Source organism: Haemaphysalis longicornis, unplaced genomic scaffold (assembly GCF_048455015.1).
Source record: "Haemaphysalis longicornis isolate Haplotype H1 unplaced genomic scaffold, Haemaphysalis longicornis Haplotype H1 scaffold_7, whole genome shotgun sequence".
Classification (NCBI taxonomy): Eukaryota; Metazoa; Arthropoda; class Arachnida; order Ixodida; family Ixodidae; genus Haemaphysalis; species Haemaphysalis longicornis.
In genome coordinates, this window is record NW_027526422.1 from 57,281,476 (window position 1) to 57,353,021 (window position 71,546).

At 50.1% G+C, this 71,546-nt stretch overlaps 2 protein-coding genes across 2 annotated transcripts; one reads left to right on the top strand and one right to left on the bottom strand.

Annotated features, from left to right (window-relative positions):
- Positions 1-33,021: 33,021 nt before the first annotated feature.
- LOC144146300 (uncharacterized) lies at positions 33,022-54,770 on the bottom strand. The gene is made up of 6 exons (XM_077678261.1): positions 54,561-54,770; positions 51,696-51,796; positions 49,631-49,736; positions 43,306-43,470; positions 42,297-42,428; positions 33,022-33,204 (listed from the first exon to the last, which is right to left on the bottom strand). Exons 2-6 carry the CDS (start codon positions 51,791-51,793, stop codon positions 33,022-33,024), a joined length of 684 nt encoding a protein of 227 aa, XP_077534387.1. The 5' UTR covers positions 51,794-51,796; positions 54,561-54,770.
- Positions 54,771-58,014: 3,244 nt separating this feature from the next.
- Positions 58,015-58,626, top strand: LOC144146301 (uncharacterized). Its single transcript, XM_077678262.1, has one exon. The coding sequence runs from the start codon at positions 58,015-58,017 to the stop codon at positions 58,624-58,626; it is 612 nt and encodes a 203-aa protein (XP_077534388.1).
- The last annotated feature ends 12,920 nt before the right edge of the window (positions 58,627-71,546 follow it).

Here is a 71,546-nt window from a genome sequence, read left to right on the forward strand (position 1 = left end):
TTCAAGGGCGCCTTTTGCGGTAGATATTACCATTATTGTTTTTTTTTAATTATTTTTTTCAGCTAAACAATAGAAAGAGGGAGGCATTGCAGTGAGGACTAGGCTGACGTCGGCCTTGTCCTAGTTTGACGACATGGCTGTAAAGGCCCGTCCACACTTGCGACGAAAGCGAGCGAAAGCGACCGTCGCTTTTTCGCGCGACAATCGTTTTTGTGGAATGGGCGGGACCAATTTTCGTCGCCCGAGTGAATTCTCGTCACTTTCGCTCGCTTTCGTCACAAGTGTGCAACGGGCGTTATACCTAAAATACTTGAACGCCCGACTTTATTGTTTTTATTTGGGCTCACCGTTCTCAAAGATTTAGGAAAATCAGCCAACAACGTTTTGTGCTGCAATTTAAGTTTTTACTGGTACCTAAAGCTCGATTTTTTTGTTTGTAATCTTATAACTTCCAAAAGTTTGAGAAAACCCACAGAGAAAAGTTTTGAAAATCCAAGGCTGGAAACAAAATGCAGGGCTGAAAGACAAGTCGCTCCAGACACCTGACCATACACGTTGTTCTGCGATTATTTTCTGCTTACCTCTAGCATGCCCACTATCAGGTAAATATTACCGCCGGCTGCATCTATTTCCTGAAAAAGAAAGAAAAATCCCACAGGAAGGATGCGTAAACATTTACTAGTTATCGGCCACGGTTTGTCGCCTTATGCCACTGTGTCCAGAAAATGGCGACAAACTGGGAAACGGGGTTAAACGCCGTATTGGTAATCGGTTAAGGATGAGAAAACGAGCAAATTGGGATTTGTTGTAATATTCACGCATCACCTCAGATTTCTAGAGGAACTAGGCGCGATTGTAATGGAGAGAGATTTTTTTTTTAATTAGGCAAATTCAGCTCTAGTATTATATTCTACACGCTGTCTCTTGCTAAGTGCTTTTAACGCAAAGCTTTCTAGGTCTCACAATAGGGTGGGTCGTCTGTGTGAAAACGCACTGCAGAAAAGTCAACTTTACTCAATATATTTCACAAAAACTGGGACGAGGAAAAGCGAAGGCACATCAAGCGCCCCAAGGAAAAAACGGTTCCTGCGGTTGGGATCGAATTTGGGTCCCTCGCTTTCACTTTAACTCAGATTGCATGGGAGAAAGCTGCGCGTTTTAACCATCTTTACCTTAAGAACTAAAGGGGCTCTGATTTATCATTCGATATTTTTATTAAGTGCAATGCACTTCTTAAGCGACCCTGAACCTGCGTCCACCGGCGATGTCCGCGCACGTGGAGATGGGCGCGCGCAGCCTGGCCGCTGACATAGCAAATACCCACGTGGGGGATTGGCCAGGAATCTCCTCGTCTTCCTTGGCAACGGGGGGAGATGGGCGCGCGCTGCCTGGCCGCTGACATGGCACATACCCACGTGGGGGATTGGCCAAGAATCGGGCGTGAGAAGGGCTAATGCACCTGCTTAAAGGAGTACTGACAAGAAATTTCAAAGCTGAGATCCGCTCTAGCAATCAAGTACAACGACAACACAAATAGGTGTCTGTGAATAAATGCATCTTTCTTTCTTTGTAGTTGTGTGTGTGTCTGTGATCTCTCTTTCGCGAACATTACCGAATCGCGCAAATTCAACTCGTGAATTCGCAGTTTCACATTCTTCCCCTCGGGGAAATGCGGGGAATTTTTTATTAGCAGGGTGGCAACAAATGAAAAGAAGACGATGATGATAAGCATCTGAAATGGCACTCTTGATGTTGGCATTACTGGTAACAGTGGCGATGTTGGCGGGAAGACTGTTCCACTCATGAGCAGTGAAAATAAAGAAGGAACATTGAAAAGTTGTGGTAAGAGCACGTGGCAGATATACAGCATTGGGGTGGGAATGGCGAGAGATACGATGCGCTGGAACGATTCGCCTTATCTCTCAGAATTGCTTGGTTGCTATTGCCGTAACAGACGGTTGGCAGAACAAAATGCAAAGCGACAGACCGTACCCCTAACCGCCACCAAATCACTGCAGCGGCCTCTCCTAACGGTGGCGCAAGGTGTACTGACGATGTAATAGAGAGTTATAGCAGATCGGAAAAACGGTTCCGGTACGGTATCGTCTACCGCCTGTACGCAACCGCGCATGCGCAGAACCCTACCGTAAACCGGAGTGACTTTGCAGGACGGAGGATGGTACTGAGACGTACCGTGTCCGTCGTTCCAAAGTGGACGGCCGCTTTGGAAGGGTTTGACTGACGTACACTTGGCTCGCACCCACTCGGGCAAAAAAAAAAACGAAAAAAGAAAGAAAACGGATTGTAAATTTGAGATCGTTTGAGGAGAATGAGGTTGCAACAAGTAAAGTCGGCTCGATTCTGACAGCTCAAGCCGCAAGCGAAACAAGGTCCTTACCCAACTGCCGTGGCTTTTGTCGCCGAGGTAGGCGTGTACAATAGCTTCTTTAGGGTTAAATACAGGAGATCCCGCTGCATACCAGGTATTAACTGCAACATGGGGCTCGTATGTAAGATCGGCGAGTGAGGAAGAGGCGGTATCGCGGCGAGGGCCTCACAAATACAACGAAAAACGAGAAGAAACCAGCCGTATGTACCAAGAGCGCAGCTTGGCATGCATTATTTTGCACACTAGCGTCATCGAAGTTCAAAGCGAAAGAAATGCAACGCTGGCAACGGCTGTGACTCGCGCGCGGTCCTACCACTGCGTTCGCACAGCGCTGTACTCCACTCATCAGGCGCCCCTCACGTCAACCAGGAGTATACGCCCGCCTGTGAACTCGGTTCTTTTCCACCGTCCCCTGTTCAGTCTGACTTTGCGGTGTTCTGCAACGCCATGGTTTCATGCTCGTAATTAATTTTGAACCCGCAGTCTTGTGTTGTGCATTTTTTGACTAGCGAAGACTCACTTGAAGGTGGCCGAAGGTTATGTCACGACAGTATGTGCGCGCAAACTTGTCAACGCCTTCTTCGTGTCTTTGTATCATGTACATATGTAAATCTGTGTAAATAAATGTTGTGTTACAAAAAAAAAGTTGAGGTGGATGAGAGGTAAAATGTCCGTTTCATGTTCTTGGAGTTGAAAGTTCAAATCCCACGGGGGCGCTCGTTCTTTTTTTTTTTCTACGGCCATTAGCGCTTTCTAGAACTGAAAGCCAATATTTCAGTACAAGAAACGATACCGTCTCACGAATAATTGCCAAACGATGTACAACCCAAGTGGGAAGCACCTTCACTGGGTCGGTTTACTGAACGCCACCGTCGATAACCCAATTCGGCGCCAAACTGCGCAGTCACGGTTAGGTATACGGTCCGGTAGCGTGTCCGGTAGTTACGGTCTGCTATAACTCCTAAAACGTGCCTTCCCGGTACGGTCTAGTTACGGGTACCGCGTACCATACCGGAACCGTTTTTCCGATCTGCTATGACTCTCTAATGACGTAAGCGCACACGCAAGTGCGCAGCGGCCGTGCGCGCCTGTCTCTGTCACGTAAATGCAAGCATGTCACATATGCCGTCGGGTTGCTGTGGTTACGAACACAACCAGCAGCAGCTTCCACTCTTTTCCGCTACTTTGACCACCTGACGTGACGCGTTGCTATGATCGCAAAACACAACAGGCAGCAATCTCTCTTGATTGATTGTGGGGTTCAACACGCCAAACACCTGGACTATGAGGCGCGCCGTAGTGGAGGGCTCTGGAATAACTCTAACCACCTGGGGATCTTTACGTGCACTAAAATATCGACACACGGGTGTTTTTGCCTTTCGCCTCCACCAGAAAAGCGGCCATCATGGCCGGGATCGAACCCGTGACCTCGTGCTCAGCAGCACAACGCCTTAGCCACTGAGCCACCGCGGCGGGTTAAAGTGTGGTACATCAGGCTTTTCAGACGGATTTACTCGTCCGGTATACATATGAGTGCCTAAAAATTTAAAAGGTTTGCCAAACATTTTTCTACAAACAGCTACACAGCATTCACCTCGAAAAAGCTCCATGCTGGTCCACTGATATGTTGGGCTTACTGAAATAACGAACTCTCAAAACAGTTTGGTATGATACGGGACCCGATCGCATTTGACCAGGTCGCCTCTCTGAGCGGGTAACATCAGTCACGGTGATATTGTTTTTTAAGGACGGTTTTAGGTCAGGTGTATGTACCGCAAGAGCAGTTCTTATAGAGGGTTTGCGGGAGCAGATGACTCTGGACGGCAAAGGCTCTTCCAGGTTAAGGTTACATTATTAAACTGTTACACGCTATGCTCGAAAACGTTGCATCGCGCCCAGCTCCGAAAGTCACCACTAAGACAGCAGCTGCTCAAGGTTTAGCGCAGTCGTAGAACGCGCCTTTGTCACTACGGCACCATGAACGGGGCTATCAGAGAGTAGATTTCGAAATCCTCACCGTTTCGCGGTGCAGAGAGACTCTGGCGACCAAGTATGAAAGGGACACGCTCTGAAAGTAGTTCGACAGCCTTGAAACGTAACAGACTCAAGAGCCATCAGGCTTTCAAAAAGAACCTCCAAAACGGCCGCTTACCGCGAATAAGTACTGGTACCCGAAGGATATCAGGTAATAGATGGACATGCCCACAATGCGCGCAGCTATGGCCGTTGCGCAGAACGTCATCCAGCGCATCTGATCCTGCGAACACGAAGGCGACATTCGACATGCAGAGCTGAATGCTCCGGCTGAACTTTAAAATGAAAGCATCAAATGGTCCCCTGTGCGAAAACGCCGGCGTGCAGCGTCGGCGTTGGTGTCTTGGGCACCAAAATGGCTGCAGTGAGTAGCGTGATGTCATGGCTTGCTCATGACGTCACCACCGGTGCTTGTCTCAAATTTCTCGGCGGTGCTCTGTAGGTTTGCAGCCTTCAATCACGCACGCATCCACCAACATCACACCTTCATAGACGTCAGGGAACGCTACCAAAATGAAAACAAAAATTCTGCAGCAATTCAGCGAAGTATCTACTAATGCGTATCATTCGTATGCCGCTTGTATTGAGTGTGAGTTTTGTTACAGCCAAAGTTTGTGATTTTTCTAAATCCTGTCCCACCAATTATCTCCATTTACGCTGTTACAACGAATACATGTGGAACTTTTGCGAAATCTGCATTATTGTGGAAATGCCGGACGTTATACGGTTTGCCATTTTCTGTACTTGCTTAATACTTTTCTTACTTTTCGGTTTTTCAAAATTTCGTTCGGCCAATTATCTCCATTTACGCTATTACAACGATTGCAGTTGCAACTTTTACGAAATCTGCATTATTGTGCAAATGGAGGGCGCGATTTTTAGTAATTTTTTGTGTTTTTCTTATTTCACAGCTTTTGAAAATTTTGTGCAAGCAGTTATCTCCATTCACGCTATTACAGCGATTATAGGTGGAACTTCCGCGACATCTGCATTTTCGTGGAAATGCAGGGTGTTAGACGGTGCCGGCTGTGGGGGTACTCGGCAAAGAATGCTGCGCATTAGAAGTTACCGACGCCTGGGTACCTTGTACCAGCGCAAAGGACGACCACTGGAAAACATAAGACGCACGCTTTCTCTTCCCTCTGCGTTCCGTCCTTATACTACCATGAACGCGAATGAGAAGAGATCACGCCAGAATCGCCGAATAATTTTAAAATAAATGCCCCCTTCTTGAGGTTGAGGATTGAGTGCATGTCCTCTAGCTGACATGAACGCCAGCGTTCTATATCGTGAGATAACAACGATCAATTTCAAAATGTATTTACGGAAATAATTTTTATTCGACACTAAACTTCCTGAAATCTGAAAAATTGTTCCATGCAGTGTCTAGTCGTGACGCCACCGTACGTCTACAAACAGCTCCCGAGGTTTCAATGCGCGGTTTTAAAAACCGCATAAAGAATAGAAAAGCCGGAGTTTTGTTATTCTTTTAGCTGGGGACAAGTTTTTAAATGCCTGTTCTCAACTCGCCACACCGATAGAATGTCACCGCCTGGCTGACATTCCCAGTGTTCGCTTCAGCAGCATACTTAAGGCTGGTAGATCTAAAACGTGCATTTTCAAACGTACTAGCCACTCCTCCCTCCCCCCCCTTCCCCGTCCCGTCCCTTACCCAGGAAAACCGTTTAGGTTCAAGGTGATTGAAGTGGTGCCCTTCCATTTGAGACAGGGAGCATTAACACAAAAAAAATCGGTCGTCTGTACCCGGAAGAAAATAAGGAAGCAGCAGTAAGAAGAGACATGAGCGCGAAAATACGGGGGCGCCTCAACATTTCTTAGTGCTTAGTGCTTAGAACTCTTTCGTGCAATCGACCCTCTACTTAGAAGGGTGGCGAACTCTCCTGGCATACGTGGCTTTCCCCTTCCCGGACAAGCCCAGGTAAAAGTGTCAGCGTACGCAGATGACGTGTCCCTGCTTTTGCGGGACGACAGCAGCTTTACCGCGTTCTCACGCCTCTATTCCATCTACAGCGAGCTGTCTGGCGCGCAAATAAACAGGGGTAAGAGTAAGGCACTGCGATTCGGAGCATTCACGTCAGACCTTTGGGGAGAAGTGGAGTGGATCGCCGCCGTCAAAGTCCTTGGTGTAACGTACAGCGCCGCGGGTGAGGTGGCGCGTGAGACATGGACGGGAATTGGGAAGACGGCCAAAAAGCGCCTGTCGGTGGCTGCGCAATTTAAACTGTCCTTTACGGAGCGCAGCTTCGTAATTAAAACATGAATGAATTTATTGTCAAGAAAAAGGAAAGGAAAGACCACCAGCAGGCGTAAATTGTCACACCTAGGGGTGGACACCGGAACGCCTGCTGGTGTGGGGGTTGGGGCAGAGGATGACAGATTCATAGAGAGGACAGACAGATGATAGAGGTGACATGTTTACAGAACACAGGGGAGAGAGGGGCATATTTACAAGTTAACACACACTCCCACACCCACACAAAGTCTGGAGCAAGAAAAAAAAAGAAAAAAAAGAGAACTCGTAAAAGTTCACACAGTCACTGTGCCAGAGAGTTAAGTGCCAGGCGGAGCCCTGAGGCATCCAGGTAGCCGCCCAGGGCCTCGTGGACGCTGTCCCTCTTCCTGGTGTTGCCCGGCGGCCATAGTAGCTCGTCTAGCGGCCGAGCCCTTCCTCCCAGGGCGGCCAGCAGTTCCGGCCTCCCTGCCGCATACTCGGGGCACTCGAAGAGCAGGTGCGGCAGGGACTGGACAGGTGCGCAGCAGTGCCGGCAGGCAGGGCTGTCGGCCAGCCCCAGGTGGTGCTTTCGTTCCGCCGTCCACACCGCCCCCACGCGGAGGCGCAGGATTGACGGACGCTGCTGTCGGGGCAGCCGTGCAGCCCGCACAGGTGGTGGGGCCTCTCCAGCAGCCAGCCGTGGGTCCGGGTGCTGTGCCCGCACGTGCCGCTGTATAAGCAGGCGGGAGTCGTCCGCCGCTGCCTGGGCATCCGTGGTCGCGGGCGTCAGCTCATGGGCCTCGGCGGCCAGCTCGTCCGCCCGCTCGTTGCCCTCGAGCCCGATGCGGCCGGGCACCCACTGCAGCCGCAGCCGGGCACCCCTGCCTGCCAGCCGCTCCGCCTTCTCGCGCACTCCTCGAACCAGAGGGGAGTGCGGGTCACCCTCCCGGATGCGCAGCAGAGCCACCCGGGAGTCGCACAGCAGGGCGCAGCGCTCGGGTGCGGGCTCCAGCTCCAGCAGCAGGTCCAGGCCCAGCTGGACCCCCACAAGCTCTGCCGTGGCCGAGGATGCGGCGTAGTGCAGCCGGGCCTGCCGGGTGGCCTCCCCCAGCACGGCGGCCGCTGTAGCGGAGCCCTGCCGCTGCCGCACAGAGCCATCCGAGTACGCCAGGGTGTGGCCCTCCAGGTCTTTCCAGACGACGGCCCGGGCCAGCTGCAGCAACCCGCAGTGGGGCGTTCGCCGCTTGCTGCGCAGGCCCGGAATCTCCAGGTGCAGCTCGGCCGCCAGGTCCGGAGGGCGGCTGGAGGGCCCCAAGTCTGTGGTGCCCACCACCTGCTCGTACCGGGCCAGCATGCGCCCCATGCGCGAGTGCCGGTAGGTGCGCAGCCGTTGTAGCAGGGGGCCGCCCCCCTCGGCTCGGCGCAGCCGGTCAATGTGGCCCAGGGCCCTCTGCTCGGCCGTCATCTCCAGCGTACACACCCCTGCCACAGCCAGCGTCCTGTCGCACTGCGAGTTTCGGGGCAGGCCCAGGCAGGCGCGGACGCCCTTTCGATGGTCGCCCTCCAGCTGCCGCCAGTTGGGTATCCGCAGGGTGACCAGCGGCAGCGCGTACATCAGTAGCCCCACGGCCGAGGCGCTGTACAACCGCAGGGCTGTCTGCTGGGAGCAGCCTTTGTCTCGGGCGACCATCTTCCGCACGGCCGAGGTGGCCAGCTGTGCCCTGGCACGTAGCTCCTTGGCGGCCTGGCGGAAGTCCACCCTGTGGTCCAGGGTGAGCCCCAGGTAGCTCACCCTGGTCTTCCACTCGAGCTCCTCGCCGTCTATGCGGAGTTGTCTCGTCCGTCCACGGGCGGCTGCGCTCGGGTGCACAAGCATGGCCTCTGTCTTTGCAGCCGACAGCTGCAGGCCGACACCTTCAAGCTTGCACCGCACCGCATCCATAGCCGCCTGCAGCTGCTGCACGACCGCCCTACCGTCTCCTTTCGGTCCAAGCACCCACAGGGCAATGTCGTCGGCGTACACCGACATGTGTACCCTGTGCCCCCCCCCCCCTCTGGGCAGGCAGCCTGGCAGGGCTGCCATTACCAGGTTGAAGAGGAAGGCCGGGGCTGATGACGGAGCCCTGTGGGGTGCCGATATCCACTGGCCGAGGCGCCGACAAGACGTTTCCCACCTGCACCTGCGCCGTCCGGCCCGTTAGGAACGCCTCGACGAAGCCCCGCAGCTTCCCCGCAATGCCGGCCTCCTCCATGGCCAAAAAGATGGCGGGGCGCCGCAGGTTGTCGAAAGCGCCCTTCACATCGAGCAGCACCAGGGCAGCCACCTGCCTGGTGGCACGGGCGTATTCCAGGGCCGCCACCACGTCAGTCATGGAGTCGGTCGCCGCTCGGTGCTTCCGAAACCTCGTGAGCTGCTCCGGGATCGCCTCTTCCTCCACCACGATGGCCTCCATCGTGCGCAGCGCCACCCGCTCCAGCAGCTTGGACCCGCAGGAGGTGAGGGCCACGGGACGATATGCCGTGATCGCCCAAAGGCCCTTCCCCGGCTTGAGGATGGGCCTCAGGATGGTGAGCAGCCACTCGGGCGGCAGCTGCCCCGTCTCCCAGATGCGGTTGTAGGCCACCAGGAGCTTGCCGAACCCCACCTCGTCCAGGTTGCGGATCATCTTGTAGGTGAGGCCGTCTGCCCCTGGCGCCGTCTTGCGCTTGCAGCTTCGGAGGGCACTGCGGAGTTCGCCCTCCGTGATGGGGGCGTCGTTGAGCGGGTGACGTCCCTCGGGCTCCTCCAGTGCAGCCGCGGGCCTTGGTTCCGTCCGGTGCTGTGGCAGGAAGTGATCCGCAAAGAGTTCGGCCAGCTCCCCAAAGCTTGCCTGCTTGCGGAAGGCCAGGGCGGCCAGAGGGTTGCGGTTTATCCGGGGCTTCAAGATGGAGCGGAAGATGCCCCAGAGTCGATGGCAGCGCGGGTCTGCCTCCGAGCTGACACACAGCTCGGCCCACCGTTGCCGGTTGAGGCGGTGGGCATGTCGTCGGCAGGCAGCATCCACGCGACGGTACTCCGTCCAGTCTGCCCTGTCCCCCGAGCGCTGCGCCCTCCGCTCCGCCCGGTTCCGTACCGCCCGCAGCTGCAGCAGCTTCAGGTCTGGCATGGTGGTGATCCCCTCGGCGACGGTGCAGCTCCGCGTGGCTCGCCTGGCGCAGCGAACCAAGCCCCGGAACATCTCTGCTCCCTCCCCCAGCTCCTCCTCAGCAAGGCAGCGCCGGAACTGGTCCCAGTGGGTGATGTGGTGCAGTGCGGGCCGTCTGGCCGGCTTCCCGGGTGGTGCAATGTGCAGCGGGTAATGGTCGGAGCCCCATGTACTGGGCTCCCGCCTCCAGGTGGCCTCAACCCCGGCTGACACCAGGCTGAGGTCGATGGCAGTGGCAGTGCGACTGCCACGCCTAAAGGTGCACTCACCGGTGTTCAGCGCAGTGAGGTTGAGGCGCAGCATGGTGTCCCACAGCTGCTCTCCCCGCGTGTCCATCCTGCCATCTCCCCAAGCAGTGTGGTGGGCGTTGAAATCACCACAGAGGAGATGGCGGTCTGCGCATAGAGACACCAGCTGATCCAGGAGGCCCGAGTCCCAGCTCTGGCATGGACGCACATAGACACTGCACACAGTAAACAAATGACATTACGGCTAGGCACACCCGTGCCTAGCCGTAATGTCACGGCCACGCACTCTTGCATAGTTGTTGTCACCCCACTGGTGTCCAGCACCGCGTGCTGCACGCAGTCGCGCACGAACACGGACGCGCGTGAGGGTCCTGGAGGATGGGCTGGCTCGCTGCACGCCACCAACGAGCACTGCGCGTTGTCGCAGGCCGTGGGACTGTGGTAGCCCGTAAATCCAGGCAGCCTCAGCTCCGAGCCTTCTCCCGCACGCACGTAGCTCTCCTGCAGTGCTACCACGTCGGGCCCGTGCTGCAGCAGATATGCGCTCAGTTCTGCGTGACGGGGGCGAAGCGCGTTCACGTTCCACTGCAGCACAGTGGGCACTTGAGGCTGCGTGCGGCGGCTCCTAGCCATGGCGGTGCTCGGGGTGCTGATGTCCCTGCGCAGCCTGGGCGCACAGGGGACGCAGGTGACAGTCCGCAGGCAGCAACTCCCCCAGGGTGCGAAGCACGAGCGTCAGGCCCTCCTGCTGCTGCCGTCGACTCCATCGTCCTCGTTTCGGCCGCGCGGATGCTGCCTGGATGCTGCCGGGAGCTGCCTGGACTTTGTTCTGCTGCGGGGCCACCACTCCACGTTGGCTGTTGCCGTCGCTGCTGTCCGGGTGCTGCTGCGTCGTAACCGCCGTGGCAGGGGCTAGCCCGGGGTGTGCTGCCGCTCGCAGTGCTGCGCGAACTGCGACGCGAGAGGCAGGCGCCTGCGCCCGCGCCAGCGCTGCACATACGCGGCGCTCCTCCTGCCAGAGCGGGCACGAATGGTCCAGCACCGCATGAGGACCCCCGCAATTTGAGCAGGAGGGCTTCTCAGCCCTGCAGGCTGCCCTCATATTGGGGCCCCCACATCGCCAGCACCTCCTCTCGCGATAGCAGCTCGCGGTGGCGTGATCTTGCCGCCCACAGTTGCCACACTGCAGCGGCCTTGGTTTGCAAGGCCTCACCGGTCGTCGCCGCTTGTACAGCGCGACTTCCGCAGGGGGTATCGGCGCCGCGAAGCGCAGATACACCGCAGTCCCCCTGCGAACAGCCGACTGCACAGCCACAGGCGTCTCGAGGCAGGCGACGATGTGCTCGGTCGTGGTCGTCTCGTCGTCGACCACTATGACGGCCGTACTGCGCGACGCTGGCTCTCGGGGGCTCACCTCCATGCCGCAGATGTTGGTTGTGGTCAGGAGAGCCTCCAGAGCGTCCGGTGTGGCCGCGTCCGCTGCTACGACGTTGCGGCGAGCGTTTACGCGAACGTCGATGACCCCAGGCAACTTCGTGAGCTGCCTGGCGATGGCGTCGCTCTTCTGCTCCCCGAACGCCGTAGAGGAGACCTTCGTGCGGAAGAGGACCGTGCCGAGGGCTGTGGGACGGGCCGGGAGCATGGGCCCATCGTTCCTCATCTTGCGGGCGGCCTTCCTGCGTTGCGAGCGCGACAAATACAGCTGCCAGGACCCTTCGTCGGCTTGTTTGTTTTGGAGGCTTCCGCCACTGGCCGCCAGGAGTGGAGGCTGCGCTTCTGTTGCGTCCGCGCCCGTGGAGCCCTTGGCGCGCTCAGCACTGCCGGCCGCTGCGGGGGGGTCGAAGTGCGCCCCGGCCAGCCTGCCGCGTCTCCCCTCGGGGGCTGTACCACGCGGCCGGCTGTGAGGCGTGGTTGGTGCGTCCCGCACCACCCGAACTGCGTCCCTGCAGCTGAGCCGACTGAGCGCAGTGGTGGAAGAAACATGCGTTTCTTCCGCTTTTTATTACGTTGCGCGCATAGCTCGTCCTCCCCGAAATGTAGTGCGGAAGCTGGAGAGCAAGTTCTTCTCTTTATTTTAGGGAGGAAAGACGGAGAGGGTAGCTCGGGCTTTCATGCGGCTCCCAACCAGCATGGGGTGATAAAGCCTTCCATGCATGTTGACAATGTGCAGCGTCCTGGTGTTGCGTAGGTTTGTAGATTTGACGCGAAACCCGGACTACATAGGAAGCAGCTTTCTAAACTACTTCCTGGGCACATCGCGAGGTGTGTTTTACAGTGAACCTTACATCGGCCCTTTGGCAGAGGAACCGCCGCCGTTCTACGCATATGTCACGAAAACCTTTCGAGAACTGTTAGCACAGATCCCCGACTTGGAAATTTCGGACATTGCCCGAAGCGAACTTTGCGAGCAACTTGCTGTGGTGGAACTCACTGCAGAGTAGAAAGCGCGCTCTAAAAGGGCGCGCTGGAGGCAGCTGACTTCTTCGGTCCTCCCAGCGGACGTCAAAGATTTCGGGTGGGAGCGTGGTTGGGGCGTTCTGCTCACTAGAGACCGCTTGACAGCGTGGGGTGTAACACCGTCAACGCGGTGCTCTCAATGCGGACAAAATGAAACTTTGCGACACGCAATCTTTCAGTGTTCTGTAGCGAGGACGTTTTGGACGCTGATATCTAGGGTGTTTAAAGTACGCCTAGGGGAGCGCACAAAATCTCGCGATGCCGTAGTAAGTTTTCTGTTATGTGTGGGGGCGCTGGTTGTGTGGAGGCGTCGTGGTGTCGCGGCACTCCGGTCCCGGCCTCAAAAAGCTATGTTCCCCATGCTGCTGCGCATGCCACGCGTCTGTTCGAACACCTGGAAGCGGAGCTCGCCACGCTGGGGGAAGAGGCGTTCCTCCTGCATTGGTCAAGCCGCTTCATCAAGGAAAACAACGCACGTTCGGAAATAGGAATAGTTGAATATTAGCCCTGTAACCATACTAAAACAAGTTAGAATATTAGCCTTGTAACCGGACTAAATACGATACATAGTTATTTGCAGTGTTCACTTTACCATGTGTGTATCTGTAACTATCTAGGACTGTAGCAGTTCTACCCTCTTTCGTGGTGTTTCGACTCTGAAACTACTGTTCGCGTTTGTCGAGAACTCAACTTTCTACTCTGTTTATGTTGTACCCTGCGTGGTACAAAATGTTACAACTTGTGTGTAGGCCAGCGGCAGCCACTTCTGGATTGTTGTTTTTCTGTGTGTTTCCCGTTTGTAATGTGAATTTGTTACCCGATGCGTAGTTCCATCGAGGCATGTTATGTATCTGCTTCGATGGACAAATAAACCTCTTCATCTTCAGTGGTCCGGATCACCGTGGTGCGATGCCACGGCTTCGCTGAGCAGCGCGGCTCAGCAGGAGGCCAGCAGTGCGAAGCTACTGGTAATAGGCGGTCCCGAGCTGCCGTCTGCCAGACGGTGCGATGCAGCTTTTGCATCGTGGGGCACGGCCCGACGTGTCGCCGGCGGTGCGATGCCACCGGTCGCTGCAGGAGGCCAGCAGAGTGAAGCCGCTGGTGTTACGAATCGGCCAGCGCGGCACTACTTCCCCGCATCACTCCTCGGTTGTGCGGCGAAGCCACTGTGCGCCTTTGAAAACACGCTCCACCATGGCGGTGACAAGTTGCGACAAGCCGCGTCAGACGCTTTGCTCTCGGCGCATTTCAAAACTTCGGCGGCTGGCGGCGAGGCTCGTCTCCACGCTCTTCAAGGACACAGAGGCCCCGTCGATCGCAACGGAGTCCTCCTCTCTCCGCTCTCTCGGACTCAACGTGCGCGGAGGCTACCGACGACTAACGAACACTGGAAAGAGCGTTGTGTGTGTCTGTGACGTTCGTGGCGTGTTCCCGCTTGTTGCGTTTTGACCGTTACCGCTTTTGGGTATAAATAGACCCCCACAAGCGTTGTGAACCATTCCTGTTTGAGCAGCGAATTGATGCTGTTGCTCTGCTCGAGTCCTGTATTGTAACCTCGCCCGTCGGGGCATTGTTCTTTGGCTTCGGCTCGCCTCTCGCTATGAAGTAAAAAGTTTACGTTGCCCTATCAGCTCTGGACCTCTTCCCGGCTGCAGTCGGCCTTCACGGTCGCAACAACTGGTTGGCAACTTCGTAACACCTGCAGCCAGCGGTGCGAGACCCAACACCACGGACGTCAAGGCGGCTTCGGACTTCGCAGAATTCACGGCGGTCAAGGGTGAGTGCGGGACTTTTCTTCACTGAGTTTTACCAGGCTTCTTAGGATAGCTGGTAGGGCGTGTGTTTTTGTCGCGCGGGTTATTCGCGCAAAACATTTTGGAGCACTGGGAAAGCAGTACTCTAGACCGGCCATGAATTTGAAAGCGTTGAAAAAAACCGCAGTTGTTGGAGCTTGCAAAAGAGTTGCGCTTGGATGTTACGAACGCGCTGAGAAAGCCAGAGCTGATACAGGCTATACTCCCTGTTGGGGCTGACGATGACGAGCTGTCTGAGTGCATTGAGATGATCAATGGCAGGGAGACCGCGAAACGTCAGGCCGCCGAGGCAGAGGCTGAGGCTGAGCGCCAGCGTGAGCAGTGCGAGAGGCAGAAACGAGAGCAGGAACGCGAGGAAAGAAAGCGAGTACAAGAGCTCGAGAGGCAGAAGCAAGAACAGGAACGCGAGGAAAGAAAGCACAAAGGGGAACGCGAGGAAAGAAAGCGAGAAGAAGAACGCGAGGAAAGAAAACGACAGCACGAGGAAAAGATGCGATGGTACGACCAGGGTGTCGAACCGGAACCGGAACCGAACCGAAAACCGGAACCGAACCCGAATTTTTGCCCGGAACCGGAACTGAACCGGAACCGTATTTTTTCCGCCATTTTGGAACTGAACCCGAACCGGAACGAATCGAAGGAACCGTTCCGAACCGGTTCCGGGGCTTCAAAAATGTGATTTCTAGTTTTCCAGTTCGGTACCCTACCTTGCGCCTGAAGATATTTTGCCACTCCCCAGACAGAACCATGAAATATTTTGTGTAGTCTGTAGTTCCCAAGGCCCATCATGTTCTCTTTTAATTATTTCCCTCAATTTAATGTAAAGTTGTCCGTATATACTATCAGTTTGCGTTAGGCACTGCCCATCTCTCCCAATTATCTTTTACGTTTAGAATAACTTAAGTTATAACGCATATTACGAGGCAACATATCATGGAATATTCTTCATGGTTTCTCTACATGGTGTTTAAAATCGCGTAAAGTTTTTAATGTCTTGTTAATTCGCATGCATCCCTGTCCGCTTGTGAAGGCCTTCAGGGACACCATCAGCAATACATCCATATCTTCCACTTATAGTTTGAATGGGCAGTTATATACAAACAGCACTGAGACACAAACACTCGCAGTTCTCAAAATTAACGTAACTTTTTCTTTTATACAGTGCCGTTGTGTCTTTCAGTTACTGCTATAAGAGAACATGAGATTTTAAAAAATGAGGAATCCTAATTTCCACTTTTAAAGTATATTTGATAGCATTTTTATGTTATCTCGAATCTGCTTAACCTTAAACTTAAGAGGTGAACGGATTGAAGTCGATTAGTGCGGGTTAGCGGGTAGACTCGCCACACCCCCTCGCCACATCGCCTCGCCACACCCCCTGTTTCCTGGACCACGTGTGGCTTTCGTGACGAAGTGGATCCTTTAAAAGAACGCTCCGTCCACCTCAGCATCACTTGGCAGCGGAGGCAGAGAACAGAACGGTCGCCTGATAGTCGCCTTCCTATTTCACAGGTTTGAATATTCTGCAGTAATCTTTGTTCGCTTACTCAGTGACTTTTTCTGTTGCCTCTGGTGCCAACCACCCAGTGTCATTGCTATTGTGTGCTTTTGTGTATAATCCCGCATTGCTTTGGTCATGAAAACTGACATTGCTGACCTAAGACGCGAGATCGCTGATCTTAAGCGTGAATTTCGAAAAGAAGTAAGGGAAATGCAGAAAAGCTACGATGAAATTAAGAAAGAATATGAAACCACTAGGAAAGAAACTGTGGAAATGCAAAAAGGCTGCCATTTCTTCAACAAAAGCTACGAGGAAATGAAAGAAGAATGCGAAACTACAAGAAAAGAAAACGCAGCTTTGAAAGTTTCAAGTTCGACGTTGTCATGATAACGGAAACCTGGTATACGAGTGACAAAGTGCTGCGCCTTTCGGACTTCAACACGTTCTTTCTAAATAGGTCCCACGGCGAGATGGGGGTGTGTTACAGCTCGTGTCTACACAGCTTTCTTGTAGTACAATGAACGAATTTTCGACAGTTACGACAGATTATGAAGCTTTAACGGTGCAATGTAAAAATGCTATTTTTGTTGTTGTGTACCGCCCCCCTGATGGACAACTCGAAAATTGTTTCGCATTTTTAGAAGACCTCCATTTTGTTTCGTCTTATGGTTTACAAATAACTATTGGTGGGGACTTTAACATTAACATATTATAGGCAAGCGCACATTCGCGTGGTCTAGAGCTCCTTTTCGGTTATTTCGGCTGCATGAACGTGATCAAAGAACCGACTCGTATGGGCTGTCTTTCATAAAGTCTTATTGATGTATTTATAACCAGTGATACAAGTAGCAGTACCATGTCCGGTGTGACTGGTGTACATATAGGTGACCATTTACCTATATATATGTTCTCAATGCACATAGAAATACTAAGATGTAAGCAATGCCCCGAATCTTTCGCTTTTCACGATATTAATCAGAATACTTTGACTACTTTTCGTCAGAAAATTCCCTCTATTTGGTGGAACCCTTTACTTCTGTGCACCTCTGCAGATGATGCCTACGATACTTTTCTAGAATCATATAAAGATGCATATAAAAAGTATTTTCCTCTTAAGATGGTCAAGAAAAATAAGAATATAAGGAAACCATGGATTACAGACGAATGTCTGAAGATGATCCGTAAAAAAAGATATATTGTACCATAAGTTTGTAAAAACAAAGAACACGGACGATTTTGTAGCCTTTCAAAAGTACCGAAACTTTGTGACAAAGTTCTTACGCTATACTAAAAAAATGTACTTCGAACATGTGTTTTCTGAGGCTTCCTCCCGGCGGGATGTCATGTGGCGGGAATTGAATAAACTTTTGCACCCACTTAACCCCCGTACGACGACTTTGAATTGACAGTAGATAATAAACCACTCAAGGGTCAAGAACGGGCAACCAAGTTTAATCACTATTTAACGAATCTTATGCAATGCTCCCACAATTAAAGCGCTATGAGCTTCCTAAAGGATTCTAACCCCCACACAGCCTTTTTTTCTCAGGTAACGCCTCAGGAAATATGGTCGATTTTCTTGTCACTAAAAAATAGCAAGGCCATAGACATCGATAGGCTTCAGATTCGGCCTATTAAGCTTGTACTGGACCTTCTTGTATCGCCGCTTAGCCATATATATAACTTATGCCTTACTACTGGTGTTTTTCCAAAAAAGATGCAGCAAGCTAAGGTCACGCTACTGTTTAAATCCGGGGCAAAACTAATTTTTCCAATTATAGACCGGTTTCTGTACTTCCAGTTATTTTAAAAGGCTAGAAAAAGTAATCGCGAAACACCTTGTGTCCTTCTGTGACAAACACTCTATTATATCATCAAAACAGTTCGGTTTTTGTAAGCATATGCCAACGAATTAGCTTTACTAACGCAAAAAGCATGAATAATCCAGGGATTTGAAGAAAAGAAGGTAACTTTAGTTATATTTATAGACTTTTTCAAAGGATTTGATAGAAGTAGTCATTTAACATTGCTTTAAAAATTACAACATTATGGGTTCCGGGGGCTTTACTCTTTTGCAATCTTATTTAAGTAACCGGCAACAGGTCGTAGCAGTAAAGGAACACAACTCTTCTTCACAAGAAGTAAGGGCTGGAGTTCCGCAAGGCAGTCTTCTAGGGCCAATCCTGATCAATATTTATATGAATGATATCGTAGAAATTACTGACATTGCACATTTTATTATTTACGCAGATGATACCAACATTTTCTTTCAATCGTGTGATACTACTCAGCTTTTGCATTTAGCAAATATAACCCTCCGGAAGCTTCACAAATGGGCTAAAGCATACTCGTTAAAAATAAATACTAAGAAAACTAAAGCGGTGTTATTTTCACCAGCTCACAGATCTGTTGACAGAAACCTCAGTTTGTACATCGGATCTGAAAAGATTTGTATAGTTAGTGAAATAAAAACTTTAGGCATTGTTTTTTAAGAACATTTAAAATGAGATGCCCATGTCTATCACGTCTGCACTAATTTATCTCGAGCGTGTGGGGTGCTTTGTAGGTTACGGCCTGTGGTTACATCAAATATTAAACTTATTCTGTATCATGCTATATTGACAGCTCACATCAATTACTGCAGCCTCGTATGGTTAACCAGTTCAGCAAAAAATATTAATAAGCTGCATTTATTTCAGCAAAAGGCCACTCGACATATCGCAACTATACCATATGACTCTCACACCAACGAACTATTTCTGCAGTATAATTTGCTTCCTGTCCACTGTATCTACAACTTTAATCTTCTAACAAAGTATAAAAATAGCTTGCAACACAACTGTGCAGCGTATCTAAGTCTATGTAGTTTAAGAAAACCGTTGGACGTACCGTACGAAATTAGGGGAAGGAGTACATGGTTCGTGCCGTTTTCAAGAACGAATTAGGACAATGAATGGTTGCAATCCCGAACTGCCCGCCTTTTAAATAACCTAGCCGAGAGTGGCATAGCTATAAATACAATTTCTAAGTGAGACTTAAGGAAACGTTTACTGCTGAACATAGAATATTTTTAACTGACAATCTATTAAGCGTTGTCTCTCGTGGCAACCTTGGTTTAGCCAAAATTACTTGTAATATTTTTCAAGCGTTTTATTGGCATTGTCTTGATTCCCTGCAAACTTTAGCATCTAAAAAGTACCGTACACTGATTTTTGCCAATATTGTTTGTATTTATTTATGTGGATACTTCTGTAGTGCGGACTTTGATGAGTGTATGCATACCTGTATATAACATGACTTTTTCTTCAAGTTTTGTCTTTTGCTTTTTTTGTGTCTACACAGGTTCCGTACATATCCAATATTTCTCTTTTTATGCACCTGTGTACCCTGTTTTGGTTTGTAACCTTTATATGTATGTATGTACCTATGAGTGCCTATATGCGTGTATGTATATCATTTAATAAGTATCTTTTACAAACTGTGAGCTATAGTGCGTTTTAATGCTTTCTTTTATGTTTGTATGTAATATCGACATGTTAAGGCGAGATTTATTTTCTTAGGATTATTTCGTGTTCGTATGCTTTAAACTCCTGTTTCTGCTCTGCCACGCCAACCGTAAGGTCCAAACACCTCGTCAAGCTGCAGTTTTGGAGCTTTTTGTGTTTGTCCTCGCATTTCTATGTACGAAATGCTCAATAAAGTTGAAGTTGAAGTTGAAATTAGTTAGGTGAGTGAATGAGCTAATGTGAATTATTGGAACTGGTGTGTTGATTAATTTTGATTAAAAGAATTAGCGGGTCAGTTAAGGCGGATTCGACGGTCGGACCAAACATGATATATTTGGGGTCCTTGGCATTTGGAAATTTTGCAGCGTTCTCCTTCTCGACCAATCAGGAAATTTTGTCACGCACAAAGTAGCCGCAAAGTTATGTGAAGACCGCCTGAATGCTATAAAAGGTCTTTCTTTATGCCCGTATTGCGAGTTCTTCGCTGCACCACAGTGCTGAATGTATCAATATGTAACCACTCCTGCCTTGGCTGCCAACAGGTGGCTGGCAGTATATTACAAATAAATAAAATTATGTTGTTGCTGTATTAAAATTGACATCTCGGACTAAAGTTAATAACTAATTGCCTAATGCATATTGTATATTCATCAAAGAGTTTTCAAAACGTGTGTATATATGAGGGGAGACAGTTGGAAAGAAACTAAACTGCAAGAAAAAAAGGGAGGGACGATCAACTGGATTGATGCAAGAGCCACCCGATAGCATTCTTCAGTACCTTCTCTTTGTGTTACCGTTCTGCGGCCTCCCACAGGTGTAGCATCTCAACCGCCGAACACAGCCCCCTCTAAGCTGAGGAAGCGGCGATAGCACATGCGCTTAGCCAAAGCGGCGTCAAAACTCTCATAACAGACCCTTAGCAGGCGTGGCCCAACTTTGCCAACGGTCGATTGCATGTTACAACACTTCCGATGTTCAACCAGAGACCACCAACGAGACCAGTCACGATTGTATGGGCGCCAGCTCATACTGGCATCCACGGCAAACAAGATCACCAACCTCGTGGTTCGAGATTTGACTCGCTTAGCCGGCGCTGATGAAGCCCGACCCGAGTGCATGCATCCTGCAGTCACAGACCAAGCAGTTACTCAGCACTCTGGCCTCTTCCATAGAACGTACTCCTTCCCGCACAAATCGCTACCGATTAACTGCAGGAAACATTACTCCGCACCCTGTGGGTATACACCTTCCCACACAACGCCAGACTTCACCTCTTTGACGGGACACAACTCTCTCCATTGCGTTGATTCTGTGGAGAGCCTGGGAACCTCATACACATAGTAGGCGGCTGCGACTAGTGTGCCGTAGATCCATCCAACCTTCACCTTTCCATAGAGAATTGGGAGACAGCCATGGCCAGCTGCGCCCTGGAAGATCAGTTGTTCTTGATGGAAACGGCTCTCGATTCGGCCCCCTCGAATGAGGACGCCTCTCTTAAACATTGCCTCGATTGAATTAAACTTCATTTTCTCTCTCTCTCTACAAGTGATCATTACTGCTGCTTGTGACTTCACTTGGCTATCATCTTTCCTGGAGCCCAATCGCTGTCACCAGTCGCTGAAGGGCCATTAGCAAGTTCCTATCTCCAGTGATTCCCTATCCAATGTCGTCCTATACCAGCCGTCTAATGAGTCTTTAGAGCCATTCTTTCTTTCTAACAGCTCTGTTAGCAGATAAAAGATGAGCAGTAGAAAATTTTTCTAAATACCACCTGCCACGCTTGGCAGTCGGCGCCACATACTCCTCACACTACCATAGAAAACATTTTGCGGGTACAGTTAAAGGAGCTCTTCAACACCTCAGATAATTTAACAACGTAGGGGTACGAGCTAGTTGGTACTCCATCTAAACACCGTAGAGCGCAGTAGGCAAGACAAGGGACGTCCGTGTCCCCCTTCGTCCCTTGTCTTGCCTACTGCGCTCTACGGTGTTTAGACCTCAGATAAACTCGCCGCGGTGGCTCAGTGGCTAAGGCGTACGGCGCTGATGAGCACACAGACGCGGTTGAGATTCCCGGTCGCGGCGGCCGCTTTTCTGATGGAAGCGAAAAGCGAAAACGTCCGTGTGTCCGAAATTTCGTGGCACGAAAAGATCCCCAGGTGGTCAAAATTAATCCGAAGCCCTCCACTATGGCGCGCCTTGTCGTCGGCGTTGCGACGGCGCGTTAAACCCAACAGTAAATAAATAAATAAATAAATAAATATAACTAGGTAAATAAATAAATAAATAAATAAACAAATAAAAAGCAGTAAATAAATAAATAAACACTTTCGAAAACGCTTTCAATCTTCTTCGCATCTGGAAGAACTGCGAAAACTATAGCTATTGCCAGCACAGAGTAACAGTGCGTGATTTGCTCATCGCTGTGGATACACCTTCCGTTTGTGCTTCGCTTTTGTGGCTTTTTTTAGATGGCTATCAAATGCGTTCTCTTCTGCAACTTAAGGAAAGCCGGCAAACAGCCGCTACACCGCTGTAATGACGTCATTCAGCGGTCGAAGAACGCGAAGACCGGGAAGGAGAGAAAAATATTTTGAGCAAGTTTCTATGTTATCTGACGAGGAGAGAACAGTAATTTTTGGCTGAGGCACATTGCGACCCCATAGTATAATGCGTTGGTTGACCACTTTCTGCAAGCACTCAAGATTTAGACAAAAGTTGAAAAACGTGTTGCAGGGTCGCTTTAGTTTGGCGAAGACAAAATATTTGGGCAAATAAACCTTCATTATGAATTTGTTGTTATGCCGATTTGATAAGGAAACGAAAAACGAGCACAAAAAATTAGCATAAAAAAGACGCCTACTTTTTTTTTCTTCGAACCCGTTTGAACCCGTTTGAACCGGTTCGAACGGGTTCGAACCGGTTCGAACCGGAACGGAATGGTGCTCTGGAACTGAACCCGAACCGAACCCGAAAGGCTTGAACCCGAACCCGAACCGAACCCGAAAAAATTCCGGTTCGACACCCTGGGTACGACCTCGAACTCGAGCGCATCGAACAGTAAAGAAAGAGGCTCGAACGAGAGAGACTCCAACGGGAGAACAAGAAAATAGAGCATGTGATTCAACTCAAGCGGGAAGAAGTGAACCCTGAGTTAGAAATTTTGCTCGAAAAAGACCTCGTTGTCGAGAAAAGCACCGTGTCAGCGCTGCCAGTAGCAGACGCTCGGGAGCGCGAGTCGGAGGCGACGGTTGCGGCCCAGCAGCGAGGCAAGGTTGCTGAGAGAGATAACGACGGCGCATTAGCTCAGACTGTCGGCAGAGGCGGCAGAGGGCAGTGCGTGTCCACTGAGTGCGATAATGTGTCGGCGTTTGATTTGGAGATCTCGGCAGAGTGTTCGGACGGTTCAAATTCGCGGGAGGCCTTGGGAACGGCTACCGATTTGAACGTGAACATTTCGCGAGATAGCGACGTTTCGCAGGAATGCGTAAACGATGAGGTTACCGAAAGGCCACACGAGTCCGCTGAAACGGAGGTTGTTCCTTCGGATGGTAGTGCGGAAACGAGCGATGTGGTGGCAAAGCCTGCAGCCGAGGCAGCGAACGGTTTGCACGTTTAAGTTGGGAGAAATGACGATCTCGCCACTGAGCAAGCCGATTCCGTCCTGACACTAGCTCATGTAGCTGACCTCGAGCAACTGCCAGCCGAGCTCGTAGAGATTCAGGTGTCTGGGGTGGCTGAGCCGTCTTTTGAGACAGGGCAGCTTGGATCTAGTGTAGCCTTGACAGCCGCAAAACAGAACGAAAACACCCTTCGGTGTTCGCTTGCTGAGGCTGTCGCCGAAAGCGTGAGGGCCAACGAGGTAGTGACTGTTCGAGGCTACCAGGTGTTTAATGAGCTCGTCGTGCCCGTTTCACTCCCAGCTGATGCCCCCGATGATAGGCCAACATCGGCTAAGCTAGTTAAGATTTCGGTGGCGCCTGTGGCGGAGCCGAAGTCGGGAAGCGATCAGCTTATAGGAGAGAACGTAAACGCGTTCCGACGTTTGCTTGCCGAACGCGTTCGTAAAAAGGCGAGCAAGAAGGATAGAAAAAAAACTTCCGCGCGTTCTTGTGGCGCGCATTTCAGTGCGGGCACGCGAAGGGGCAAAGCCGTGAGCTCGCATCGCGCCAGGGGAACGCCGCCTCCAAAAAGGAGTGCGCGCCTAACGTATGAACGGTGGAAAATCCCGCTCGCTCCTCCGCGCGCTCGACTGTTGTCGAAGCGAACGGCCGGTGTCCTCTCACGCGGTCGCAGCAGCGTTCAGAAAACGGGTGCACCTAAAGTGCGGTACAAAAAGGGAAAGCTCGGAGCAATGATGAGAGCTCGAATCGCAGCTCTCTGAGCGGGAAGTGGCCTGTAGACGCCTGACTTTCTCAAGTTCATTGTTTTCCTGACGCAGGTTTCGCCCTTTACGATTACATTTCTTTTTGTGTGGGACATTTCCAATCACGCGAAATGTCACCTTTCAAGTTTGTCACTTGTCTAAAGTACTGCTGGGCTAAAAAAAATAACTAGTGTAGTTAGTTATTCGCGTACTTTTTCGCAACTAAAAGCCTGATAGAGCTTCAGTGTGGATTTGTCTTCGCACTTGCCGGCGATGCGGTTGTGTCTTCGTGTGTTGTTCTGTTGCTTGCCTGACCAAGCCAAAGACGTTCTTAGGGAGCCACTACTCGTGCCGAGCACTTCACTTCGAAAGCATCCCTCCGGACAACGGTTGAAGACCATTATCCATCGGGATCTCGGACCCCCGGCGGAGAAGCTGTTACGAATCGGCCAGCGCCGCAGTACTTCCCCGCATCACTCCTCGGCTGTGCGGCGAAGCCACTGTGCGCCTATGAAAACACGCGCCACCATGTCGGGTGACAAGTTGCGACAAGCCGCGTCAGACGCTTCGCTCTCGGCGCATTTCCGAACTTCGGCGGCTGCCTGCGAGGCTCGCGTCCACGCTCTTCAAGGACACAGAGGCCCCGCGAACTCAGCGAAGTCCTCCTCTCTCCCCTCTCCCGGACTCAACGTACGCCGAGGCTACCAACGGCTTACGAACTCTGGAAAGAGCGTTGTGTGTGTCTGTGACGTTCGTGGCGTGTTCCAGCTTGTTGGCGTTTTGACCGTTACCGCTTTTGAGTATAAATAGACCCCGCAAGCGTTGTAAACCATTCCTGTTAGAGCAGCGAATCGATGTTGTCGCTCTGCTCGAGTCCTGTATTGTAACCTCGCCCGTCGGGGCATTGTTCGTTGGCTTCGGCTCACCTCTCGCTATGAAGTAAACAGTTACGTTAGCCTACGGCTTCTGGACTTCTTCACGGCTGCAACAGCGGCTGGCCGCTCGCATCATACACGCTACCACTCGTATGTCGGAGGCCACGGAGCTCGGATCGGGTGCCCCCGCCCGGTCGCAACACTGGTAATAGATGGTTCCGAGCTGCCCGCTGCCAAAAGGTGCGATTCCGCTGGTGCGTTGTGGGGCACGGCCCGAACTTGCCACCGTTCCTCCCAAGACCTCGTTCCACTCTATCCACTCCAACTTGTGGGGTACGTGTGAGGTTCCTCGGGGACCTTGCCAGCTCTCTGGGGTAGGCCCCCACGCTAGCTCCCGGCGTCTCAACCATGCGGGCTCCCATGGCTACGACAGCCCAGCGAGGTTCGCCGATACGAGAACACAGTAGACAGTAGTGCCGAAGCACAGCCGTTTATTTGGGGAATCCCAAAGCATGCGAGCACAAGGCTCGACGGCATTCACGCATCACGCCGTCCGGGTCGTGACCGCGAACGGGAGGCAGGCACTCACGGCGCGCGAAAAACAAAGCTCCCACCTGAGATGCATGTATCCATCACCGCCGCGTTCTGCCGATCTCGCCCCAACCGGGTCTCCGACGAGACTCTCCCGACTCCGTGCGCGCACGCTCGCTCCGCCCGCGCGCCTATCCCCGCACACATCGGTGGCGCCATCTCTCGGGGGACGCCGACGAACCAGCGGAGCGCCGGACCGGTTTCAGCGCACAAGGGTCTCTCCCGAAGCGCGCGCTTGCTCGGGATCGCAGGTCGCGGTTCTCCACGATTCCCACAATCTTCATCCTCCTCCCCTTCACCTCCCATTCTATCGTCTTTTCTTCCATCATCTTCTTCGCGGGCCGATTCCCCTTCAGGTATGGGCTCTTCTTGCCACATGACACTGTACTGACTAGGAAACACAAATCCGCAACTCGGACGACTCCGGGCCGTCGTCGCGAGGCTCATGGTCACGTGCGCGGCGGGTTTTGTCTTCGCCGAAACCGCTCAGCTTTTAGGAATAAAATGGTAAACTGATTCTGTTTTCTGGCAGTGTATTTCACGAGACGAACAGAAGATGCCATTTCGCCTGCCATCTCGTCCGGCGTTCCCCCAAGAACCTTCACCGTCTCGTCGCGACTTTGAACATACCGCCGTTGCGATGCGAGACATCTCCAAGGATATAATCTTCAGCCTTCCTTCGCTTATATAACGCACTTCCTGGTTCTGCGATGCCTATATTTCTGAGTGCTTCGATTTATTCCCAAGAGCAGTTCATACAAACGCGCCTCTCTCCTAATCGCTTAGCGTACAGGACGTTGTTGAACCATCTACGGCAATTGCAATTCTTTTACGGCAGAATTTCTAGCAAATGCAGCAGCTTCGTGTTAGATTCCAGAATATTTGAATCATGATATCACCCGATTCCATGTAATTTATTTCGGCAATCTTTCGAGTCTTCGCTGCACCATACACTTCCTTTTTTCCCTCCCTGGATAAGTGAACGAGTTACGTTTGGCATGGGTCCCTTGCCGTACCGTCGTCACAGGAATGAAATGACGGGCCGTATTGTGCGGAGCCCGCGAGAGAAATGACCGACTCATTCAGCAGCAAAAATGGTACTCTCTATTCCAGACAGCCTCGGAGCACGCGCTCCACGTCAAGCACTCTCGCTCACACGTGTAAGAGTTGCCAGCAGCCCCTACATCTCCCCTCTTAGACTATCATTAAGGTGTGCGGTCGAACGCTATAAGTTCAGTCTTTGCGGGGGCAGGATCACTCGGCCAGATCTCGTGCGATAGCTGCCTGGAGACCGCGCCGAATCAGGAACAGAAACTGTCCCAGAAGTTGGTGATCTCCCCGTACTCTCTTCTTCTTCGTGTCGCGTTCACTCTTCTTCATCGTGTGACGTAGAGTCCTGCGTCGCGTCGGGCTGGAACTGTACCAAGTGGCGATGCATTTTGTACCACGCCCCTTGATGTCTCGACCAGGAATGAGCGAGGCCTTTGGCAGGGCTGAGGAGTGTCGCCGAGCAGTTTAGGTCCTTCATTCATACATGGTCACCTACTATTAAAAGCGGCAACGGACTAGCGCGGTGTCTTGCGGACTAGCGCACATACTCCCCATGACTTGGAGTATATGGACTCTGGCGTTCTGGAAGACTCGGAAGTCGTGTCTGAAGATTGCGTCCCATCTGAAGCTGGACTGGGTAAAATCCGGATGGTCCCTGTGTATCACGATAGAACAGGAGTGCCAGGTACGGGTCATGGCTTTTTTACGGAAGGTTATTTACCGTCCGTACCATGCGTTCCGCCTCACCATTGCTTTGCGGATGCCGCAGGCTGCTGGTTTCATGGCGAAAACCGTACGTTTGAGCAAACTTGGCAAACTCGTTTGATGAAAATTGGGGTCCATTGTCCGTCCGAACGACATCAGGGATCCCGTGCCGCGTGAAGCAACTCTTGACCGCGTTTATTACTGCTACGCTTGTCGTGGAAGTAAGGGACACTACTTTAGGAAACCGCGTAGTAATCTACGACGACAATGTGTTCACGGCTTTTGCAGTGGAATAGGCCGATCACAAGATGTTGCCACGGACGATCCGGTGTCGCTGTAGGCATGAGGAGTTCGAAGTTAACCATGCTGTTGCTTGCTCACTGTTAGCAGCTTGTAACCATATGTTCAATGTGCATGTTGCACCGAGGCCACCAGACACTTTCCCTTGTCCGAGAAGAGCTACAAGGGGTTGATGGTCAGACTCCACCGTGAAAAAGAGAACACGCAAGTAATGGTCAAACCGCCTTATAGCACATGTTATCGCCAGTGTCTCCTCTATATGCCTGTAGCGGGCTTCTGTTGGAGTCAAAGATCTCGAAGCGAAGGTGACAGCGCGGCGAGCACCGGAGGGTTGACTTTGAAGAAGCACGGTGCCGATACCATACGAACTTGCATCCGGCGAGACCACGGTTGGAAACGACGGGTCAAATAGAGCTATGCAACAGTCTGAGCTGGGCATCTCCTTGACCTTCTTTAACGCTGTACCTTAATCCACAGGTCCAGTGACTGTTTTTGTTAAGTAAACCTCGGATGGGCGACGTCATGCTTATGAGGTGCAGAAGGAAGCAACCAACGTGATTGACCATACCCAGTAGCCTGCGTACTCTGCTGGTATCCGCTGGTGGCGGAAGAATTTGGATCGTCTTGACCTTGTTTGGGTCTGGTGACACTTCGTTCTTGTTCACGATAACCCCGATGAAAGGGAGAGACTTGAGTCCAAACTCGCATTTCTTCCTGTTGAGCGTGACCCCGGCCTCATCCGGGCATTTCATGATGGCTTCAAGTCTTTTGTCATGTTCCCGACGGTATTTCCCGAATACTAAAATGTGGCCGATCATATTGATAACTCCCTGAAGACCATCCAGGATTTGAGACATCAGGCGCTGAAGAATTCCAGAGCGGAAGCGATACCGAACGGAAGGCGACGATAGCAATACCGACCGAAGGGTGTGATGAAGGTAGTAAGCTCTTCACTTTCAGGGCAAACTTTACCTGATGAAATCCCAATGTGGCGTCTAACTTGGGGAAGACGTGTGCGTCCTTCAGCTGACCTACGCACGGAGTCCACAGTTGGAAGAACGTAGCGTTCCTGTTGAACATACTGGTTTAGCTTGGTAAGGTCCATGCAAATCCTGTAGCCACTTGTCGATTTTGGTGCAACAGCGAGACAAGCGCACTATGGCGTTGGTTTGCGTACCTTGCGGATGAGACATTGACTCTCCATCTCGTCGAGTTGAGTTTTGACCCCTGGCAGTAGTGGAATTGGAATCCTCCATGGGGTGCACAAAGCGAAGAGCGGTGCATCCGGCACAAGGCTGATCTTGTACGATTCTGGAAGTACACCCAACCATTTAAAGATTCGAGGCTGCGAAAGAGGCCGGCATCGTAGAAGAGGTCGCGTCGACGAACTTCACGACACCCAGGTCTTCTATGGCGGGAAGCCCAAGTAGCGAGGTGTTCTGACCTCGCATGACGTAAAGTCGTTGAGTGGTTGAATTGTCTTTCCAGTTGAGGGTTGCGGGAAACGTCCCGAGCACTGGCAGGCGCTGGTTGCATGGACCAGTGAGCTCCGCTCCTGCTCGATCAAGAACTTTGGGAATGGCAGGAAAAGTTGAAGGGACAACTGTCACTTCGGCGCCAGAGTCTATTTTAAATTTGAAGGGTATGCCATTCACGCGCACGTCAGAGTACCTTGCACTGCGCATGCGGACCGCGTGGAGTTTTCCTGAGCCTAGTGGGGCTTTTCCTTTCATTGCTCGGCAGACATCGGCGAAGTGATTCTTTTGCGATCAGCTCCTGCTGGTTGAGAGAGCGGTAGAATCAAGGACGGCACATGGATACCTGTAAGAAGGCTCCACTACCACAGGGCTCTGCCAAATAAAGAAGTGTTTTCTTTCTCTCTCTCGGCGAAGTTACCCTGCCTTTTGCAGTAGTTGCACGCGGCCCACCATGCCGGGCACTTACCTCGAGAGTTAGGCTCGTGACCGCAGTATCCGCAGCTCCCATAAAGCCGGCGTTCCTCGTGCTGAGCGAGTGAAGAGGGTGTTAAGCGGCGATACTTGCCCTTCTTAGCTGCGTCGACATTCAGGTTTTCTGACGTGCTAAATGACCGCACCGCACGTTTATTTTGGGCGGCCTCGTGCAAGCGCGCCTGATATGCACCTCTTCTGCTGTCAGCCTCGTGCTGCGGAAAAGCTGGTCTGAAAGTTGTTCGTCTAAGAGGCCAACAAGAAGTCTGTCCCGAACGAAGCGGCTTCCCACCTCTGAGTTGCTGTCGCTGCACCGCTTGACCAGGTTGTGAAGCTCCGCGTAGAAAGCACCTACTGACTCACCAGGCTGCTGCGTTCGGTGGTGGGAGCGTCTACCCTCGTAGATCTCGTTGACGGGACGAAGAAAATGACGGGCCAATCTCTGCTTGACTGCGGCGAAGGATTGCGACTCCGATGCCCATAGTCCCAGCGAAGTAAGCAAGGTCTGCGTCTGCGGTCCCATAACGTAGAGTAACGTCCGATCCTTTCGTTCGTCGCCCGAAGAGTCGAGGCCAGATGCGAATACACAATCTTGGAATGTGGCTATCTACGTAGGCCATTTTCTCGGATGTGTAAACACAAATGGGGCCGGCGCTTGGAGGCGCCGACACGGACGACAGGAACATTTGGGTTGCTAGACATGGCGGTACACCTCTGACAGCATGCTTAGAGCCTACGAGAGAGACGACCGACTCGGTGAGCAGCAAGAATGGAACTCTTTATTCCAGAAAGCCTCGGAGCATGCGCCCCACGTCAGGCGCAATCGCTCACACGAGCCAGAGTTGCCAGCAGCCCCTACAAGTATAGCCGATCACGCTGTCAGAAGTCCCGTTAAATTCGGCATACTCGTCCAGAGGCAGTAGAGGGAAAAGTACATGTATTTGAAAGTTCGGTTCGAATAGTGACCTTTGTGCTTCGCGTCCACGCGAAGCTGCGCTATTGGATTCTTAGGCTGAATATCCCTCTTTAGAACAGGGCTTTCTCTTATTTATGCACGAGCGTGTCATCTACACAGACGTGGCCATGCCCACTACGGTAGACTCGCACATTGTGTACGCCACGGCCTGGTTCAACGAAACTACTGGACTTCAAGGTCGCCGTCACCCCGTCGGTGTCACTCCGGCCCACAGCACACAAGCTGAACTGCAAGCTATCTGTGACTATCTCGACGCAGCTCTCCAGGAATACCTAACAAGCTCCCCTGTACATCACCATGTGTACACTGACTCACAGGCAGCGTATCGAGCCTGTGCCAATGTGCAGTTCACCTGCCCCGTCACTGAAGTCATTCGCCGCAACGTTATGAAACTCCGGGCATCGGCTAACGGCTTCACACTTCACTGGGTTCCAGCACACTGCGGCATCCCTGGAAATGAGAAAGTGCACCGACTAGCACGCGCACATTTACTCTCCGTGCTAGCTCGGAGCCCCTCCCCACTCGTGGTTACGAGGTCCTTGCCCGTCCCTCAAGAAGAAGCCGATCCCACGGCTGAACGGCAGCTTAGTCAAACGCGCCGGACAGCTTACCTCGTAGCCATAGCCAACCCCCTCCAGATCCCTGCAGTTCCTTCCCGTGAGTTCTCTCGGCGGGAAACTGATCATCCGATGGATTCAGACGGGAACACTGCTCACACCGTTTTTGCTCCACCGTTTTCATCGCCGTGGGGCCGCTCCCAGTGTCCCGAGCACCTGCAGCACTTGCCATACCAGGGCAGACCTACAACATCTAGTGTGGGACTGCCCCCGCTACAGTATTCCCCGGTTCCGTGCCCTCACCAACGTGCGACTTGAACCCTGGCCCACGTCTCTCCAGTCCTGGTCCTGTACCCCACCAAAAGCTCCTGCTGGATACGCTACTAGCTTGTGGCGCGCCCTGCTGCTTTTTCTGTTAGACTCCGCAGCACCAGGCGTTGGCGACCGGCTTTGTGGCGACGCGGAGGACAGTACGGTGGCTATGACTCCAGGCGACCATAGCGTTGCGTCCAGGCCACTGACGCAGTGAATGGCGGCATTATCCTTTCCTACTTTCCCCTTCCCTACCAATCCCCTACTGACCCATCTATCCATAGCAGCGCGCAAGCGCAAGAAAATGAAATAAACGTGTCTTCAATCAATCAATCGTATTTGCAAACACGGGTTTTTATCACAGCGGACTTTCAACCAGAGCACAGCCAATGACTTAGCCCTGTCCAATCGCCACCTGTGGGTGCATGTTACACATCGAGGGCAACGTCATCGTCGTCGTAGTCCGTGGTGGCAAGTGGCTTTTTACTGTAGATTCTCATCGCATTACTAATGCACATCTCACTCATGTGAGGTGCTGGCTTTGGAAATTCTCGTCAGCAAGAAATGCAGTCACTGCTCCCAAGGTTCAGACCTGTGGATTAGCAGCCCGACGCCTTAGTCACTGCCGGAAACTTTGGCGACACTGCTCGCAAGGTGAACAGGATGTACTGTGTCGATCAGTTAGCAAAATTATTCAAGCTAGTTGCCAATTTCCTGTGAGAGAAAACCCCCAAAGCACTTAAAGAACGATTTATAATAGTAGACAAAATTTCTAAGGAATTTTCCAATGATTGTGAAGTCTCGCGCTCCCAGCAGTACACTGAGGTAAAAATGTGGTTGTTCCCTCTTCCATAGGAACCGGTAAAACACGAAAGTGAAATGTGTCTTCACAGGAGCAGTTGAATGTTTATTGTGCACTGATGTGAACTGGCATATCGCTATTTTTTGTCGGTATGGCACCATTATCCGCATTAACGTTAGACATTGGCTTGCACGCGCCGGAGCATTGGGTAAATACGACTGAAGCCACAGGCGCCCGAAAAACATCCGTGCGAACGAAATCAAACGGGTTGTAAGCGAATCGTTTGGTGAGCACACGGCCCGCTCCAGCGAAAGGAGCAGCTGATCGTTTCACGAGCGCGACATCTGCAAGTCGGCTTCTCCGCAGCTAAAGGCCGGCTTCTCCCCGTACACGTACGCGCTTAGGGTGCCTCGATTTACGCTCTAGGCGGTGGCATCAAGGCGCCAACTGTCGGCGCTCGTTAGCGTCATGATGCACTACTTCGTTTGGCCTCTCCTAGATGGCAGCAAATTCTGACACGAAAGATATAAGGCGCCTCCGCCGTCGCATTCACGCGTCTGTTTATAGCGCAGCCTGAAGCGTGTTTCGTACCTGCCGTTGTGGCGAAAGAGTTCGTGGCTAGAATCAAGGTGCAGCCGCATCAATTAAAGTTTTTCTGGCGATATCATTTCCGTGACGGTTATGACGTCAGTTAGATATTCGTGGACCCCGGCATAAAATATTTTCGTTTTAAAAGAGAAAGCGACAGCGCACGGTGTTTTCGTAATTTTGGTATTACTGTCTAGCTACAAACGGCAAAATTCAAGCAACAATAAGCTTTTCTTTACAGGAAAATGATGCCGTTTTTTGTAGTACTTCAAACTCTGCCTTTTTAACAATGGTGAAGCTTCGAACTCAAAGCGAAGTGAACTCAATGACGACAGGATAGCTAGCTATTATATTCAAATGCCATTACCGTATAGCCGCAAAACTCAATGCACAACAAGATAATGTTTTAGCGTAAACAATATACCAGAACTTATCAACTATAATTCTTCAAACTCAGCATGATGCCGCGCATGAAAACTTATCTACAAGCAGGCAAAGTAAAATTGTGTATACTTTCTGATGATACCAGCTTTGTAATAACTCTCAGAGCCACAAACGACAACGTTGGCACAATTTCTTTTCTCTATATCACTTGTTCCAATTCATCATTCGTCATGTCTGTGATCCCGTGCTCCGCAGCCGCACACGTGACGCTGTTTGTGTGATTGTCAATAAACCCTTGCTGAACGTCCATCTCGTATCCTTCAATGATGAAGGCAAGAGGCTTCACGTTGGCTCTTTTCAGCTGCTTTATCATGAGGTAGGCCTGCGAGAAGGGGAAGAGAAAAGCAAGGAAGTATTAGGTGACAATCGCGGCGGCATTCTCGGAAACTTGGCGATCCATAACTTGAGTACGGTTGCTGGAAAAAAACCCAGACGTAAGAGAGATCGGGCAAACTTAGCGCAAGTCCCTTCTTTCCTTGTGTCCGTACTGTTACATTCGGGAAGGTGTCCCCGAAACTGGCCTCCGTCGCCTGCGTCAAGTGTGGTAGCGTGGTGGTTGAGCGGCCAGCAAACTTTGCTGCCTTGGTGATGACGACAAGAAGCCGAAGGCAAATTCTACTGGTTTACTGCACAGCGAGAGATGATCAGTGACGATATAGAAACATCACCCTTACGGGAGAGCTTACGGAAGGACTCGGACAGAGCGACACAGGGATCCGACGCTGTGAATGGAATGCCGTCGGCGCTCGGAAGAACCGCGTATTTATTCCCAAAGCTCTAACGGTCAAACATATTTCCAAGTGCTTTTGCACGCGGCCCTAAAATAGTGTAGACACACACAAACACTCCCGCATTCGTGAGAGCCGGCCGTAGTGGCGCTCGTTGAGTGAGATAGGGGAGAGAGATGTCGGCTGCGGCGTCCGCTTCGCAGGTTCATGAACACTTTTAAATGCGGAGCATTTCTTAGGCTCGCGATGTCACTCGTCGATGTTGTCGGCGCCGTCCACACGCTCACTGCGCATGCGCGTCGCATCGAGGCGCAGGTGCGCGTCTCTCCCCCGCACCCTCCTCGCTCTCAACAACAGGTGCGGCGGTGCGGGGGGAGCGCGTCTGTGGGCGCATGCGTCGTAGCTACCCGTGCGCTGCCTCGCGCTCAACAGTAAAGGCGGCAGCGCGTGTACACGTGATAACGGCGTGGTGGGTGCGTGGAAAGTTCGCGCGCTTGTGTACGGAAGTGTGCGCATGCGCGTCTCTTCCCCGTACTCCTCTCCCTCGAACGCGGGCAACGGGTATATAAGCGGCAGAGCGCGCGTTCAGAATTCAGTCAAGGGCGTCTTTGCGTGGCTTTCGCTTGACTTGACGCTTTGCTTGACGGCACCAAGCAATATATAACGAAAGACTTTAACTTTACACTTCTTGCCTTCACTTCTCCTTCATTCAGTAAATAAGAATAATAAAGACGAAATAACAATTAAGCATTCCCAAACCATACCCAATTACGCAACATTCACGCGATATTAAGCATTCACTCTGCGACGCATTTACTCGAGTTCCGCCCGTGGGAAGACGCGGGCGGGTTTTTTTTTTTTTTAACACGAAAGCGTTTTATGCCCGGGTTCACAAACCTCACCGACGTCATATCGGTCACGAAAATGACATCACCAGAAAGAGTTCAATTGGCGTGGCGGCGCTAGATTTGGAGCCCGCGATCACTCTGGCCGCGACGGGACGGGTGAAACGCCGCTCTGCCGTCTGAGCCACCAAGTCAAGCCCGGATAACAGTACGAACGCGCCTTATGTCCTTCCGTCTAACTTGTCCATTAAGATGATGCTGCCGTCTAGGAGAGGTGAAGCGAATGAGTGCGTCATGACGCTGATGAGCGCCGATAGTTGGCGCCTCAACAGGGCAGCAGGTAGCAGCGGAAGCTGCTGTGTTTATTCGTCCGCCGCCTATGTCGAACGCCGCTCAGCTTGTGGAACGCCGTCGCCGCGTTCCTAAAGTTCAGCTCATCGCAACGCAAGCGTCTGGCGTACACGTCACGGAGGAAGACCAATATAGTCGCACCTTTGCCTAAGCGACCCTCAAGCAGGACGTCGCTCGCCAAGCACCCCCACAAGACAGCTGCCGACACGCAAATCGTGCTCCTTTCGCTGTAGCGCACTGTGACTTGACCAAACGATTCGCTGACAACCTGTTCGTTTTCGTTCTTTGCGAGTGAGCACTTGTGTTGTGCCTCTTTGTGTTATCCTATTCCTTTCTACGCCCTGTGTCACGATGACTTACCAGGTCGTCCAACTTTCAGTATGTTAATGAAATGCAGAAAATTTTTGGGTGAGAACCCTACTTGCAGGCAGTTTTTTTATGGAAGTAGTTCTCACTCGTTGATTCTTAGACGAGGCTGTGTTCATATATCAGAAATGGAGGCGGTATGAAGGGTTAATAAGAAGGAGGGAAAGCATTTTAGTGAGCAAAAAAGAAAACGAAAAATGGAAGGTCTGCATAATTTTCCTGAAACGGATATGTGGCCTGCCTTCTACTTTCAGAATGGCCTGGTCAAATGTGCTCCAACTTTTCCCTCAAGTACCTGAGGAGGCTATTTACAAAGCCGAGCCGCCGTGAAAAGAGGGTCTCCGCACAACAAAATGAAGCTGTGGCGTTAGAGCATGGTTTCGCATTACTGCTCGCACATTAGGTAGCAAAAGTGTCCCTGCAGCCACGCATGCGTCTATGCATGTTCTGTCAAGACGGTTGCCATTGCAGGAAATTCTCGACCCACTATTCTCCGCGTGATGGCTATGCCCGCTACTGCACCACCATTCTCACTGTGATGGTTATGCCGCCATCTGTACCACCGGGCTCTCCAGTAGCGGCGTGCCCGATCATACACGCAGTTTGGCATGGTGGCGTCCCACACTACAATAACCCACTATTTAGGCCGGCAGCAGCTTCCGCTATGCCCGGCATGGCGGATTTCGGAGTTGGGTTTCATTTCATTTCATTTCATATTTATTAGATAATTTTGCGAATTAGAAATATGCAACAAGATATTGGGTAAATACCCGCGGCTAGTTGAGCCCCAGAGAAAGATAGACAGGAGGGAAAACATAAACTAAATTAACATTTCGGCGAAACAGGTGCAATAACTAGTGTACGCAGAGTGTGTAAATACAGGACGCAAAGGATCTCATAAGCCGCGAGTGAAGAAAATAAAAACCAATATCAATCAATACAGTGAGAACAAAATATACACTTTTACACATTTGAGTCTTACACTCGATATTGAGTGTTAAATAAAAAAAGTAACTTTACTGTACTCTTTTCTTCAAATAAATACATTCAGCGTCTATGTACACACAGATACACAGCGACATGTACAGACCTAAGAGCCACAAAAACCGACTACACGGTTTTTCAATAGGGTTTGCGCCTGGGGTTTAAATCGGGTTTGCACAATGCTAAGGTGCGTGTAATCCATTGTCTAATGTTTATGCGTCTAATGGTGCCATACCTACGAAACATAAGTAGCGATGTGCAAGTTGATATCAATGCACAGTAAACATTCGAATGTTCCTGTGAAGGCACAATTCACTGGCGTGTTTTACCGGGTCCTATGAAAGAAGGATCAACCACATTTTTAGATATTTTGCAGCCAACGACGTTGAATCACCGACAGCGAAGCGTCCACCCGCCGGCCGTTCGCAAGCATGTTGTAGCCTATTTGAGGAAGGCAGGTTTTCTTACACAGCCATGGAGCTCTACACAAAGCTTGCAGCACGCGCGAACCGGGCAGCGGCGCGGTGATTCGTAACAGCACTCTGTCACGCCCGTAATTATTCTTGCACTGTAATACTCAAGTTGGGTGCATGGCGTTGAGTAACAGCTTACAGAGTACTGCGGCACCGTGCACTTCACTGCTAGGTGTTGACAACGACTTGGTTCGGCATTTTGGAAGCTGCCGCAATATTTTATCTTCATACATCTAGGTTAGGGTAACTGCTACGCCGTGTAACATATTTACATGCGGTGTAAAATAATCGATGACTGTTTTTGTTAACTTCTTGACAGATCCGCAAAGGCGAAGTCATGGCATAGGTCTCTTTTCACACTGTCACGCAGTGAAGCACGAATCATGGATTTCGTTCAGGGTAACGTCTATGACGGAAGTTGCGTTTAATTAAAAACAAGAAATCTGCGGGCTGCCCTGAGATGCGCTCTGCCCTGAGTTATAAATGGGGGAAGAGGGAGGGGGGTGGCGCACACCAAAGGACTGGCCAGAGGACCAGAGAGATACCATAGGACTGGCTAAAAAGTAGGATGAATTTGATATATAAAGGCAGAGGAGACAAACCCAGTATTGATTCATACAGACCACTCGCACTAACGTCAGTGGTGTATAGATTCGTAATGCAGGCAATAAAATCAGAAATTCAAGTATGGATGGAAGAAAAGGAAATACTTGGGGAATTGCAGAATGGATTTAGACAAGACAGGTGACTGGATGACAATTTGTTCGTGATAACGCAATGCATTGAAATTGCGAAAGCACAGAATAGACCACTATGGATTACGTTCTTGGACATTAAAGGGGCATATGACAACGTAAACAGAGAACGGCTGTGAAAAATGTTGAAACTCCAGGGATTAGATGACGAATTGGTACAGTTCCTTATAGCATTCTATATAGACAATAGAGTGCACCTTACTTGAGAAGGACATATATTCGCCCAGCAGGTCATCATCCATCAGGGTCTGAAACAGGGATGCCCTTTGAGCCTAATACTGTTCATGCTTTACATGGCAGGGTTAGAAAAGAAACTGGAAGAAAGTCAAGTAGGGTTGAGCCTGCCCCATATGCTGCAAGGCGAAGTGGTACAACAGCATATTCCGGGAATGTTATACGCAGAAGACATTGTTCTTTTAGCTGATAACGAAACCGATATGCAGCGGCTAATAAATATTAGCGGCCAGGAAGCCACCGACCTCGGTTTAAATTTCAGTGCAGAAAAATCAGGAATAATGGTTTTAAATGATGCTACCACTGACGTAGTGTCTATCCAGCAAGGTGAATTACCTAGAGTGAAGGAATATAAATATTTTGGAGTGTGGATAAACGAAGGGATAACTATTTAGGAACTCACGAGGAGCAACTTAAGGTTAAGGGAAAGCGAAACGCAGCTATAGTGAAGCATAGAGCTCTGTGGGGGTATAACAAATATGAAGTAGTAAGAGGAATGTGGAAAGGAGTAATGGTTCCGGGTCTCACGTTTGCGAATGCTGTACTCTGCTTAAAATCAGACGTCCTATCAGGCCTTGAAGTAAACCAGAGAACGGTAGGACGTTTGGCCTTAGGCACGCATGGAAAAACAACTAACGAAGCAGTTCAGGGAGATATGGGCTGGGCGTCATTTGAAGTTAGAGAAGCTCAGAGTAAAATATGCTTTGAGATGAGGTTGAGGGCAATGGATCAACGAAGGTGGGCAGCTCAGGTTTTTTGGTACCTATACTTGAAAAGCGTGGACACGCAGTAACTAAGGAAGACTAGAAGGCTAACAATGAAATACGGAAAGAACAGTGGAGAATCCAAAAGAGCCAAGGAATCCAAAAAAGAGGCAAGGCAGATTGAAACGAATAAATGGAGGGAAAAAATGGAAGCTAAAACGTTGTTAGAGATGTACAGGGCTGAGAAATTGAACATCAGAAAGGAAAATTTCTACGATAATTCCCAGGGCAGTGCTTTGCTTTTTGAGGCTAGAGCAGGTTGCCTGAAAACTGAGAGCTTTGTGGGGAAGTATTCACAAAATGATGGGGTATGCGTGGTCTGCGGAAAAGAAACAGAAACTATGCGGCAGATAGTGTTAGAATGTGAGGGTATCCATCCAAATCTACATGAAGAGAATATTGGGCTTCCAGAAGCCCTAGGATTTAAGGGTATCACAGGGGAAGTTAACTTCAAGGCTGTCGAGGGGACGAAAGGAAGATCAGAATGCTGGTGGACGAATAGCAGACAGGGGAATATTGCCTAGGACAGTTACCACCTGTAACAGGGGAAAAAAAGTATTTCGTGCCTAATAAGCTTTAGTGCCTGCCCTAAGCAGCGCTAGTATTAAACCAAGAGTGTAAAACATGGTTATATTAGTCCTTTTTGGTAAGATGACATGTCATCACCCCGTTTCAAAGGGAAAACCAATAGCAATCATCATCATCATCATCGAAATAGCTATACGCTAAGGATCCCCTGGGACGCGGAGGAAACCTGCAAAAAAACACTTCATAAAATAAATTGCATACCTGGCACTCTTTAACAGCGGAGCTGCTGTAGCTGGCCGTAATGTGTAGCGTGTAACGCGTGTGGCGTTTAGCGCGCTAAACATTGCCAATATATTACCAATAAATTGCGAATGAATAATTAAGTGACCAATACATTGCCTAGCGCTGGTGAGCGCGTGCTTCGCGGCGACCGTCGAGCGTCCCCAGCACACGTCCTGGACAACAAAACTGGGTGCGCACTACCGCTTAGAAAATTCCGCTCGAAAAATTTAATCTTGGGAAAATAGGCTATGGTCTAACAGCAGGCGACGTGCGGTAAATGACCGATTCACGGGTTACTACGTACGTTGCTTCTGCTACTCTTGGCGCTACGTGAAGGCTGCAACTCTCGCGGATCCCTTATTTCCTGTAACGTTTGGCAAACGAAAGAATGCGTAGTACTTCCATAAAAGCCCACCGAACGTCCAGAATAAAAAGAAAACACCGGCGCGCAAATCAGGAACGGCAGACTCAAAACTCATCCCACACGATAAAGTACGAACTGACCGATGCAGTGCGCCTTAACTACCAGCAGGCAGGAGTGCTCGGTGGCAAATACTGGGTTAGACAATAGCTCACTCTGGGACCTTTTTAGCCCTGCACATATTATTCGTTTCGTGACTATGCATGAGATCTAGCTATAATATTACTGCGCGAAGAGAAGTCGACACCCGCAAGCGACTTCACGCAGGGCTCGAATCATGCTTCCTTTGAGAATTAAAAAAAGATGTGTACGCTATTTCCGTGGTCGTCCTCGTATCATCTTTCTGCATAGCAAGTTACGCGACAGTATTTAGGCATCTTGGACAACGATAAGTGCCGACGTGCGCGTCGCTAACCCCGGGCTATCATGTATATTGCGGTATCCGGAGATCCGGGAATCCCCCAACATGGCGGAAGCGCACGCTGTTTCCGCAGGAGGGCGCCAGTTTTTGCATAAGGTGTATAGATCGTCAAACCTTCAAAGGTCCGAAATCGCAAACGAAGAATTATTTTTTCGCACTAAGTAAACGCATCTACGAACGATCCAAACTGACACCGGTACGTCGTATATGAGATAAAGATGACTACGTGCACTCATTCATGATCGATGCGTGCATTACCTTACCTACAATCGTTAATCTTTCTGTATTTTCAAGTAACTGTTTCGACGCAGTGAAAGCCCTGTTCCACGCATGCACCCTCTCACGGAAATTTTATTGGAGTTGTTCGGTCGACCAACTCTTCTTTGTGAAAATGCGTTGGATTTTTGACAGGATGCCATCGGTCCGACTAAGAAAGCTTTCGATTAAAAAAAGAATGAGATAGCCGGGCGCAACCAGGCGCTGGTAACAAAACTTAAGAAATCGAAAGGCAAGGTTCGCGCCAGTATTACACCGCTATATTTACTTTTTACTACCTTTCAGCCTTTTTATTTCACATTAACTCTGTATTGCTCAGTTATTCAATCTTTCATAGGAATGAAAAACACTCACAGAACGCTTAATAACAGTGGGCAAAAATTTCCAAGGAATTTTTTAATGATGGCTAAGTCTCGCGCTCCCAGAAGTACACGGAGGTAAAAAATGTGGTTGTTCCCTCTTCCATAGGAACCGGTGAAACACGAAAGTGAAATGTGCCGTCACAGAACCAGTTGAATGTTTATTGTGCATCGATACGAACTTGCACATCGCTATTTATATTTCGTTGGTATGGCACCGTTAGACGCATCAACATTAGACACGCGCCGGAGCCTTGCACGAATCTGATTGAAACCCCAGGCGCTCACAAACCGTACGAACGAAACCGAACGGGTCGTCAGCGAATCGTTTGGGGAAGTCGTAGTACGCCACAGCGAAAGGAGAATGATTTGCGTGTCGGCAGCAGTGTTGTGGGTGTGCTTGGCGAGCGACGCACTTCTGGCGGGTTGCTTAGGCAAAGGTGCTACCCCATTGGCCTTCCTCCATGGCGCGTACTACAGACGCTTGTTCTGTTGCGAGCTCAGCTTGTAGAACGTGGCGGCAGCGTTCCACAAGCTGAGCGGCGTTCGACATAGGCGGTGGATGGATAAACACAGCAGCTTCCGTTGCTAATTACTGCCCTATTGAAGCGCCAACTATCGGCGCTCATTAGCGTCATAATCCAATACACCTCTCCTAGACGGCAGCACCATCTTAATGGACAAGTTAGACGGAAGGACACGAGGCGCGCTTGTACTGTTATCCGGGATTGACTTGCTGGCTCAGTTGGTAGAGCATTTCGCACCTCCCGTTGCGGCCGGAGTGATCGTAGGCTCCAGATCTAGCGCCGCCGCGCCAGAGGAACTTCTTCTGGTGATGCCATTTCCGTGACGGATATGACGTCAGTGAGGTTTGTGTAGCCGGGCATAAAACACTTTTGTGTTAAAAAAAATGTTTCCGCTCAGTTTTTCACATAATGAACGTGCCTCTCCCTGCGCATAGAAGATGTGGTGCCTCAGAGCAGAGAGACGCGTTTATTTAGGCTATCGTGGGCTCACACCGAGATCACGTGACTGCAATTTGCTTTCATCCAAACTAACCTTTCCCTAGTTGCAACAACTTGGCGCCACGTCGTTCATAAGTTGTAGAAGGTAGGCATGACGCTACTTCGGGGATGCTATCATCATCATTACCATTATAATAACACCATACATTATCACTACCACCACCACGATGATCATCAGCTGGTTGAAAATAAGCAACATTCATGGCTAACACATCGAGTATTTTAAGTTACCATAGTTAAAACAATAGCGTGAGTTTACGCGTGAGAAGATTAGGGGAAATTGGCTATTGGGATCACATTTGTGAAGTCATGAACGGGTTTTGCTGCTCCAGCTTTGAGGGTTTAAAAAGAAAGTCGGCCTGTGGAAAGAAAACCATCCCAATATTTTTTTTCATATTTTTTATATTAATTTGTATTACATATAAGTGCTCCTGGCGCACCTTGATATCAGTTTTTAGGCATAACAAAACCTTAAACATTACTTAAATCGTGAAGTTTTACAACACAGAACTATGGCACAAGAATTATATGGGTGGCAAAATTACACCACTTCCGTTGCAACAGAAAAAAATCCCTTTCTGCGTAACAGAATAAAAACCTACCTTTTTCGCCACGGTATGCTGAGTCTCGAAAAAGACGTCTTCTGTGAGGGTGCTGTCATTCCCTCCTTTGTAGCGCCTTGTCATCAAGGAGTAGTAGTGACCTTGAATGTACGCTGGCCGCAGCTTGCATATCTGCGGTAGAAGGTAGGTGTGTGCATGTGCCAAGGCGTGATAGCAGGTCCTCAGCCGCCTTATTTGGACACGAGTAATTGATAAAGCCTGTCTTGATATTCTGCAGCATACAAATTTATCCTGACCTAATTTTGCTCACTTGGACCACCCTTATAAATCTCTAAACCATGCGACTATGATATTGGCCTTCGCAAAATCATATCGTGGATTACGAATTAGCCCCTTTATTCTGCTTAACCCAAAGGCGAAATTAAGCAGCTATAAATTTGTATGCTAGTAGAGATCCCCACTGAACTTAGTAAACACTCGTGCCCCCTAATAAGTCGGCTGAGGATCATATTGTGATTCCCATGCGTTGCCTATTATGCACATATCCTTTACACCCCATTGTTCATTGATTTATGTTTACTTGCTATCGTTTGTTTTGCTATGAAAGTATCAAAATGTGGGGCCAAAAAGTAGAGCTCAAATGGAACCAGAAAACATAAATAACCACTTTCGTATAAGAAGCCCCAAAGAGTCTAATTCGAATACGCAAGCTAGAATAAGGAACACGGTAAAAGAGGGCGGGCTCCAAGCAAACCAACAAAGGACAGTGATTGAATCAGATGTAGCTATCGTTCAACAGGACCAGAAAACCCGCCACTCAAATCTGTCGAGTAGATGTTCTTGCACTTCTGTTTCAGGAAGCAGCCAGTCAACCAGACCAAAGGTGTCTGGTTCACCTTGGTCAGACCAAGTCTGACCAAGGTGTCCGTTCCAGACTGTTACACAGCTGTTTTAGATTCCATTCAATAAAACAGTCCCATTAAGTGGTTAGAACTCCCGAACCACCAGGAAAGCAAGTCGAGCTCAAGCCTGGGTAGAATGGAAGTACCTGAGCGGTATCAAGAGGCACACTGGAGCACAGCGGCTGCGCCGTTGCGTTGTACACGGTGCTGACTGCACATCTGCGGGCCATGAGGGACATGCTGATAGCCACTGTCACATTGCCGCCCGCTGCTATGATTGGCTTGACCACCTCCTCTTCAATAAGTGTCACCTGTATGAGGTGAAAAATGTGGTTGATCCTTCTTTCATAGGAATCGGTAAAAGACGAAAGTGAAATGTGCCTTTACAGGAGCATTCGAATGTTTACTGTGCATTGATATGGACTTCCACATAGCTACTTATGTTTCGTAGGTATCGCACCATTAGACGCATCAACATTAGACACTGGATTACACGCCCCGGAGCCTTGCACGAACCTGATTGAAACGCCAGGCGCTCGCAAACCGTAAGAACGAAACCGAACGGGTCGTCAGCGAATCGTTTGGTGAAGTCACAGTACGCCACGGTGAAAGGAGAATGATTTGCGTGTCGGCAGCAGTTTTGTGGGTGTGCTTGGCGAGCGACGTCCTGCTGGCGGGTCCTTAGGCAAAGGTGCCCCCACATTGGTCCTCCCCCGTGGCGTGTACGCCAGAAGCTTGCGTGGCTATGAGCTGAGCTTGTGGAAGGCGGCGGTGGTGTTCCACAAGCTGAGCGGCGTTCAACATAGGCGGTGGACGGATAAACACACCATATTCCGCTTCTACACGCTGCCTTATCGAGGCGCCAACTATCGGCGCTCATTAGTGCAATGACGCACTATTTCGCTTCACCTCTATTAGACGGCAGCCCTTTCTTAATGGTAAAGTTAGACGGAAAGACATAAGGCGCGTTTGTATACTGCTATCCGGGCTTGACTTCGTGGCTGAGTCGGTCGAACGTTTCACACCTTCCGTTTCGGTCAGAGTGATAGTGGGCTCCAAACGTAGCGCCGCCAGGCCAAATGTATTTTTCTGGTGATGTCATTTCCGTGACGGATATGACGTCGGTGATGTTTGTGTATCCCGGCATAAAACACTTTCGCGTTAAAAAAAAACGTCTTTTTGTTAGTGTTAGTGTATACAACGTTGCACTGTTGAGGGTGTTTAGAACGGTTAGGCGTTAGACTGTTTTGGCTGTTTTAGACTGTTAGTGTATACAATGTCATTCCTCCAATTCAGTTTCATACACGAAGTATAGCCGATGGACATTGTTAAGCTTTCTTGCTCTTTTCTTCTTTCTCGGCAAAAATGGTAGCAAAATGATCCCCGAAACAGCAATCCTTGAATTCCTGAGGTGTTCAAAAGTGTACAGTCGGGGGCACAGTATTCCGGACCGCGCGAGAGCCTGTAGAAAACTGCGGCATCGCACTCTGCACGATGTCTGCTGTATATAGTTATGTAGCGCGCATACCTGTCCTTGCTTGCTCATATTCGCGCAAGTTCTCTCGCTTTCGGCAGCTGCGCTCCGACTGTCACAAAGGCCGGGTTCAGACAGTTGCCGCAACTGTGGTAATAACATTAAACAACGAAGTTATTTCACGTCTCAGCCAACCGAACTGCGTGACACGCCGGCTTTTTACGTCCATACATCAAGATATGGCTTTTGCGTCGGTAGTCTGAACATAGCCTAAGGTGTCATGGAGCGATGCCTTTGTGGGATTCCGTGCCTTCCAATTACATATCTCAGGCCTTGCGTACTTGCCGAATGCGCCGGCTTTCGCGCATGTTTTCCCTGCGTGTTGATCTAGCGCCACCCGCAATGGTCCTGCGATGTTTTTTTTAACCCACTGTATCAGAACGAAAAGAAAACAAAAACATTTCCGAGGGAGTATTTCTTAGAACATGAAGAGTGCATGCGCGAAAGCCGGTGTATTGGCCCGTCTGGCATTTGAATGGTCGTTTCGGCGAAAGGGATGCTACAAAGGCGTCGCCCCTGGGGGGCGTTACCCACAATCCTAGCGTGCCTGCCGAAGCGAAAAAACTTGCATTCCTGCGAGCAAGCAAGGACGCGCATGCGCGCCACGCCGGTCTCGAAAGCAGGCGCCGTGCCTCCAGAGTGCGTAGCGGCAGTTTTCACTCGCGTGTTCCGGAATGCTGTGTCCCCACCTGTAGATATTGCCTTACTCCTGGGGTCGTAGAGAAAATGCACACAGCCGGAAATTTTTCACTGCAAAAAACAAAAAAAAACAGGAGAATATATAATATTAGCAGAATAATAGGAGAATTAAAACAGGAGAAAAACAGGACAACAGGAGAAATAAGAGGCAAGACGTCAGGGCGTAGTGGACGTGTGCCGAGACCTGGAGGCTGGTACATGCAAATGAGTTTTTCTTCAATTTTAGAACAGACCGTTTTAAAAATGGCGCCAATTGCTGCCTTCAAACTGCTCCTCCAGACTCAGTTCATAACTGCGCCTCATGCGGTGCCGATCTCTCGTGGGTTACGTGCTCATCACGGTAAGCGTGAACCGTTCGTCGATGGGAAGTTCCACAAGCGATCGCGTCGCAAGCGAGACGCACGAAGCACGCGGCGAATGCAAGGCCCATAAGGTATCTACTTGGAAGTGTGTGCCAGCCGCAACAAGTGCAGTTTCAGATCGCCATCTACTGGGCAAGCAGTGGCCTTAATGCGGTGCAGTTTGCTACGTTTCAGCTAATACAAAATCGTTAGATATTTCTGCAGTCGCATGGTTATAGCCGCCATAGCCATTCCCAGCCCGTTATTGGAAACCGCATTATAATGGCAAAGCAATAATTAAATCCGTAGATCTCAAACCTGCCCTCGTCTTTAAAAATGACCAGCAAAATACCCAAAGGATGACACAGAAAATGAATATCGGCTAAGAAGCCAAATTTTTTAAGCTCATGTCTACGAAGCTAAACAGTTTAATGGGAAAGAAAACTGTGTAAATTTATGTCTGGCAGCCGAACCCCGGGTTTTCGAAACGTGAGACAAGCGCCCGTTCCAAGCACCATGGTGGAGTCATTAATCTCGCTGACAAAACCAGTACCTAAGAATGCCCCCTGGAACTTTACTTAAATGCGTGTGTCAGAAACATCTACTAAGGATACGTTATCAATTAGAGCAAGCTAATCATGGAAGTATCAGTGGGGCGAGTTGCAAAGACAGTTCCCACGAAAAATCCACAAAACGCCCGCTTTGCTTGGCGTGCACAATCAAGCCATCATGCGGCACGCACTGCTATCTGCGATCGTACAAAGGAGTACCAAGAAGGAGTGCGTGAGCCACATAGACGAAAGAATATTGTATTGATTAAATTTTACGGCCAAAATTATGGCTTATGGCCTAAGTGGGAGAAAGGAGAGTGGGATAAAACGGAGTGTACATGCAGGCATAGGAAACGCCGAAAGAAAAAAGGATTTAGATGATAATGGGGGCTTTACCATTGGTAACTAATACTTACATATTCACTACATCATGATCATAAGGAGCGCTTGGTAACCTTGCAATATGGCATTCTAGCCTGCAGCAACACGTAGTTTCAACGTAGGCTCGCCTTCACAAACTCATGAAGTTAAAGATGCCTTTACTCACAGTTGGATAACCGTCGCTGCGTGAAACGCCAGTGCTGCGTGTACATGTCCGCACGAATACCATGAGCCTGGGAAGCTCGCGGAAGAACAGCTCAGCTAGTGATACAAAAAACAAAGTCTTCGTGGAAAACGAGAATTAATCGTGCCTCAGGGAGAATAATATGTGTGACATTCAGCCAAAGTAACCCTGATATTCCTTCCTAAAATAAGCCGCTGATTTGTTTTACGATGTCATTAGTCATGGGTAATGAAAAGTGTACGCAGCAGTGTGTCTGCATGCTCATCGCTGATATCTCGCTGCCTCTGCCGTCAAACAGAGATTGGAAAAATGAAAACTCTTGTGAAAACTTTACAGATAATTATCATCGCTGCATCGATGAAATCGCCATCACAGGTGACCGTTATCGAGTCGGAGACTCCCGCTCGAGCTGATTCGTCTTCTTCATATCGCCTTCTAGTAAACAGAACCACCGCAATACCATCGGGACCTCGCGGCCCTTGTTCTTTCCTCTTGTTTTGCATCCCCTATTCCTGATGTGGTTGTGAAGCGAAACAACTTCCCCCCGCTTCCGTTCGAAACCGCGAATGTACGTATACCATCGGAACCTGCGTAGATGGGGTTTTGTATTCGAGGTATATGTCGCTCATACATGCTTCGCTTGGAGATGTCACGTGCAGGTCCAATTTCGGTTTAATGGTCGGTTTCGCTAGCGCCTGATTGAAATAAAAGTTTATTCCATCCATCTATCCATCCATCCATCCATCCACCCGTCCATCCATTTGTGTGTGTGTGTGTGTGTGTGTGTGTGTGTGTGTGTGTGTGTGTGTGTGTGTGTGTGTGTGTGTGTGTGTGTGTGTGTGTGTGTGTGTGTGTGTGTGTGTGTGTGTGTGTGTGTGTGTGTGTGTGTGTGTGTGTGTGTGTGTGTGTGTGTGTGTGTGTGTGTGTGTGTGTGTGTGTGTGTGTGTGTGTGTGTGTGTGTGTGTGTGTGTGTGTGTGTGTGTGTGTGTGTGTGTGTGTGTGTGTGTGTGTGTGTGTGTGTGTGTGTGTGTGTGTGTGTGTGTGTGTGTGTGTGTGTGTGTGTGTGTGTGTGTGTGTGTGTGTGTGTGTGTGTGTGTGTGTGTGTGTGTGTGTGTGTGTGTGTGTGTGTGTGTGTGTGTGTGTGTGTGTGTGTGTGTGTGTGTGTGTGTGTGTGTGTGTGTGTGTGTGTGTGTGTGTGTGTGTGTGTGTGTGTGTGTGTGTGTGTGTGTGTGTGTGTGTGTGTGTGTGTGTGTGTGTGTGTGTGTGTGTGTGTGTGTGTGTGTGTGTGTGTGTGTGTGTGTGTGTGTGTGTGTGTGTGTGTGTGTGTGTGTGTGTGTGTGTGTGTGTGTGTGTGTGTGTGTGTGTGTGTGTGTGTGTGTGTGTGTGTGTGTGTGTGTGTGTGTGTGTGTGTGTGTGTGTGTGTGTGTGTGTGTGTGTGTGTGTGTGTGTGTGTGTGTGTGTGTGTGTGTGTGTGTGTGTGTGTGTGTGTGTGTGTGTGTGTGTGTGTGTGTGTGTGTGTGTGTGTGTGTGTGTGTGTGTGTGTGTGTGTGTGTGTGTGTGTGTGTGTGTGTGTGTGTGTGTGTGTGTGTGTGTGTGTGTGTGTGTGTGTGTGTGTGTGTGTGTGTGTGTGTGTGTGTGTGTGTGTGTGTGTGTGTGTGTGTGTGTGTGTGTGTGTGTGTGTGTGTGTGTGTGTGTGTGTGTGTGTGTGTGTGTGTGTGTGTGTGTGTGTGTGTGTGTGTGTGTGTGTGTGTGTGTGTGTGTGTGTGTGTGTGTGTGTGTGTGTGTGTGTGTGTGTGTGTGTGTGTGTGTGTGTGTGTGTGTGTGTGTGTGTGTGTGTGTGTGTGTGTGTGTGTGTGTGTGTGTGTGTGTGTGTGTGTGTGTGTGTGTGTGTGTGTGTGTGTGTGTGTGTGTGTGTGTGTGTGTGTGTGTGTGTGTGTGTGTGTGTGTGTGTGTGTGTGTGTGTGTGTGTGTGTGTGTGTGTGTGTGTGTGTGTGTGTGTGTGTGTGTGTGTGTGTGTGTGTGTGTGTGTGTGTGTGTGTGTGTGTGTGTGTGTGTGTGTGTGTGTGTGTGTGTGTGTGTGTGTGTGTGTGTGTGTGTGTGTGTGTGTGTGTGTGTGTGTGTGTGTGTGTGTGTGTGTGTGTGTGTGTGTGTGTGTGTGTGTGTGTGTGTGTGTGTGTGTGTGTGTGTGTGTGTGTGTGTGTGTGTGTGTGTGTGTGTGTGTGTGTGTGTGTGTGTGTGTGTGTGTGTGTGTGTGTGTGTGTGTGTGTGTGTGTGTGTGTGTGTGTGTGTGTGTGTGTGTGTGTGTGTGTGTGTGTGTGTGTGTGTGTGTGTGTGTGTGTGTGTGTGTGTGTGTGTGTGTGTGTGTGTGTGTGTGTGTGTGTGTGTGTGTGTGTGTGTGTGTGTGTGTGTGTGTGTGTGTGTGTGTGTGTGTGTGTGTGTGTGTGTGTGTGTGTGTGTGTGTGTGTGTGTGTGTGTGTGTGTGTGTGTGTGTGTGTGTGTGTGTGTGTGTGTGTGTGTGTGTGTGTGTGTGTGTGTGTGTGTGTGTGTGTGTGTGTGTGTGTGTGTGTGTGTGTGTGTGTGTGTGTGTGTGTGTGTGTGTGTGTGTGTGTGTGTGTGTGTGTGTGTGTGTGTGTGTGTGTGTGTGTGTGTGTGTGTGTGTGTGTGTGTGTGTGTGTGTGTGTGTGTGTGTGTGTGTGTGTGTGTGTGTGTGTGTGTGTGTTATAGCTCCGACCGGTTAAGTTACGCAGCGTTATTTCGCACAACGGGGAAAGTCAAACTCACAAGCGGCTTTTCTTTCATTTGGTCGAGGTAAAAGTTGGGGTAGTATGGATTCGTGAAGATGCTGGTCCGTCCCGAAACTTGGTATACCATGGTCATGGAATCTAGCCTGTGAAAGGGAAGTTATCGTCAATTCAAACATTTTTCTTTTATTTTCTCTAATTGAAGTAGGTTATTACATGCACACTTAGCCTTCATTTTCTGCACTCAAATGAATGAAGCTAAGTATGATTAGCTGTATTAGTAGCCATCCAGCATTAGTAAAGGATATCTGCTAATACAGATTGAAAACTGCTACACCTGCCCATCCAGATGATAAAAAGCCTTTTGCGAAAAGGGGTCGTAAAGTTTCCAAATGCCTATTTTTTCTGTTCTAAGAATTTACGATGGTACTGATGGAGGGTAAACGGGCACTAACACATAAAAAAGCAAACAAGACACGCCTCGAAATAATTGTTAATTTACACAAGTTTTCAAATGATTGGAGATTTAAATTTTCACTTTTTCGCGTGTATGTAACCAGTGCTCAGTTTAGGGAACCTTAGTGACGACTTCGCGATAATATACTCCATACGAAGGTTTTCACCTCGCAACGGGAGCTCAGTCACTGTGCCGTATCGAGCGTAGTGTTATTTATCTTAGTCCCTCACCACTGCGCTAAACAGACCTGGAGGTCGCTTTAACTTAGCCCCAAAATTGCGGAACGCAATAGTGTTATCGGGCCCAGTCCTAATAACATTATCATTCGCAGTCACTTTTTTGATTCACCAAATGACGTCGTAGTTACGAGACAACAATCCTTTGTTTGTACGCCGCCCGCCAGCTTTGACAACTTTCCGCTCTTGTTCGCGCGTCGCCTGTTGGGGCAGTGGTTTGCGATCCAGGGACTTTCAGTGGCCGCCGCAAGGTGGCGCCTCGAGATTTTCTGCTCAGGGAAATTTTTCGCTCGCTGGCCGGCTTTTCTGCGACACTGAGCGCTTGATGCAACGCATTCAATATAAAACACGACACTGCGACGATATCAACAATCAACGCAGGGAAAGAAGCTCTAGAAAATAGATCATGCTTTTTATAAAAAAGTGTTCTTCGCTGAAAACTGCATCAGTCCGTAAATTTATTCAGCCATTTCTTGGTTAATTCAATCGCCATGCATTTCTCCAGTTCCATGCATTTCCTGACAGCATTCTACCATGTACATCCTTTGGTCTTTAATACGTTACATTCATACCCCACCCCTTGCCGGAACTGCGGAACTTTTCAATCCCTCACTTGCACATTTCAAACCTTCCCTTCATTCTGTAGGCGATATTGGCGGTATCGTGAAAAAAAAACTGTTAGAAAATGCCCTGCTTCTTTTTAAGCTGACAATCCGTATTAAAAATCTGGCGTGTTTTGGCGACTCTGTAAAAAAAGTAAGATAGAGAACGAACACATTTTGTACTGGTTGTTATATCACTCTTGCTCCGCTAATTGTGAAATACACCTGCTACTTGTTTCAACTTTTTGAAACTTAATTAAATGTTTGGAGAACGTAGCCTACAAGCGCATCGAGTACTTGGGTTAGGGGGTCGCAAAGTACCTCTGTTAAAAGTGACTCCTCTCAGAAACGGAAGGCGTGTATGCTGCGAAGAGCAAATAGCGCAGTGCCATTCTGCGCTAGCGATAACGGTAGCTTTGGCAGTGCTCGCAGACGCGAAGGAAAGAGTGACATCGTTTGTCGGAAGTGTTGCCGACTCCCTTGAATACACGTGGTAAAAGCGTTTTGGCAAAGTGGTAAGTGATCGCTCACGAAGCAGCGGGAAAGTAACTTTATAATTGTGTATTTCGGTATGGCATATCGTAGCTATCCGCAGTCTTCGTTGCCGTCTCCGACTGCACAGGCAGAGCAGGCGGCCATGGTACGTTCCCAACGTATTTTGTTCAATTTTATTTTAAAGCATTCACCAGAGCAGATGACTACCAATGATGGGACCATCTTGTTAACAACAGCGTGTTTTCACAAAACACTTGGCTCTAATCGCGTTAGCCACACAGTACCGAGAACCGCACTCGTTACTGCACCGCTCACCTGCCGACTTCGATCATGAAGTTTGTCAGTGCCTGAGTGCTGCCCGAGTACTTGTCGTAGCGAATAAGCCCGTGGTACTCGTCCAGTTCGTCGGACATGAGCTGCATCAATCAAGGTTAGGACCGGTGAACACTTGCCATCTGCTGAATGGAACGCCAAGCAAGACACGTTGCATGTCTTGTTGGTTCATTGGGTTAATATGCAGGTATCCAGCACAGGGTGTACCGAGCGACTGAACACCCGAAGGTGCTCACCCTGGTAGGGAAGTTTGTATTTTATCGACGCACAACGTGAGAATCAAGGAGCGTCCGTTGGAGTTTGAACATACCCTGGACGACAAGGTCTTACAGTTATCTTCCCGCGAGCCCCACGTCTCTCTGAGTAAAGGGGCGAGGGTCCGACTTTTTCTTGGCATCAACTCAGGCTGTAGACGTAGGACGTCACGACTCAAGCTATTCAAGCTGTCACCCGTGCTGACCACCAACACCCATTCTAACATTGCTAACGAAAGCGCTATCGTTTCGGCGAAAGCGCCCCAAACCTACCCATAACTATTCACAAAAAAGCAACATGAGAAAATGTCCTACCAAAGGCTGTTCAGTAGATGCGAACCATATTGTCACAGACTTTGGCCACCTTCCCGAGAAACTTACACGGAGCATAACCGCATATCCACGTGGCCAATCTGTCCCTATCTGGGTATGGGCTCCGGTGGAAAAACGCTGCTCGATGACCAATGGAATGAAGAGAAGGTAGACGAAGTCCAAATTGCCGCTGGACTAGGTTTGCGACATCAACCCGCTCTGTGCCGGTGACTACGTTGTCTTTTGTAAATATACCTTCTTCCTGACAACCTATCTATGCGTTGTCACGTCACAATATATTTACCGAATATTGTGAAGGTGCCGCGACTGATAACCTTTTGCCTTGGGGGCTCGTCGCATGCAGACCTATCATCTAGCTGCTCTTGAGACTTGGGGAACGCGTGCGGTACGGACATTCCCGGGGAGCACGGGGCGCAGCTTGCCACCACAGTTCCGTCGGCCCTCTGCTCCGGTATTCCATCGATGAGCCTAATCATCTCGATCTCTGGTGTGTTCTTGAATTCCTCGCTCCCAATATCATTGTCATGGCCTACCATCAGTGTGTAGTTAGTATACTTGATTTGGATGTGGCAGAAATTCTGACCGTGGTGTTTTGCCCTGCCGCATCCTGCCTTTGTCGGTCTCCACGAACAACGACCCCAACGGCAAGCCAGAGCTCTCAAAGTCTGTTTGCTGAGAGCGGATCGCTGCGGGGTGAGGAATAAGCAGAGCGTGGACATTAACCCCACAAACTAGTACTAGTCATAAAGAGGAACCTGGATTCTTCAACGGAGGAGGAAACTTCCTTTATGCGTGCATCTTCCATGGCTCTCCTTTCTTGTTTTTCCGCAACGGAACATTATGGGCGCAGTTGTCCTCCTTCCTGCATTGTAGTGTCGCGTTTCAGCCGGGGATGCCATGACGCTCTACTTCCTCCATCTTAATTTCCTTCACCGCGTGTCCTATGGCGTCTTCCCGCCTTCCTTATCCCTCCCTGGATCCAGGCTGTAAGGTCCACTCATGAGGTTAGTGGCCGGGCGCCCCGGCCTCGCGCGTGAAAGGATGGATCCCCGCCGCTCGGTCTAGCGGCAGAGCTCTGCCGACTACGCTGTGTCTGTCGTCAATTCTCTGCGGCGCGTTCGGGAGACGGCTTGTCTGGATGGAGGAATGCCGCGGGAATAGTCCCCTTTAAGAATGCAGACGGCCCCGCCAAGTTCCGAGGATTGTTGACGTAGCGGACAACGAAGGAGTCATTATCGTCGTCGGACCGCATGGCAGCGGCGGCTTCTCCGCGAGATCCCTTTGTTGCGCGCCAGCATAGGAACGGCTGCTTTTCGGTAGCCGCCGCTATTCATCCCCACACTTCAGAGGCACGTGTACTCACCGCCGCGTGCTTGCTCGCTCGCGCGCAGGCTTTTGACCCAGCGCAGGTGGCGGCGCCCGATTGAATATTCGGCAAATGGCTGAGTGACAGCTGTCTACGCGAATTTGGGACCTCCCTTACGCGTGTACGAAAGCTAGAGGAGCGTCCGCGATAGCGAGTAATACCGAGTTGTTATAAGGCCGAACTAAGCCGCTAAACAGCGTTCTTGTCGGAGCTCTCGGCTAGGCAGTTCCCGGCGAGACCAGGAGTCTCGACCGCTGTAGCTACGTTGGGATTTGTGAGCACCCTAAGCGAGAGGTAGACTTGAGGATCGCGTCGGAAGTTTAGGGTGCAGCTGTGTACCGGGCAACTAGACGGGTCCTGCGGCGGGAACAGAGTCCCAGCCGTCGTTTCTCGAGCGGTTTGTGTACGCTCCGAACATAGCAGAGTTAGACGAAGATTGAGACACTCGAGTGATTTGTACGCACTTAGAGCTAGCGTCTAACTGCATTTTGAAGATTTTCCCTTTTGTTACTCATGCATCCAGTTTCTACAATGTAAATAGTTAGATATAAACTCTTTGTCTTCCTTTATCGAATACAAACGCCTCAAGTTCTGCAATTATGCCACCATCTCCGAGAACTTCAACACCATCGCCCTGCGGCCCTCCTGCCAAATCAACCGGAGCCCGGGCGATTGAGTTCCTGATCGGCACCGGACTTCGGGAAAACGAACATCAACAATCCTTACTCAGGCCCACATTCCTGTAACTCCTCATGTCCTCAATCACGAGGACATACACGGAATATTCAGTCCCCCCATTGAGTGGGCCGCACTGGGCAGTCTTGTGCGTAAGCGTTCTGAATAAGCAGCGTGGGAAAACCACGCGGGCAGCTAAGCAACCGCGCTGACGCATACCTTCGCCTGCTGTAAAAGGGCGGCCAAGTCTGCCTCGACAACCAAGGGCCACCTTAGCGCCAATCCCTGCGCCTTGTTTTCGACGAGGTTTTTTCGAAGGCCGCGCAGGATTTGGGGCAGCGAAGCCCGGGTCGTCTGGCGCAAAAGGCTTCCATTGTGCGACAGGATGATCGTGCGGACGGCTTTCCTCAAGTGGGCGAAAAGCGGCGTTATGTCGCCTGCGAGTGGTGCGTACGAAAAGAGGTGTTAGTCAGTCGGACACACTCGGGCATGCTAACGAAGGTTTGATGAATGATTTACATGGCGTTGCAAAACGATAACAATAAGCAAGACTTGAGATAGTTTGGGTGCAACGTCCCCATTACAGAACATCTCGAGTGGATGCGGAAAGAGTGCGTTTACATTGCACGGCCGGGATGCAAAGGAGAACACACGAAAACCGTTCGCACAAAAAGGCGGACAGCAACGCTGAAGTAATAGGCCTCAGGCGCCTAAAATTGCTAAGTGAACGACAATAAACTTTGATGCGATTTTCTAACGTTGCGGTATTCGGTTTTGTGCGCAAATTTAGTTTCTTATCCACGTATGCATTTATGGCGGCAATGGGTCAGATTTTCCTGCTGTCCCTTCAAATTCCTGGACATGAACTTATAGAATTCGTACCGCAATGAGAGCAGCAAAATATTGAGCGTGTTATCATGTGTCGATCAAACCAGAATAAAATTGAGCGTAACGATAACTCTGAAATTATGATCTGACATTACCAATAACAAATGCCACAAGATTGACACGTTCTTTGCAGGTGTTTTGATGAAAACATTGGAGGTTCTAGATGAGTGAGGCTGTTAGGTCGCGTGATTATTTGTGTAAACACCTACGATTGATTGCTATACATTGTGGCCATTGAGTCGCCTAGTGGTGGTTAATTTGTAAGCTTTCCTCACTCTCGAGTGTTTGGCTATTGGGGGGGGGGGGAAGGGGAGCCTCGCTGTATGCGGGCCCTGCCCGACTTCTTTTCGCTATCGATGCTATAAGCTAGATACAGTGCGTGTAAATAGTACATTGCTAAATTTGCTTAGAGTAGACTGTCATCTGGTACGTGTTTTTTACCACGAGCCACAGTCATCTTGTGGCGTGCTGGTCACTTTAGGATCATCCTCCCCAAGCGGTGGTCGTGGCTGGGGCCCCGAAACGGGAGGCAGGCGAGAGACAAGTCCAACTGAGGAAAATTCTTAAGAGGACTGATTATCAAAACCACCCTAGCGTCCCCTTCTTCCAATGGTCTCCCTTTGGTCCGCCGACCACAAAGGTTGGCTTGGCCGCGAGTGGGTAGACGATGTTGGTCGAGGCAGGCTGAAGAGAACTCAGTCCCCGTCGCCATCGTTCCGTCCAGTCCCTCAGCGCCGATCGCAACGCCTTTCCTGTCTTTTGGGGATGACGTCACGGAGCTCCCTCCGCCGCCCCATTGGACGGCGCGGTATCCGTGCTACCCTTGAGGAGGTAGCCAGCGCCCCCCGCCCGCCGCTTCCACGGTCGGGGTACTTTGGAGCGAAATCTGTATTGCTGGCAAAATTCAGGGCGTTACATTGTTGGCTTCGCTATTTATTTAATACGAAGCCTCAGTGTCCTCACTGATGCCGTCGTACGACAATGCGCCCTGCAGGAAAGCCAATTTTCTCTGACGACGATGCTGAATGATCGTGGGTGAAGTTAAAGAACAAAATGCTTCCCGTGGCCGGAATCGAACCAGGCTGCTCGAGTTATAAAGTCGGCGTCTATCCGTTTGCTCCATTTCAACATTGTCGAAGCGGCATGGAAAACTCAGACGACAACCGAAGAATCCGTCACGAGAAGAATGGCGTTGCTCTGCATGCCGTAAGGTTGTTAGCCAGAAGACGTTAGGCCTAACTTCCCCTTTTTGAGGTTCAGGACGTCAGGCCTACTGTTTTAACACCCTAAACCGGCCCCCACTCAAAAAATTGCTCCCTGAACGCCGAACAGCAGGTGCCGATTCGTGCCGTGCACCCCAAACCCAAACGTTACACCTACTGAGCGCACACCCGAGAGTTGCTGTGGGTATTCTAGAAAGGTGGTGCGAACCCCCAGAGTAGCAAATACTCGCAGTGTGGGATTGGCCAACCAAAGAACCCATCAAGACACAGCTTCGCGTTCAACCACCGTCACTGTTAGACAGCGGAGTGCATAGTTTTTAATATATTGCTGATTTTCTGGTCTTCAAACGTTCTGTTCGACCGATTATCTCCATTTACGCTATTATAACTGTGGCGAAACGGTTCGGCGCCGCTTCTGCGCCTGCGCGTCGCGGCGATAGCTCTAAACACGGGCGCCAGCGATAAGAACACTCTCGCCCGAAAGAAGCAAGAAAACTGTGTGTGTGCCCCGATTCGGGGGCAGTTGTTGTAGAACCTTCAGTGCGGAAACATTAAAGTTATGTTATCCCACATCCGGTGACCCGGAAAACGAAATTACCGCACCGCCATGGCCGACGAGGAAACCCTTGCTGCCCTTCAACAACAAGTACAACAACTGCAACAACAACTGCAGGCCCAACAGCAAGTGATCCAGAACCAAGAGCAGCAGCTCCGGGAACAGCAGCAGCGCAATCAAAATGAAGCGCTCTCGTCCGACGACTGTGCACCGCCCCGCTTGGGCCACGCCCCCCAAAACTTCGCTCCAACGGTCCCTGCCACCTCGGGCACCTTCATTGCTGCGGCCGCCACCGACACGGACGTCTGTCGCGTCGCCGTCAAACTTCCACCGTTTTGGGCAAAGGCGCCTGACGTGTGGTTCGCTCAAGTCGAGGCGCAGTTTTCCACGGCACGCATCACCCAGGACCGGACTGGGTGATGCGTGCTACGCGACTGAGGTTCGCGACTGAGGTTCGCGATATCCTTGCAAATCCCCCGGCTGATGACCGATACCTACACCTGAAGAGGGAACTGATCCGCCGGCTTTCACCCTCACAAGAAGAGAAGGTGCGTCACCTACTCCAGCACGAAGAACTCGGTGACCGCAAGCCATCGCAGCTCCTGCGTTACATGCGTGACCTCATGGGCAGCACACCGGTCGACGACTCCCTCCTCCGTATCATCTGGCTTCAGCGTCTACCCTCACATGCGCAGGCCATCCTCCAGGTGCAGCCGAATCTGCCGCTGGCCAAACTCTCTCACATCGCCGACCAAGTCGCCGAGATTTCTTTGCCAGCATCACCTCTCACCGTCAACGCCGTTGACACCCGACAGTCCAGCAGCGAGCTCGCGCGCCGTATCGACGAAATCACCCGTCAGCTGGACTCAATTGAAAGGCGCCTGGATCAAAGCCCGAAGCTGCGTCCACAAAAACGCCCCCAAAGCCAAGACAACAATGCCGCTTCATCGCACAGAAATAACGGCCCCTGCTACTACCATCGCCGCTTCGGGGACAAAGCCCGGAAATGTCAACCACCTTGTTCAGCTGGACGTCAGGGAAACTTCAACGGCAGCCCGTAGAGACGGCCGCGAGCTGCCAACTTAGAGGTCGTCGCATATTTGTCACCGACCAAGTCACTAAGCGGCGGTTCCTCGTCGACTGCGGCTCCGACATCTGTTGCTTTCCCCGAACCTTCCTGCATGACAAGCGTCCTTGCACGTCCTTTGAGCTCAGTGCAGCGAACCATTCGAGCATCAAGACCTACGGCTCACTCCGCCTTAACATTAACTTCAAAAACCTGTGTCGGGATTTCCCATGGAATTTCGTCATCGCCGACGCCGCAGAGCCGATCATCGGGTCCGACTTCTTGGCGTACTACAATCTTCTACCGGACTGCCGATATGACCGACTTATCGACGCTACAACAGGCCTCTCCACACCGGGCCAACGTGAGACCACCCAACAGCCTAACGTCAAGGCACTCACCATTGCGAACCAGTCGCCGTACAATGCCATCCTCGCAGAATTTCCCGACCTGACTCGACCTAGCGGGCGTCCGCGAGAAGTGCGCCACTCAACCGTGCACTACATCCGCACTACTCCCGGCCCCCGGTCTCATGCCGCGCCCGTCGCCTAGCCCCAGACCGCCTACGAATCCCACAGGCCGAATTCGAAGCCATGCTCCGCGAAGGTACTGCCCGCCGCTCGGAGGGGCCTTACGCCTCACCGCTTCATCTGGTACCAAAGAAGACCAATGGCTGGCGCCCCTGCGGAGATTATCGCGCCCTCAACGCCCGCACCGTCCCCGACAGGTACCCCGTCCGTCATATACAAGACTTTGCTCACCGCTTACACGGCAGCACTATCTTTTCAGTGGTGGACCTCGTAAAGGCCTACACACAAATTCCTGTCAACCCGGATGACGTCCCAAAGACCGCCATTATCACGCCCTTCGGCCTATTCGAATTCCCTTTTATGAGTTTTGGTCTCCGCAACGCGGGACAAACCTTTCAACGCTTCATCGACGACGTCGTCCGCAGCCTGGAGTTCTGTTTCGTCTACCTAGACGACATCTTGATCTTCTCCCGCAACGAAACGGATCATGGCCAACACCTTCTCGACGAACACGACTTACTCATAAACGTTCAGAAGAGCACGCTCGGCGCCCCCGTTGTCACGTTTCTTGGCCATGAAATCTCTTCAGAAGGAACTAGACCCTTTCCTGACCGCATCCTGGCCCTTCAAAACTACGCGCTGCCTGCCACGGCGAAAGACCTCCGCTGTTTCCTGGGCATGTTCAACTTTTACAGGCGCTTCGTGCCTAAAGCGGCCACATATCAGGCCCCTCTCCATGATGCGTTGGCCGGCCAACGCGGCAACCATATTGTCACTTGGACCCCAGCCTTAACGCAAGCGTTCTAAGACTGCAAAACCGCCCTCCCATCCCAAGCCAGAGGCGCCCCTGGGTCTTTTCACAGATGCCTGTAGCACCGCCGTCGGAGCCTCTCTCATGCAGCGCGTGGGAAATAACTGGCGCCCCTTGGCGTTCTTCTCGAAGAAACTCTCTTCCCCGAAGCCGCCCCCGCCTTCCGGCGGCATCGTCGATGCAACCTCGCCCCTTGCGCAGACGACCTGGCCAGCCTACTACAGAGAGCTGCTTTCCATCTACGAAGCAGTCCAACACTTTCGCCACATCCTCGAGGCACAACACTGCACCATATACACCGACCATAAACCTATCACTTACGCCTTCTCCCAACGCCGCGAAAAGCTTCCACCGGTCCAGCAGAACCAACTGTCCTTCATCGCTCAGTTCACCACAGATATCCAACACATCAGCGGAAAGGAAAACGTGGCCGCCGACGCACTTTCCCGCGTCTCGGCTGTCGAGCTACCAACCGTTACGACCGACGCCCTCGCCGAAGCTCAGAAAACGGACACCGAACTCCAGCAGCTCCTCGAGAATGGCTCCTCCCTTCAACTTTAAAAAGTTACCATCCCTGGTTCGACGGACGCTCTCTACTGTGACCATACCTCGGCAAAGTTGGCGCGGCTCACTCAAACTCACTCACAATTTTTTTTTCGAATCACCACTCACTCAAACTCAGACTCAATGCTGAGCAGCACATCTGCGCTCACTCAAACTCAAACTCACATTGAGCTCAAAACTCAGAACTCACTCGGACTCAAAACTCAAAATGTACTCAGAACTCAAAATGTACTCAAACTCAAAATGTAATCAAAACTCAAAATGTACTCAAACTCAAAATGTACTCAAACTCAATTTGGACTCAAAACTCAAAATGTACTCAAAACTCAAAATGTACTCAAACTCAAAGTGTACTCAAACTCAAAATGGACTCAAAACTCAAAATGTACTCAAACTCAAAATGGACTCAAAACTCAAAATGTACTCAAACTCAAAATGAACTCAAAACTCAAAATGAACTCAAAACTCAAAATGTACTCAAACTCAAAGTGAACTCAATACTCAAAATGTACTCAAATCTCAAAATGTACTCAAAACTCAAAATGTACTCAAACTCAAAATGGACTCAAAACTCAAAATGTACTCAGAACTCAAAATGTACTCACACTGAAAATGTACTCAAACTCAAAATGAACTCAAACTCAAAATGGACTCAAAACTCAAAATGTATTCAAACTCAAAATGAACTCAAAACTCAAAATGGACTCAAAACTCAAAATGTACTCAAACTCAAAGTGAACTCAATACTCAAAATGTACTCAAATCTCAAAATGTACTCAAAACTCAAAATGTACTCAAACTCAAAATGGACTCAAAACTCAAAATGTACTCAAAACTCAAAATGAACTCAGAACTCAAAATGGGCTGAGAACTCAAAATGAATTCAGAACTCACATGGCCTCACAGAGATTGAGACAGTCAGAGAGTGAGAGTGAGAGTTTGAGAGTGTGAGATTGAGAGTGTGAGAGTGAGAGTGAAAGTGTGAGTGTGAGTGTGAGTGAGAGTGTGAGTGAGAGTGTGAGTGAGAGTGAGAGTGTGAGTGTGAGTGAGTGGGAGTGGGAGTGGGAGTGGGAGTGGGAGTGGGAGTGAGAGTGAGAGTGGGAGTGAGAGTGAGAGTGAGAGTGGGAGTGAGAGTGAGAGTGGGAGTGGGAGTGGGAGTGGAAGTGAGAGTGAGAGTGAGAGTGGGAGTGAGAGTGAGAGTGGGAGTGGGAGTGGGAGTGAGAGTGAGAGTGAGAGTGGGAGTGGGAGTGGGAGTGAGAGTGGGAGTGGGAGTGGGAGTGGGAGTGGGAGAGTGAGTGGGAGTGTGAGTGGGAGAGTGAGTGGGAGAGTGAGCGTGAGTGTGAGTGTGAGTGTGAGTGAGAGTGTGAGTGTGAGTGAGAGTGAGAGTGAGAGTGAGAGTGTGAGAGTGAGAGTGAGAGTGAGAGTGTGAGTGAGAGTGTGTACCTTTTGCTGTATACCTTTTGCGATATCCTCATAATTATAACCAGAAAGCATTTTCATATTTGTCCCACGTGACCCCCTCGACGAGACCTTTAATTTGATACCCCACACACCCTAGCAGGGTCATATGGAATTCATACCAGTCAAACTAACCATGACTCATGACTGTAACCAGGACGCATTATTTAGGTGTCCGACATGATTCCCCTAACTGGAACCTTCAATTTGACGCCCCACATGCTTCAGCGGCCTCACCTTGAATTTAACCCCATCTATGACTCATAATGACCATCTCATGATTCGAACTATGAAGCCTTTTTTTTGTACCACGTGATTCCCCTCTTCAAGACCGTAAATTTGATACCCTACACTCCCTAGCGGGGTCACTTCGAATTTTACCCCAATATAAGACTCGCCATGACAATCTAATGGTTATAACCAGGAAGCATTTTTGTATTTCTCCCACGTGATTCGGCTCATCAAGACCATTGATTTGATACCCATCACATCCTAGCGGAATCAATTTGAACGTTAAACCAATCAATGACTAACCATGACTATCTCATGATATAGCCCTACCACATTTTTGTCCCACGTGATTTTCCTTATCAGAACCTTCAATTTGATACCCCGGACACCCAGTGGCAGCATTGTGAATTTTAACCTAATTTGTGACCCATTTTGACTATGTCATGATAATAATCAGGAAGCACGTGATTACCCTCATCGAGACCTTTAATTTGATACGCCCTAGCGTCATGAACCTGAATTTTAACCGAATCTTTGATTTACCATGACTACGTCATGATATATCCATATCTCATGTTCGTCCCGAATGATTCCCCACATCGAGACCTTGAATTTGATTCCCCACATGCCCTCGCAGCGTCATTTTGAATTTTAACCCAATCTATGACTCATTATGACTGCCTGATGACTACAATCAGGAAGCATTTTTTTATTTACCCCGCGTGATTCCGTTAATCCGGACCTTTCATTTGATACCTTACACGCCTTAGCCTCATCAGTTTCACTTTTCACCCAATCTAATGTGGTCATTATTCTGTCTTAAGGGGCGCAGCCCAGTCAATTCAGCTAATTCATTTGAAACAGTAGAAAGGACAGCCCCCGCCCCCATTTCCCCCCGGCTCTCACCTCTTCCTTTGTGACCCCTAGTATATCAAGCCGTTAACAGTAGCAGGCGAACAACCAGCATGCCAGCGCCGCCGTGTGCTTTCCCACCACCCTTTCCCACGCTCTTAGTGGATCCGTCAGGAGGAAAAGTTAAGACAACCCTTTTTTATGACCTCACCAGTCAATTATCACTCACGCGCCCAGCCGCAAAAATTAGGTATACAGCAAGTGCTTATGGCCATAAAAATTCAACAAGAAACTAAAAAAAATCAGACACCACCTCCCTCCCAACCGATCATGCAGATCGCGATTGGTGCCATACCCGCAGGTAACTTGAATTCCGAGCCCACAGTGACGCATGAAACTTAACAGCCAACCATAGCTGCCTGCTAGGCTACTCATATGTACTCAAACTCCAAATGGACTTAAAACTCCTATTTACTCAGAACTCAAAATGTACTCAAAACTCAATATGTAATCAAACTCAAAATGTGCTCAAACTCAAAATGTACTCAGAACTCAAAATGGACTCAAACTCAAAATGTACTCAGAACTCAAAATGAACTCAAACTCAAAATGGACTCAAACTCAAAATGTACTCAGAACTCAAAATGAGCTCAAACTCAAATTGTACTCAGAACTCAAAATGAACTCAAACTCAAAATGTACTCAGAACTCAAAATGGACTCAAACTCAAAGTGTACTCAGAACTCAAAATGGACTCAAACTCAAAATGTACTCAAAGTGTACTCAGAACTCAAAATGGACTCAAACTCAAATTGTACTCAACTCAAAATGGACTCAAACTCAAAATGTACTCAGAACTCAAAATGGACTCAAACTCAAAGTGTACTCAGAACTCAAAATGGACTCAAACTCAAAATGTACTCAGAACTCAAAATGGACTCAAACTCAAAATGTACTCAGAACTCAAAATGGACTCAAACTCAAAATGTACTCAGAACTCAAAATGGACTCAAACTCAATCGGACTCAAACTCAGTCGTGATCACTCGGCTCAAACTCACTCAAGCTCAAACTCACCATGCCACACTAGCCTCGCGCTCACTCAAACTCAAACTCACGCGTGAGTTTGAGTCCAAATGAGTCTGAGTGAGTGGACTCATGAGTGAGTTTGCCGACCTCTGACTGTGACATATCAACAGGACGAGTGAGACCATACGTCCCTTCTTTGCATCGCCAAAGCATCTTCAACCAGTTACACAACCTTAGTCATCCTGGCATCCGAGCTTCTACACGCCTTGTGACTGACCGGTACGCGTGGCCCTCACTGCAACGGGACTGCCACACCTGGGCACGCACGTGCATTCAATGTCAGCGCGCCAAAATCACCCGGCACGTCACCTCGCCACTCGGAGAATTCCCCCTCCCGCCGGAACGGCTTCAGCACGTCCACATCGACATCATTGGACCCCTCCCACCGGCCGGCCCTTACCGTTATTGCCTCACCGCCATTGATCGTTACACTCGTTGGCCCGAGGTGTGGCCGCTAGAAAGGATCACCGCAGAAGACGTCGCATCACCCTTTTTCTCCGGCTGGATTTCACGCTTCGGTACTCCTCGTCCAGTCACAACCGATCAAGGAAGGCAATTCGAATCACAACTCTTCAGGCTCCTCGGGCTCTCCACCGGGTTCGAACGTTCACGGACAACTAGCTACCACCCTTGCGCCAACGGGATGATTGAACGGTTTCACCGGCAGTTCAAGGCAGCCATCATGTGTCACCCTCACTCAACCTGGCTCGAAGCTCTCCCCGCCGTCGCTCTTAGTCTGCGCGCAACTTTCAAGCCGGACATTCAAGCCACGCCCGCGGAACTTGTCTACGGGGAGCCGCTTCGCCTACCTGGAGAACTCCTCTCCGCTCCGACTACTGACGTAACCAGCTCGGACCCTGCAGACTTCGTCGCTCGTCTGCGTCGCACAATGGGAGCGCTGCGCCCGTCACCAGCGGCACGCCACACCAAGCCGACCCCGTTCGTGTTGAAGGACTTGGAAACATGCTCGCATGCCTTCCTCCGCGACGACACTGTACGCGCACATTTCCAGCCGCCTTACTCTGGACCACATAAAGCCATTCGTCACGACGACAAAACATTCACCCTGCAAATCAGTGGAAAGGACGTTCGCGTTTCCATCGACCGCCTAAAGCCATTATACATCCTTTCCCAGGAGACCACCAACTCCCGCACGCCTCCCGTAATTCGCCCACAACAGCCCGCAACGCCTAGGCCCACACCCTACACCACCCGCTTTAGACGCCAGGTGCGGGTCCCCAAACCTCTTCAACCCTGACGGCTCCTATCTGCGTGGGGGGGTGGTGTGGCGCAACGGTTCGGCGCCGCTTCTGGGCTGCGCGTCGCGTCGATACCTCTAAACACGGGCGCCGGCGATAAGAACACTCTCGCCCGAAAGAAGCAAGAAAACTGTGTGTGTACCCCGATTCGGGGGCAGTTGTAGAACCTTCAGTGCGGAAACATTAAAGTTATATTATCCCACATAACGATTAAAAGCAGAACTTCCGTGAAATCTGCTTTGTGTGGAAATGCAGGGTGTTACACGGTTCGCCTTTTTCGCCATTTCTTGTATATATTTTCAACTTTTGTTTTCCAAAATACCGTTCGACGAATTATCCCTATTTACGCTATTTTAACGATTAAAGGTAGAAATTCCGCAAAATCTGCATTAGTGTGGAAATGCAGGGCATTACACGGTTTGCCTTCTTCACGATTTTCTTGTATTGATCTTATTTCTTGGTTTTTCGAAATTGTGTTCGACCGCTGATCTTCATTTGCGCCATTATAACGATAAAGGTGAAACTTTCGCGAAATCTACATTATCGTGGAGGGCGTTACGCGGTCCTGGCTGTGGGGGTACTAGGCAAAGAATGAGGCGCATCAAAACGGATGTTTCAGTCAGCGTCGAGGGAAAAGTGGACAATTCTCACTTGGCACCAACGGCACCGTAGGTCCCGAATCGCCAGGCTGCGCAGAGGGTTCGCGCGTCTCGATGTCCACCATGACGAAGCTGCACGAACTCGGCGGCTCGATGCTGATGGCCTTGTAGTACGTCGACTGGCAGATGAGGCCCCTAAGTACTGGGGAAGAAAGAACAAACTCAGCCAGCACCAAACTTTTGAAGATGTACGGTTTTTGTATCAGGGGGCACATTGCTAAGGGGAACACTGGAGAATAAGAAAAGAAAATCTGAACACATAAAAATGGGCCGCGTATCTGCTCCTTTCGTTGCAAATGTCGACGGAAGACCATAGTCGATTGGCGCCCCTGGCAAGTAAATGCCTCCCGTCTCTTTCCCGCTCAACTCTCATGATGTTGCTTTCCAGTCTCGTCCCTCCCAAGATAGCACGCTAGAGGTTTGCTCAAGTCAATTTAAATTTGCCGCGTTCCACTGCTCCAAGTCGGGTGCCTCGATGCTAGCGCTGCAGTACGGCGGAGACGCGCATGGGTCGAGGCACCCGACTACAACGTTTATGGAACAACGTTGCTCTACTCCACGAGCGTTCCAGATGGAATGGGGAACCTATCCAGGGGAACCTTTCATTGCTGTTGCCGTTTGATTTTTTAAATGCCGCCAGGTAGCGCGGGCAACACCGGGCGACGGTTTTCTGCAGCTGATGTATTATTTTAGTTGCTATCGCCAAAACCAAGCATTCGTGATTTTTTAATAAGTTAACACTGTAAATTCACCGATGCGTTGATTTTCTGCCTTATATTTCGAACTGTCTTATTTTTGTTCAACAATGTTGGCAAGAATGAACATTAACACCGGAGTTACACGTTTAGATTTGGCTGCGAGTATGTAAGACTATTGCGCAGTGTCTGTTTCACTTTGGCCGGATGGTAGGATCGAGTCACAAACACACAGGCAGGCACATACATACAGAAGGACCAAAATTTCTGCGTCTGAGTAGCCCAAGAAAGGCTATCGTCTTTAAACATCGTGCCACGCCGACAATAGCGGCAAAATTATTGCCACCGACCACATTTCACCATTCCTCCTCTTCCAGCTCAACCGGTACACGTAAAAGATGAGTTTCGCGTAAGCTACACCGTGTCTAGCAATTGAATAAGTATGTCGTGATCAACAAGTTAGGAAAAGGGGCCGCTTGTGCTCAATCCATTCATACACCAATCCATCCGTTAGTCCACTCATCGGTGTAAGATATATTGTATTATTAGGTGAGGACACAGCTTACAAAACGAACGTGCGCTCTTCGTTTTGATAAATGCCAAACTGGTGCCACTGAGACCATTATGAGACCGTGGATTGCAGCGCCCTCCAGCGGCAGAGCAAAGAAGCTGCCCGACCGCCGCCCACTCGGACAAGGATGGCCCGACAAGGATCCCTTCGGCTCCTTGTCGGGCCTTCTCGGCTGCTTCCGTAACCGGTCGTCTGCTCGATTTCTGCTCGCCGAAGCTTGGCTGGTTCCGCCGGCCGGGGGTGCAGACGATAATTTGAAGAAAGCCGTGCGGAAGCCTTACGTGTTCTAAGCACGTGTTTTGAGTCGGTAAGAATCAAAAGAAGGTATAAAACACTAAACCGAAGGGGATGTGTGCCGCGGTAGCTGTTGAGCACTCAAACAAACGAGATTTTATGCTGCGCTTTTTATCCTTGCGCAAAGAAAAAATGGGGTGTAAATGTTTTATTGAGTACGTACAGCAACGGATGGCAAGAAAACGTGACAGTATTTAACGCTACCTGCGATCCTAAACGAATGAATGCGTGCTCTGCAGCCATCTCCAGCAGAAAATGAAGCTACTTGCGGTCAGCATTTTTCTGAGAGTGCGGTTGCGCGAAAGGGTTCTTTTTGGTGCTTTGAGGGGATGTCCTACTGAATGTCGAAGAGGTGCGCGCTCGCAAACGATGCAGCGCCGTAGACTTTACCTTTGGCGTCAGCCCCAAGCTACTCCGTACAAGCAGCGACAAATAAAAGCGTCCGCTGCCGGAACAACGCCTCGACATACAAGGAAAGTAGGCACTTTGTGAAATGGATTAAACTGGCGGTGAGTACGCTGATAAATCTTCGTTGTAAATGACGTTGCACAACTGGGGTAAGTCTATGCAGGAAGCAGCGGAGACGAATCGATATTGTCAAACGCATGCCGGTGTCCAATGTTTTGAGGAGCTGCGCGTGCGTCTTAATGAACTTAGGTTGCCTGAAATCTCGCAGTTGTTTAAACAATGCAATAAATTACGCGTTAAGATTGCGTTGTGTGAGCTCACACGGTGAGATCAAACAATGTTGTTTTAGGCGCATGCCGCAGGACAGGCGCGTAGCCAGGAATTTTTTTCGGGGGAGGGGGGGGGGTGGTCGACCAAAAGGTTGGACAGGGAAAATGTAGGCAAAGCTTCATGAGCCTTGTTTTTCAAGCAAAGCTTGAAATAACTGACTTTAACAAGCGATTTGTGTATGCTGAACGCTAACAGTAAAGCCCATCTTAAGGAGCTAAGATGATGATGATGATAATGAGGATAATCTAAATTACCGTTCGCTGGTGTTCAGTTCGGCTACGGGTGATTCGTTCGTCCGGAGAGCAGGCGGTTATGCGGCTACGCGCTCGTGAGAGCGACGAGTATGCTCGTGAGTGGCGCGCGGTCGCCGAAGTTCGTCAGGCGGAAGTGGAGGCCAACACTGGGCGTTTACTATCAAGATTCGCGTGTTTTAAATTTTCCTCTAGGAAAGGCACTAATAGGTTTTCTTATCAGCTATGAAGTACAGTCGCGCAAGATTTGAAGGTTATTGCGCAAGCATCGAGCGGCCATGCGTGCCACCGTCCTAGGGATTCGTTTTGGAACCATGAAAATCAAGATTTCGCACTCTTCTCTCTTTTGTTGGCTGTTCCAAGCTACAAAAATGGCCCGCACGACTGACTTGCCACCCTTTGAGTTTCAAACTTGACATTCGTTGTTATCAAACAGAGTCTTGGTTGCCTTTAATCTACGGCGACGATAACGAAACTGGCATGGAAGTAATGCTAAAGCTGGTGTTCTGTCTGCGCAAGATTCCTCTATAGTGTATATTGCAAGGAACTCTACACTTGCCACATCTAAAGCACATACCAACTGATAAGCGTCTTCAAGGGAACTAGAGTTACTTGTTCACCCCAGATTCTGGCGGAAAACGACCGAACCTGACGCGCAGCGCCCGCGCTTTGTACGGAGTTACTTGCCGCGTCTAAAGCACTTGCCAACTGATAAGCGTCTTCAAGGGAACTAAAGTTAGTTGTTCACTCCAGCTTCTGCCAGCAAACTATCGAACCTAACGCGCAGCGGCAACCTTTGCACGGAGGTACTTGCCACGTCTAATGCACATCCCAACTGATAAGCGTATCCAAGGAAACTAGTTACGTGTTCACCACATATTCTGCGGGCAAACGACCGAACCTGACGCGCAGCGCCCGTTCTTTGTACGGAGGTACTTGCCACGTCTAAAACACATCCCAACTGATAAGCGTCTTCAAGGGAACTAGAGTTATTTGTTCACACCAGATTCTCCCGGCAAACGACCGAACGTGACGCGCAGCGCCAGTGCTTTGTACAAGGTTACTTGCCGCGTCTAAAGCACATACCAACTGATAAGCGTCTTCAAGGGAACTAAAGTTCGTTGTTCACCCCCGATTCTGCCAGCAAACTATCGAAGCTAACGCGCAGCGGCCGCCCTTTGAACGGAGGTACTTGTCACGTCTAATGCACATCCCAACTGATAAGCGTATCCAAGGAAACTAGTTACGTGTTCACCACATATTCTGCGGGCAAACGACCGAACCTGACGCGCAGCGCCCGTTCTTTGTACGGAGGTACTTGCCACGTCTAAAACACATCCCAACTGATAAGCGTCTTCAAGGGAACTAGAGTTATTTGTTCACACCAGATTCTCCCGGCAAACGACCGAACGTGACGCGCAGCGTCCGCGCTTTGTACGGAGTTACTTGCCGCGTCTAAAGCACATACCAACTGATAAGCCTCTTCAAGGGAACTAAAGTTAGTTGTTCACCCCAGATTCCGCAAGCAAACTATCGAACCTCACGCGCAGCGGCCGCCCTTTGCACGGAGGTACTTTCCACGTCTAATGCACATCCCAACTGATAAGCCTATTCAAGGAAACTAGTTAGTTGTTCACCCCAGGTTCTGCCGGCAAATTAACGAACCTAACACGCAGCGGCCGCCCTTTGCACGGAGGTACATGCCACGTCTAATGCACATCGCAACTGATAAGCGTATTCAAGGAAACTAGTTACTTGTTCACCACATATTCTGCCGGGAAACGATCGAACCTAATGCGCAGCGCCCGCTCTTTGTACGGAGGTACTTGCCACGTCTAAAACAAATCCCAACTGATAAGCGCCTTCACGGGAACTAAAGCTAGTTGATCACCCCAAATTCTACCAGCAAACTATCGAACCTAACGCGCAGCGGCCGCCCTTTGCACGGAGGTACTTCCCACGTCTAATGCACATCCCAACTGATAAGCGTCTTCAAGGGAACTAGAGTTACTTGTTCACCCCAGGTTGTGCCGGCAAACGACCGAAAGTGACGCGCAGCGCCCGCGATTTGTACTTTGTTACTTGCCGCATCTAAAGCACATACCAATTCATAAGCATCTCCAAGGGAACTAAAGTTAGTTGTTCACTCCAGATTCTGCCAGAAACTATCGCACATAACGCGCAGCGGCCGCCCTTTGCACGGAGATACTTGCCACGTCTATGCACATCCCAACTGATAAGGGTATTCAAGGAAACTAAAGTTAGTTGTTCACCCCAGATTCTGCCAGCAAACGACGGAACCTGACGCGCAACGCCCGTGCTCTGTACGGAGGTACTTGCCACGTACGTCTAAAACACATCCCAACTGGTAAGCGTCTTCAAGGGAACTAGAGTTACTTGTTCACCCCAGATTCTGCCAGCAAACTATCGAACCTAACCCGCAGCGGCCGACGTACGTCTAAAACACATCCCAACCGACAAGCGTCTAAAAGGGAACTAAAGTTAGTTGTTCAACCCAGATTCTGCAAGCAAACTATCGAACCTAACGCAGAGCGGCCGCCCTTTTCACGGAGGTACTTGCCACGTCTAATGCACATCCCAACTGATAAGCGCATTCAAGGAAACTAGTTACTTGTTCACCACATATTCTGCTGGCAAGCGATCGAACATGACGCACAGCGCCCGCTCTTTGTACGGAGGTGCTTGTCACGTACGTCTAAAACACATCCCAACTGGTAAGCGTCTTCAAGGGAACTAGAGTTACTTGTTCACCCCAGATTCTGCCAGCAAACTATCGAACCTAACGCGCAGCGGCCGCCCTTTGCACGGAGGTACTCGCCACGTCTAATGCACATCCCAACTGATAAGGGTATTCAAGGAAACTAGTTACTTGTTCACCAGATATTCTTCCGGCAAACTATCGAACCTAACGCGCAGCGGCCGCCCCTTGCACGGAGGTACTCGCCACGTCTAATGCTCATCCCAATTGATAAGCATATTCAAGGAAACTAGTTACTTGTTCACCCCACATTCTGCCAGGAAACGATCGGACCTGACGCGCAGCGCCCGCGCTTTGTACGGAGTTACTTGCCGCGTCTAAAGCACATACCAACTGATAAGCGTCTTCAAGGGAACTAAAGTTATCTGTTCACTCCAGATTCTGCCAGCAAACTATCGAACCTAACGCGCAGCGGCCGGCCTTTGCACGGAGGTACTTGCCACGTCTAATGCACATCCCAACTGATAAGCGTATTCAAGGAAACTAGTTAGTTGTTCACCCCAGGTTCTGCCGGCAAACGACCGAAACTGACGCGCAGCGCCCGCGCCTTGTACGGAGTTACTTGCCGCGTCTAAAGCACATACCAACTGATAAGCGTCTTCAAGGGAACTAAAGTTAGTTGTTAGCTTCAAATTCTGCCAGCCAACTATCGAACCTAACGCGCAGCGGCCGCGCTTTGCACGGAGGTACTT

Coding starts and splice junctions, on each gene's coding strand:
- LOC144146300 (XM_077678261.1), bottom strand. CDS start 51,793: ATGTCCGACGAACTGGACGAGTACCACGGGCTTATTCGCTACGACAAG. Junction 43,471..49,630: donor AAATGAAAGAAAAGCCGCTT/GTGAGTTTGACT, acceptor CACCTCATACAG/GTGACACTTATTGAAGAGGA. Junction 42,429..43,305: donor TGCCTCTTGATACCGCTCAG/GTACTTCCATTC, acceptor CTTCTACCGCAG/ATATGCAAGCTGCGGCCAGC.
- LOC144146301 (XM_077678262.1), top strand. CDS start 58,015: ATGTCAACCACCTTGTTCAGCTGGACGTCAGGGAAACTTCAACGGCAG.